General features: G+C 42.8%; 1 pseudogene; it reads left to right on the top strand.

Annotated features, from left to right (window-relative positions):
- Window positions 1-29,078: 29,078 nt before the first annotated feature.
- Window positions 29,079-40,208, top strand: LOC113618556 (metabotropic glutamate receptor 8 pseudogene; annotated as a pseudogene).
- The last annotated feature ends 31,881 nt before the right edge of the window (window positions 40,209-72,089 follow it).

A 72,089-nucleotide genomic window follows, 5' to 3' on the forward strand; every position in this document is an offset into this window, starting at 1 on the left:
GGATCATCAGCTTTCAAATCTTATTTCATGGTCCTTTGGTGGATCTTAAACTTAGAGTGAACTTGAACAAGGTGAATGTAAAGTCCTTAGCTCTTCCAGGCTCCGTAATTTGTCGCATCACCAGCCGTGATGGTTTTAGCCCCTTCATAGCCCTTTCCTTTTCTTTGGGAAATGCCCCAACACCTTTCTCATTGTTTTCGGGTTTTTTTCTGTGAGAATTTTGAGAGATTTCTATAATTTTGTTTTTGAGTTATTTGGCTATGAGTAACTCATTTAATGTAAAAGTTGGCAGTGATGTCTTAGCAAGCACCATGAATATGCTCAGGGATTCCCGCAAGTGAGAAAAATCTATCCTACAAATTGTTTTCAGGTACAATAAGGATTTTAAGTATGTTAGATTCAATAATTAATAGAACCTATGTAAGGCTATACATGCTAGACATTTTATTAAGCATTTGTTTTTGTTTTGCAGCATTTTATTCATATGTTTTTAGGGATTACGTATGTTCGTAGGTCTTCAAAAAGCATTTTCAGTTTCTCATCCATAAATTGGATATAATAATAGCACCTGCCTCATACGGCTGTTAATGAGATCAAGTCAATTTCAATTAATAAACTTAAAGCTCTCAGAACACACCTAGCACATCATATTCAATGTGATTAGTTAGTATTATTTTCCTATTAGACAAAAGAGCTTTCATTCTATACCTCATGACGGAACTAATTTATAGGGAGCCAGTAATTTCACAATTTGAATCCTAATGTAACCCATGACTACTAGTTTACACTGAATACCAAAATAATTTTGGAATATAGCTCTTAAGAAATGATACGGTTTAAGAGAAGAGACTATATAAAGTAATTCCAGTCAAATATAGCAACAGGATTAATAGGAATGTTTTTTTGTTTTTTTAATTTTTAAAATTTATTTATTTATTTTTGCCTGCGTTCGGTCTTCATTGCAGTACACGGGCTTCTCATTGCGGTGGCTTCTCTTGTTGCGGAGCATGGGCTCTAGATGCATGGTCTTCAGTAGTTGTGGCACGCAGGCTCAGTAGTTGTGTCTCACGGGCTCTAGAGCGCAGGCTCAGTAGCTGTGGTGCACGGACTTAGTTGCTCTGCGGCATGTGGGATCTTCCCGGGCCAGGGCTCGAACCCGTGTCCCCTGCATTGGCAGGTGGATTCTTAACCACTGTGCCACCAGGGAAGTCCGGGAATGTTTTAATGAAAGGCAGAAATCAACCCTTTCCAGTAGAGTAGAATAGAGTAAGATGATTAAGAACATGGATGTCTTTTCTCAAATTTTGGCTTTGAGTTTCCTCCCTGTGTGATCTTGGGTAAGTTATCTGAGCCCCTGAAGCATCCATTCCTTCATCCGTAAAATGAGGTTTTAATAGTATGTACATTGAGGGTCAGGGGAGGATTAAATGAGATGGTGCCAAAGCGCTCAGCCCAGGGCCTGGCACAGAGTGATGGTCAAATGTTGATGTTACAATCATGAGCTCAGGACAGGAGCCCAGAGACTGGTCCCTTTAGCCCAAACAGCCCTGATGCTCACTTACCCTCATTATATCCCCCAGACACCAATGTTTTGCAGCTCTTTAACATTCTTGCCTACAGTTGATATAAAAATTTACATCTTCCTCTCCCTTTTGTCTGAAGTTCCAGCACGCCCCTAGGGGTGAACCTCTATTTGAGAATCACTGGGTATTCTGCATATTTCTTCCAGCCAAGGAAATGTTGCCAAGCATTGGTTTGCTTTCTGTAGTTTCTATTATAAAAAATATACACACACGTATATATTTATATTTGAATGATATAATCACAATTTCTATAATATAAAAATATAATATTGAATAAAAATTTCAAAACTCCACAGTTAACACTTTCTGATTCTGCTATCCAGTTTGTCTGGAACATAGGCTCCCTGCAGTAGGAGACAAAGTACAAAGAATACAGTTTTGTTGGCCACAGGTTGGGAAAAAACCTCAAGTTTTCCAAGGCAATTGAGCAAAAAAACCCCACTCATATTTTAATGCATAACTAATATTTTCATAAGTCACTTGTTTGAATACTTTTGTCAAAAGTAAGTTATTTTCCTTTTAAGAGAAATATACCTGCCCTTGATAATTAAATTTCTATTAAGTACTTTTCTTTTTCCCTCATGTAATGGTTTTCTATTTCAACCCCAACTTCTTTTATTTAAATGTGAAATTTGTGAGTCAAATATGGCAAATGGTATAAAATACAAAATTATCTTTTAATTCATTACTCTACAGTTTTATTCATTTCCACAATAGGCTTCCATGGTGGGAAAGTACTGACTTTAAGTCAACTAATTTAGAAATGATTCCTATTTCCAAGACACAGCACTGGTTTTAACCTGTTCTGTGGTTCATCACTTTTATTTTATTTTTTATTTTTTTTAGTTTTAAATGGTTTTAATTTTTAAAATTTAATGGTACAAAACACTTTTGCTATCATGTTTTAGAAGTTTGCCTTCACTTTTCAAATACTCTGTTTTGTAAGAGCACTTCATTCTGAATTAATAATGCTTTTAAAATGTAAAAAAATGCCTTACTTACAGCCACGGACCATAGTTTGCTGACCCCTACATAAGACTTGAATTTTATAAGTGATAGATTCTCGGTCTCCTCTCGGGCCTCATGTGGTTCATCACTTTAAAGCATGGGTACACCTCAAAGAAATTTTGAAAATCTGAAAATGGGGTAAAGAAACAGGGTAGAGATTGGTATACCACTGGGAGGGGAACTGGACAAGTAAAAGAAAGTGCTCTGAGAACGAGGAAACGGAGAAGTCAGGGCTTCCTGTAGTTGAGTGGGTAGAAAATAAAAGAATGTTGGCATTAGAGGCCCAAACAGCATAATTAGATCTGAATCACACAGGACATTGAGATTTTTAACCCATGTCAGTAGTTCCAGAAAACAACCAAAGGTTAAAAGTGGTTAATTGCTACAAGAAGCCCTCTGTGCTTAAAATTCACTTTCACATTGATCTTAAATATAAAAATACCCCTTAGCTCAACACTGGTGTGTTTCTGAGCCTTTCCTTAAAATATCCTAGACCATAGAAAGGTTATGTGCTCATAAACTTACCTGCAGATTTTACATTTATTTGCTTTATGCAACAAAGACTTTTCTGAAAAATGAGTTGCAAAATAAATTTTTATAAATAGAAACATTTTTGAAAAACACCAGAGGAACTTTCAACTTATAAGAACTCAAGTAATAATTCTTTGATTTGGTAATTCTGTAAGCTCAACTATACTCGGTTTTAAAAGTAGGCAAAACACAAAGCAAAGTTATAAGAGCTCTGGGAAAACAGAGCAAGACAACAGAAGATTGTTTAAAAGGGTCACAGATGAGGCAGGGAGAACAGACTATATACATACTGGTCGGCAAATGCAAATATCTCTGTAGGATACACAAGAAACTGAGAATATCAGTTGCTTCTGGGAGGAGAAGAGGACAAATGGGGTTTAAGGATACAGGAGATTTTTCACTGTAAATCCTTTTGTATTACTGAATTTTGAACCATGTAAGTGTGTTACCTCCCCTCAAAAAAAAGATGATGAGACTGTCTTTTTGGCTTTGGGAAGAAACAGATCATTCTTTCATCTCTGTGTAACTTTTAGTTATCTATCATGTGCTAGCCACTGTTGTGGGCATTAGTTTGATCACAGACAGTCTTTCTGAGGAGGGAACTTGTGAGCTGGACCAGACTGTGCCAGGCAATGGGAGTATGTGCAGCACCTTCAGGGAGGAAAGGGTGGAAGGACAAACTATTTTGGGTGAGTGGCCACTGTGTGTGTATTTATAGGCACTTGTGTATATATGCACATCCCTCTGCCTTTGGTCCACTTCATCACTGACCCCCATCCCTGTGGATGGCAGGGTCAGCATTTCACCAAGATGCCAGAGAGCTGTGGACCTGTGAAACCATTTCTGGATTCTATTTTTTCACGGCCCCAGGGTTTGCTGTTCCGTGGAGCCCCCGTAAGTACCACAGATAACGCTTGGAAGGGGTGCATTAAGTTCCTCTCACAGAGGCAAGCCTGAGGTATTTCTCCCCCAGAATCAGAGAGACTGTCAAAAAGGAAGAGAAGAGATGAGAGTTTTGGCCTCATGCCCAGAATCACCTGTATGGATGCTACCTTTGCAGGGGGAGGGTGTGGTTCCCCCACATAGGAGGATTTTGGAGAGATGCAGTGAGACCAGGTGAACTATGAAAGTAGCTGGTAAAATAACGCTCAAGGTAGTGATTTTCTTGTCCCCCCATCATTATTATTATTATTATTATTATTTTTTTTTTTGTGGTACGCGGGCCTCTCACTGTTGTGGCCTCTCCCGTTGCAGAGCACAGGCTCCAGACACGCAGGCCCAGCGGCCATGGCTCATAGGCCCAGCCGCTCCGCGGCATGTGGGATCTTCCCAGACCGGGACACGAACCCGTGTCCCCTGCATCGGCAGGCGGACTCTCAACCACTGCGCCACCAGGGAAGCCCTATTATTTTTTTTTCTTTACAGTAAGTCATAAGAGAGTCATTTGATTTTTTTTTCTGTTTATTTAACAACTTATCATAACATGTCAGGTACTGTTCTAAATGCTTTCAGTTATTAATTCATTTTATCCTCTTAACATCTTTGCTGCTAGTCCCACTTCATTGACAATGAAACAGTCACAGAGTTTAGACAACCTGCCGTCATCACATAGCTGGTGGGTACAGAGCTGGGTTTCTAACCCAGGCACTTAGGCTCCAGAGTCCTGCCCTTATTGAGTATATTGGCAAAGGAATACATTTAAACATTAAACATAAAATCCTTTCCATCTCAAAGGATTTCCATTCAATTTGAATATTGATGCAAACACCCTTAGAAAAATAATTTGACGATAACGAGTGCCAGCGTTTAGATTACATTACAGTTATACGGGAGATAGAGAAGGAAGTTTATTAGCTTGTACGTTCAATCAGAAGATTTGACCTGGCTTAATTAAATTTTCCAGATGAATCCCAAAAAGGAAATGAACACAGGGTAATAATTGGTTGAACTCATTTCTTATTAGGTAAACATGTTAATATAGTGCAATTTTGTCCCTTTTGGGCATGAAGTTTTAATAGTAAAAACACCCATGAAGTTCACCATACAGTTCTCAGGGAAGAGCAAGCAAAAGGTGGAGAGCTCGAGGTGCCCATTCAGCAGCCGGGGGTTTATTCGTTCCATGGGACACATTTTACCTTATTGTGCCGTTACACTTTATTCAGGCACTATTAGCGAGTACAGTGGCCTGTAAAGAAAAATTAACTTTCAATAAAGATATGAGCAATGAAGTGAAATATGGGAAGGTCATACTCTTGCTGCTAGGATCTCTAAAATGTACCACAAAGTTCTAATAGTAAAATTTCTTTGAACTACATGATGCTTCCTGACAGGGCTTTCATGGAAAAATAAAATGGGAAAGGATACCCTTTTGCCCTGTTACCTGTTTCCAAACCTATTGAAGAGTGTGTGGTTCCTCCTAAATGCCTGCCCATTTCCTTCAAGCACAGGTCTAACATATACCATCTCTCACTTAACTATGCAGAGCTGGGAAAATGCATCACTTATAAAATCTTTCACTAGGGTGTCAAGTGGCCTGAGTTGTGTGTGTGTAGAGCTGAACTCTGATCTCTTGCAGCAGTGTAATGGCTCACGACTAGAAGTCAAGGCCTATTGCGTCTTCCTCAGACCCTGCTCCACACCCAGGAACACAGGTTTGCACCTCAGTGCCAGAGTAGAGTGGGATTTGGCCTGCGATCCAGGTAGAGTTGGCAGCAGCATTTAGGGATTAGCTTGAGAGTGTGCACGTGCACCCATCCACACACATGTACACATACACAACTCACATATACACACACACATACAATGCTCTCCAGAGACATCATGTTTAAAGATGGTTATGCAAACATAGGAGAGCAAGTTGGTAAATTTTGTCCTGTTTTATAGCTCTGTTATAAAGAAGAATTACTGTAAGCCCTGGCAGAATCTATTCCTCTTGGAAAGGACTCATCTGTTAATACATGTTGGACTTAAGGTACTGTCTTAGGATGTATAATTGAAGTGCATCACCTCTCATGGTAGGTAAGGAATCATGATGCTCTTGTCACCCCTCTGTTCAAAACCCTGCAGCTACCCGCCATTTCACTCCGAGTTGAAGCCAAAGTCCTCATGGAGGCCCACAAGGCACCCCTCCTTCCCCCTTGTCTTAGGGCCTTTGCTCCAGCTGTCCCCTGCCTGGAACATTCTTCTGCTGGCTCCCTCTGTCACCTCCATCAAGTCAGCTCAAATCTCACTTTCCTGAAGAAGGCTGACATGAATTTCTTCCTCACCTCTGCTATCCTGATCCCACTTACACTGCCCTTACTTTTCCTTTTTTTCCATTATATTTAGCACTTCTACTCTATTTATTTTATTTATTGTTTAGCTTAACCTCTTTCTAAAATTGCAAGCTCCATGAGGACAGGGATCCTTGTTCCTCTCTGATGGGTCCCAAGGGCCTAGAAGGAGTATTCGGCAGACTGTGGGTGCTCAGTAAACGTTGAATGCACAATTGTCCTCACTGAACCACAGAAACGATCTTTAGTCCTCTTCACAATCCCAAGCACTATGATTCCTGTTTTCTAGATGAGGAAACCGTAGCTCAGACAGATGAAGTATCTTGTCCAAATAAAAGGAGTTACCAAGGGCCGGTGACAGGATGTGCGATGGGTCTGCCTGCCATCAGAGCCATGTGCTTTCTTCAGCGCCAGCATCACATCTTCTGAAATGGAATTATAGTTGATAAAAGCAGACTGAATTATAGTTTGTGATGATATGATGGAGGTAACCCCAGACAAAGCAAGAGAAGCTTGTGTTTTCTTGTGATTCTAGGCTTAGACATAACCTTTTATGTAGTTTTAAGGTCTTTGGGGTGGAGTGAGGTTGAGAATCAGAGAGAGAGGGGATGATCCCAGAAAGCTGAATGACAACATCCTTGAATTTATATGTGAAATAAACTAACCTAGAGAAGAAGGGAGAGAGGGTAAGTAGATGTAGGTCAGAAAGGATCTGTTGTGAGCAATGTGTGTTCAGTTTGGGTTTTATTTTTAGGTTCCTATTCACCCAACATCTCTTAAGATAGTGTCTTTCAAACTTGAGTGTGCTGAGAAACTTCCTGGGGAGTATGTAAAAATGCAGATTCCTAGGCTCCACCGCTTCTGGCATTTTGTCAATCTGTGGACCCAAATCTGCATTCTCAGCAAGTTCTTCTGCGATTTCAAAACAGGTGACTCGGAGATCACAGCCAGAAATCTGTCCCTAAGGTTTATAAGTGAAAAAAATGACCTTATAGAGACTTGTCAAGTCCCTAAAATATTCAATATCTCAGTTTTAATCTCTTTCCTCTAAAAAACGGAGGAGTCTGTCATATTAAGACATGCGAATGGGCTTAACAGTTGCTCCCTTAAGGAGCCTTTGCCATTTGGCTGGTTAGTGATTGGAGCCTACTGACAGGGTGGCGATTGAAATGCACTGTTCTTGGGTGCAACGTGCCTTCTGAAAATATTCATTGATGTGAAATGCAAGTGCTCTATAGCCTTTCTGGGAGAGCTCTCTATAATGAAATGTAACAGTTATTCTCACTACTGTAGTTAAGTTTAAATGCTAACGTCTTAAGCATCTATATCCCTAGGCTGATCTCCCAAGCCCCATGACCTATGAAGAGTCTAGAGAGGCTGGGGCATTGAATCAATGCCTTTCACGATATAGAAAAATCCTACTTTTTCTTGAAATCTCTTTCTTGTTACCACATAGGTGGGAGCTGTGCCTCAGTGAATATATGACTAAAATGAAGCCTAATCCATGAGTTTGCTAATAGTATTTCCCTGTTCACAGCTAAATTCTGCTTCAAGTCCCACACATGCACTCCCGTTGCAGCTAAGGGTATGGCTGGCTACCTGTTTCAGGTAGAACCTCATGGGTTTCAGTTTTAGAGTTATATTACTTTAGTTCAGGGTGAGATCCTCATTTTTATTTGTATTTATTTATTTATTTATTTAAAAAATAAATTTATTTGCTGCGCGCGGGCTTTCTCTAGCTGCGGTGACCCGGGGCTACTCTTTGTTGCGGTGTGCGGCCTTCTCATTGTGGTGGCTTCTCTTGTTGCGGAGCACGGGCTCTAGGTGCATGGGCTTCAGTAGTGGTGGCACGTGGGCTCAGTAGTTGTGGCTCATGGGCTCTAGAGTGCAGGCTCAGTAGTTGTGGAGCACGGGCTTAGTTGCTCCGTGGCATGTGGGTTCTAAATCACCTAATCTTTCTCTAATGATGTGTCATGAAGATCTTTGATAATTTTTGTCAAAGGAAATCATGACTCTCACAGAAATATAAAATGAACGTTTGTATCAAAGGTTTTATTTAAATCATTAATTAATGAGGGAACCAATAAGATGTTAAAACTGGTTCAAAGAACATTTGAGTAGCTATGCATTTATAGGCAATACTAAGATAAGTTGGTGAATATCCAGCTGAGCCTTAACCTCTCTGGTTATCTATTCCACCAAACAAAAATCTACAAGTTAACCTCCATTCTGCAGAGTTGTAAACTGGCCCAGACAATAAAAAGTCAAGCCCAGCATTGCACTGAACGTGTTCTCAGTATTCTCTTTTTGCCTATTTCCAAGTTTTAGATAGCTTTATGATACCCTGGTATGTTTAGGTTTTCTTACCATCACCACTTTCTTACTGCCTAGGCTGCTTCTTCCACTGATCCTTTATTCCTCCTTTTCTTCCCCCTTTACTGTCTCCAATATATATATTTCCTTTTAATTGAAACTCTACTAAAGTTTTGTCTTGAGTGAAAGTGAACTGTGGCATTTAATTTGTGACTTCCCTTCTAGTCCGTTGATACTCTCCTCTTTTCTTTCATCCGTCTAATCATCCATCCATCCATCCAACCATCCATCCTTATATCCACCCTTCCATCCATCCATTTTTCTATCCCATTTTTATTCATTTATCTTCACATTTATTCAGCAAGTACTGCTGAATTCTAATTACAGGTGAGGCATATGGTAGGAGCTGTGGAAAATAAGATATCATATCCATGTCTTCTTTGAATTCGAGTTTATTAACTAGTCGGTGAGACAAGTCATCCATGAAAATTATATTACAAGAGTTATTCTGTTTGCCTAGACTCAAATATTTCAATCAAAGATTTTTCCAAATGCCTACCTCGTTATCCAAGACTCTAGCACCCTTCTATATGAACTATTATCAATAGAGACAGTTATGACTCTGAAAGGAATTTGATTTTGAAACAGTTTGATTTGGAAATCTTTAATTTTGCCCATTGAGCTAACTGTCAATTCAACAAAAATTTGGAGAGTCTGTTAGTCCCTGGGAACTGTATGGGCACTGGGCATACATCTTCACAGAACTTTGCTAAAAGGCAAATCCTTTCCTGGGAGATATATCTTTTTTAGCTGCTGGTAGTCATTTCAGTTTTAGTGTAGTGTACTCTTTGACTGAGATAGAGAATGTGAGGGTATTTGAGTACCCGAGAAACACAAAGAGGAGCTCACCTTGAAACAAGAGAATGAAGAAAATGGATGATGGAATTTCAGTCATTCTTAAGAATGGGGGGTGGTTTTGAGGGAATTAGTTATAGGCTGTTGTTTGGAGAGAAGAGGATTGCTTAGTTATTTGTTGGTTGGTTGGTTAAGGAGAGAGAGAGAGGAATAGAAGGGAGGGAAGGACATTACAGAAATTGCCCCATACCTTTCCATAGCTATCTGGGCCCTGACTGGGGAAAGGAAACCAGTGCTAGAAATGCAGAGGGTCTCATTGTCTCAATATAAATAGGCACTAGCCTAAACATGCCACAGAGGTTGCAAAATAAGTCACTTAGGAGCCATGTTTGAGAAGCCAGGTAGCTTAACCCTAGCTGAGGGCAAAATCTAGGAAATCCTATTTCCTTGTCTTCCCGATTAACATACAGCTGCTTTCAGCACTGCCTTATTTGTCCTGACACAGTTTAGTGATCTGAATAGTCCTCATAATGAAGAAATAGCCTGCATATGCCAAGCATTAAGAGTTTCCACTATTGTCCCTTTGTTAAAATGTTCATAATTTTGCTCCTGAAGGAGAGGGTGTGGTGGGCTGGGAGGAAGAAGGCTGGGGACTAAGGTCAGGTTCACCTGGGGAGATGAGAGTTAGCCATGTTTGCCAATGTGTTGACATCGCCTGGAATTCATCCCATTCCCAGGGAGGAGTCTAAACGGTTATAGATGCCACATCTTTTATTCATAGGTCTTGAAAATGAAACTGACTGTAGAAAGCTGTAGCTAAGATAATGCTGTGCTCAAGAGTAGGTAATCCTTAATTCGTGCTTTTGGGAAATGTAAATAAACGGCAATATTCGCTTTCTTTGTTTCCGTCATTTGAACGTACTTCATTTGAATGAGTTTAAGATGTTTGGTGAGAGAAATTGAAATACCCAGTAAATGTTAGAGCATTATTTAGTAGAAAACATATTATTATCTTAATCTGAAAAACATATTGAATAGAATAATCTACAAACACGGAGAAAAAAAAATCTGTAATACTGTAAACGTATATACCATATATGCATATCCAAAAATGTAACCCTAAACACTCCTGTCCGAGGGCTGGGTGGTGTGCCAACGACTGGACCCGGCATCAGCAGGCCAGCTTCTACTCCCATCTCCTCCTCTAACCCACCAGGGACTTTGGGCAAGTCCCTGCCCTGCTCTGGGCATCAGTTTCCTCACCATGTTTTTGAAAGATTTGGACAAGATCATCGCAACAGTTTTTCCAGCTCAGTGATTCTAGGTTTGGCCAAAATTTGAGTTCCTTAGGAACAACGGTCCTGGTTTTGGGGTGATTTAATTCTCTTCCTTCATTCTGAAGCAAACTTTTGGCTTCCCTTCCTGCCTTCTCCCCCTCCTCTCTTCTTCCTCTTCGCTTTTTTGTTTTCTTAACTCCTTTGCCCCCTCTCAAAGCCCAGGTGAGAGTGGTGGTCCTTGCTGATAGAAGGAAGACCCAAATCTCCTCCCCCTACACCTATGAACTTTTACAAAAGAAAATCTTAGACCTTACATGATTAATTTTAGCTTCGGAGATGAATGTGTGAGAATATATTTGTCTGAAAACAATTCCTCAGAAGGAGCCACCCTGGCAAGATGGCTGGTCCTGTCAGACAGTAAAATGACCACCTCTACAGGCTTCTGGTTGGACGCGAAGACATGCTAGTATTGTCTGTCTGTTTCGTAGGGAGTTTACAAAATCCTCACCTGATTAATTTGAACTTGAGCACAGCGAACTATCCGGATGTCTTTATGGTAGGACGCTGGGTGTGCCTGGAAGGTTTGCTGGCTTGAGGGGATGTTTTGGCCTTGCCTGGCGGTGGGGGGGACAGGTGAGACCTCTCCTCACTTGTGGCAGCTGGAACACCATCCAGTGACACCCAAGTATATCTGAGAGTCCTTTTAGTCAAGGCACGACTGTGACACAGTCCTCCTTAAACTGTGACAGTGACAGGATCACACCTCAGAGTGTAGCAGCTGGAGGCCTTTATACATGCATCTAAAATAGTATCAGAACTGAGGTAAAAGGTTTAATTTTAGGCTTTGAGAGCTAGGCTTTTTTTTTTTTTTTTCAAGTCTGTTGTTGCTTATCACCTTCCCCTCCCCCCCAGTGCCCCAATGCTGCCAATAAAACTCTTCACTGTCTTTTGTCAGGATGTAGCAATATATTCACAATATAGATTACTGAAACCAGTAATCTTCTTGGTGCTGCTGCGACCAAGAAGCCTGTGTGCAAGGCCAGGTCACTCTCCACACCTCCCCTCCCGGGAGCCTGTGTAGCCCGCCACTGCCAGGGTCCTGTGATCCAGGGACAACTTCCCCGGGAGAATGCACGGCGCGCCTCAGGCTGGTGCAATGTCACGTCGGCCTCTGCCGCCGCAGGCTCGCCCCGCACTCCGTGCCCCTCCCTCCCCCCGGCCTAAGGGAGCCAGAGCCCCCGAATCAGCGTTTCCTCTAACCCCATCCTGTCTGAGCGAAGAACAGGTGCCCTCAGGTGACCTACACGCAGAGGCGGGTCCAAATCCAAAGCTGAACCCTGGGAGCTGTGTGAACAAAGAAGAGAAAGGGAAATCTCTCCCAGCAGCCTCAGGAGCAGCGGATTAAAGCTCCACAATCAACTTGATGTACCTACATCTGTGGAATACCTGAATAGACAACGAATCATCCCAAATTGAGGAGGTGGACTTCGGGAGCAACTATATATATATATATATATATATTTTTTTTTTCCCCCCTTTTTCCTCTTTTTGTGAGTGTGTATGTGTTTGCTTCTGTGTGTGATTTTGTCTGTATAGCTTTGCTTTTACCATTTGTCCTAGGGTTCTGTCTGTCCGTTTGGGGTTTTTTTTTGTATAGTTTTTAGCACTTGTTATCACTGGTGGATTTGTTTTTTGGTTTGGTTGCTCTCTTCTTTCTTTCTTTTTTTTTTTATTACTTAAAAAAATTTTTTTAACAATTATTTTTTATTTTATTTTATATTCTTTCTTTCTTTCTTTTTTTCTCCCTTATATTCTGAGCTGTGTAGATGACAGGCTCTTGGTGCTCCAGCCAGGTGTCAGGGCTGTGCCTCTGAGGTGAGAGAGCCAAGTTCAGGACACTGGTCCACAAGAGACCTCCCCGCTCCACATAATATCAAACGGCCAAAATCTCCCAGAGATCTCCATCTCAACGCCAAGACCCAGGTCCACTCAACGACCAGCAAGCTACAGTGCTGGACACCCTACGCCAAACAACTAGCAAGACAGGAACACAACCCCATCCATTAGCACAGAGACTGCCTAAAATCGTAATAAGGCCACAGACACCCCAAAACACACCACCAGACGTGGACCTGCCCACCAGAAAGAAAGATACAGCCTCATCCACCAGAACACAGGCACTAGTGCCCTCCACCAGGAAGACTGCACAACCCACTGAACCAACCTTAGCCACTGGGGACAGACACCAAAAACAACGGGAACTACGAACCTGCAGCCTGCAAAAAGGAGACCCCAAAGACAGTAAGTTAAGCAAAATGAGAAGACAGAGAATCATGCAGCAAATGAAGGAGCAAGGGAAAACCCCACCAGACCAAACAAATTAAGAGGAAATAGGCAGTCTACCTGGAAAAGAATTCAGAATAATGATAGTAAAGATAATCCAAAATCTTGGAAATAGAATGGAGAATATACAAGAAACGTTTAAGAAGGACCTAGAAAAACTAAAGAGCAAACAAACAGTCATGAGCAACACAATAAATGAAATTAAAAATTCTCTAGAAGGAATCAGTAGCAGAATAACTGAGGCAGAAGAATGGATAAGTGACCTGGAAAATAAAATAGTGGAAATAACTACTGCAGAGCAGAATAAAGAAAAAAGAATGAAAAGAATTGAGGACAGTCTCAGAGACCTCTGGGACAACATTAAATGCAACAACATTCGAATTATAGGGGTCCCAGAAGAAGAAGAGAAAAAGAAAGGGACTGAGAAAATATTTGAAGAGATTATAGTTGAAAACTTCCCTAATATGGGAAAGGAAATAGTTAATCAAGTCCAGGAAGCACAGAGAGTCCCATACAGGATAAATCCAAGGAGAAACACGCCAAGACACATATTAATCAAACTATCAAAAATTAAATACAAAGAAAAAATACTAAAAGAAGCAAGGGAAAAACAACAAATAACATACAAGGCAATCCCCATAAGGTTAACAGCTGATCTTTCAGCAGAAACTCAGCAAGCCAGAAGCGAGTGGCAGGACATATTTAAAGTGATGAAGGAGAAAAACCTACAACCAAGATCACTCTACCCAGCAAGGATCTCATTCATATTGGATGGAGAAGTTAAAACCTTTACAGACAAACAAAAGCTAAGAGAATTCAACACCACCAAACAACCAGCTTTACAACAAATGTTAAAGGAACTTCTCTAGGCAGGAAACACAAGAGAAATAAAAAACCTACAATAACAAACCCAGAACAATTAAGAAAATGGTAATAGGAACATACATATCGATAATCACCTTAAATGTAAATGGATTAAATGCTCCAACCAAAAGACATAGACTGGCTGAATGGATACAAAAACAAGACCCACATATATGCTGTCTGCAAGAGACCTATTTCAGACCTAGGGACACATAAAGACTGAAAGTGAGGGGATAGCAAAAGATATTCCATGCAAATGGAAATCAAAAGAAAGCTGGAGTAGCAATTCTCATATCAGAAAAAATAGACTTTAAAGCAAAGGCTATTACAAGAGAGAAAGAAGGACACTACATAATGATCAAGGGATTAATCCAAGAAGAAGATATAACAATTGTAAATATTTATGCACCCAACATAGGAGCACCTCAATACATAAGGCAAATACTAACAGCCATAAAAGGGAAAATCGACAGTAACACAATCATAGTAGGGTACTTTAACACCCCACTTTCACCAATGGACAAATCATCCAAAATGCAAATAAATAAGGAAACACAAGCTTTAAATGATACATTAAACAAGATGGACTTAATTGATATTTATAGGACATTCCATCCAAAAACAACAGAATACACATTCTTCTCAAGTGCTCATGGACCATTCTCCAGGATAGATCATATCTTGAGTCACAAATCAAGCCTTGGTAAATTTAAGAAAATTGAAATCATATCAAGTATCTTTTCTGACCACAACACTATGAGACTAGATATCAATTACAGGAAAAAATCTGTAAAGAATACAAACACATGGAGGCTAAACAATACACTACTTAATAACCAAGAGGTCACTGAAGAAATCAAAGAGCAAATAAAAAAATACCTAGAAACAAATGACAATGAAAACACAATGACCCAAAGCCTATGGGATGCAGCAAAACCTGTTCTAAGAGGGAAGTTTATAGCAATACAATCCTACCTTAAGAAACAAGAGGGCTTCCCTGGTGGTGCAGTGGTTGAGAGTCCGCCTGCCGATGCAGGGCACACGGGTTCGTGCCCCAGTCTGGGAAGATCCCACGTGACGCGAAGCAGCTGGGCCCGTGAGCCATGGCTGCTGAGCCTGCATGTCCAGAGCCTGTGCTCCGCAATGGGAGAGGCCACAACAGTGAGAGGCCCGCATACCGCAAAAAATAAAAAGAAACAAGAAACATCTCAAACAACCTAACCTTACACCTAAAGCAATTAGAGAAAGAGAACAAAAAAACCCCAAAGTTAGCAGAAGAAAGAAATCATAAAGATCAGATCAGAAATAAATGAAAAAGAAATGAAGGAAATGATAGCAAAGATCAATAAAACTAAAAGCTGGTTCTTTGAGAAGATAAACAAAATTGATAAACCATTAGCCAGACTCATCAAGAAAAAAAGGGAGAAGACTCAAATCAATAGAATTAGAAATTGAAAAGGAGAAGTAACAACTGACGCTGCAGAAATATAAAGGATCATGAGAGATTACTACAAGCAACTCTATGCCAATAAAATGGACAACCTGGAAGAAATGGACAAATTCTTGGAAATGCACAATGTTCCAAGACTGAACCAGGAAGAAATAGAAAATATGAACAGACCAATCACAAGGACTGAAATTGAAACTGTGATTTAAAATCTTCCAACAAACAAAAGCCCAGGACCAGATGGCTTGACAGGCAAATTCTATCAAACATTTAGCGAAGAGCTAACATCTATCCTTCTCAAACTCTTCCAAAATATAGCAGAGGGAGGACCACTCCCAAACTCATTCTATGAGGCCACCATCACCCTGATATCAAAACCAGACAAAGATGTCACAAAGAAAGACAACTACAGTCCAGTATCACTGGTGAACATAGATGCAAAAATCCTCAACAAAATACTAGCAAACAGAATCCAACAGCACATTAAAAGTATCATACACCATGATCAAGTGGGGTTTATCCCAGGGATGCAAGGATTCTTCAATATATGCAAAGCAATCAATGTGATACACCACATTAACAAATTGAAGGAGAAAAACCATATGATTGTCACAATAGATGCAGAGAAAGCTTTCGACAAAATTCAACGATTTATGATAAAAACCCTCCAGAAAGTAGGCATAGAGGGAACTTACCTCAACATCATAAAGGCCATATATGACAAGCCCACAGCCAACATCGTCCTTAATGGTGAAAAACTGAAACCATTTCCACTAATATCAGGAACAAGACAAGGTTGCCCACTCTTACCACTATTATTAAACGTAGTTTTGGAAATTTTAGCCACAGCAATCAGAGAAGAAAAAGAAATAAAAGGAATCCAAATTGGAAAAGAAGAAGTAAAGCCGGCACTGTTTGCCGATGACATGATACTCTACATAGAAAATCCTAAAGATGCTACCAGAAAACTACTAGAGCTAATCAATGAATTTGGTAAAGTAGCAGGATACAAAATTAATGCAGAGAAATCTCTTGCATTCCTATACACTAATGATGAAAAATCTGAAAGTGTAATTAAGAAAACACTCCCATTTACCATTGCGACAAAAACAATAGAGGACTTCCCTGGTGGCGCAGTGGTTGAGAGTCCGCCTGCCGATGCAGGGGACGCAGGTTCGTGACCTGGTCCGGGAGGATCCCACGTACCGCAGAGCGGCTAGGCCCGTGAGCCATGGCCGCTGAGCCTGCACGTCTGGAGCCAGTGCTCCGCAACGGGAGAGGCCACAATAGTGAGAGGCCCACGTACCGTGAAGAAAAAACAAAACAAACAAACAAACAAAAAAATAGAATATTTAGGAATAAACCTACCTTAGGAGACAGAAGACCTGTATGCAGAAAACTATAAGGCACTGATGAAAGAAATTAAAGATGATACAAATAGATGGAGAGATATACCATCTTCTTGGATTGGAAGAATCAATACTGTGAAAATGACTTTACTACCCACAGCAATCCACAGATTCAATGCAATCTCTATGAAACTACTACTGGCATTTTTCACAGAGCTAGAACAAAAAATTTCACAATTTGTATGGAAACACAAAAGATCCCAAATAGCCAAATCAATCTTGTGAACGAAAAACAGAGCTGCAGGAATCAGGCTCCCTGACTTCAGACTATACTACAAAGCTACAGTAATCAAGACAGTATGGTACCGGCACAAAAACAGAAAGACAGATCAATGGAACAGGATAGAAAGCCCAGAGATAAACCCACACACATATGGTCACCTTATCTTTGATAAAGGAGGCAAGAATATACAGTGGAGAAAAGACAGCCTCTTCAATAAGTGTTGCTGGGAAAACTGGACAGCTACATGTAAAAGAATGAAATTAGAACACTCCCTAACACCATACACAAAAATAAACTCAAAATGGATTAAAGACCTGAATGTAAGGCCAGACACTTTCAAACTCTTAGAGGAAAACAGGCAGAACAGTCTATGACATAAATCACAGCAAGATCCTTTTTGACCCACCTCCTAGAGAAATAAAACAAAAATAAACAAATGGGACCTAATGAAACTTAAAAGCTTTTGCACAACAGAGGAAACCATAAACAAGACAAAAAGACAACCCTCAGAATGGGAGAAAATATTTGCAAATGAAGCAACTGACAAAGGATTAATCTCCAAAATTTACAAGCAGCTCATGCAGCTCAATATCAAAAAAAGAAACAACCCAATCCAAAAATGGGCAGAATACATAAATAGACATTTCTCCAAAGAAGATATACAGATTGCTAACAAACAAATGAAAGAATGCTCAGCACCATTAATCATTAGAGAAATGCAAATCAAAACTACAATAAGGTATCACCTCACACCGGTTAGAATGGTCATCATCAAAAAATCTAGAAACAATAAATTCTGGAGAGAGTGTGGAGAAAAGGGGACCCACTCACACTGTTGGTGGGAATGTAAATTGATACAGCCACTATGGAGAACAGTATGGAGGTTCCTTAAAAAACTAAAAATAGAACTACCACACGACCCAGCAATCCCACTACTGAGCACATAACCTGAGAAAACCATAATTCAAAAAGAGTCATGTAGCACAGTGTTCATTGCAGCTCTATTTACAATAGCCAGGACATGGAAGCAACCTAAGTGTCCATCGACAGATAAATGGATAAAGAAGATGTGGCACATATATACAATGGAATATTACTCAGCCATAAAAAGAAATGAAATTGAATTATTTTTAGTGAGGTGGATCGACCTAGAGTCTGTCATGCAGAGTGAAGTAAGTCAGAACGAAAAAAACAAATACCGTATGCTAACACATACATATGGAATCTGAAAAAAAAAAAATGGTCATGAAGAACCTAGGGGCAAGACGGGAATAAAGACACAAACCTACTAGAGAATGGACTTGAGGTTACTGGGAAGGGGAAGTGTAAGCAGGGACAAAGTGAGAGAGTGACATGGACATATATACACCAGCAAACGTAAAATGGAAAGCTAGTGGGAAGCAGCCGCATAGCACAGGGAGATCAGCTCAGTGCTTTGTGACCACCTAGAGGGGTGGGATAGGGAGGGTGGGAGGGAGGGAGATGCAAGAGGGAAGAGATGTGGGGACATATGTATATGTATAACTGATTCACTTTGTTATAAAGTAGAAACTAACACACCATTGTAAAACAATTATACTCTAATAAAGATGTTAAATAAATAAATAAATTTACACACACAAAAATAAAAACAGTGCAGTTAAAACTCAGTTGTTTTTTTTAAACAAATAACCATTTCTTAATGTTCTAAACATAAAACAGAGAACAGGATATTCTATTCTGGAAGTATAACGTAATGAATATCCTTCTGTTCAGTAATAACGTCACTTAAGAAGTAAGGATTGAAAGAGAGATGGGAAGGAAGGAAGGTGGACAGAGAAAGGGTAGTGTTAGGAGACAAAGGTAGAGAAGTCAGGGGAAGGAAAGGAGAGAGAAGTGAGCAGGTCCAGGAGTTAGGGATACGGACTTTCCATGGGCCTGTTTAAACGCCCTCTCAGTTCTGAGCAACCATTAACATGTCCTTGGGGAAAGATTACTCCTCCATCTCTTGTTTAAGTTCTCACTTTTCACATCCCCTTTTCTGGACCTGGACCTTCCCACCAGCTGCTGTTCTGGGCACCATTCCCTTCACTGCGAGGTCTCACCACTCCTCATAGCTGTGTGCTGCCCTCCTGTCTGCAGCCTGAGTGTTCCCACCAGCCTGCACACCTGCCTTTATCAGTATTTACTTTCCCACTAGGAAAACTGCTCCCACAACTTGCCCCTGGACGTTCTCTCGGATTCTGTTTCTCAGAAAGGTGAGCTGGGAATTCCTCCCTCACTTCTAATTTAAAACAATAAAACCCCAGATGGCTAGAGTCTTTCCTGGAACCTTCATCTTCTCTCCTCTCTCCTTCTCTCCTTCCTTCTTTGATTCCTTTTCTGCTTTTCTTTCTCCCTTCTCTCAGCTTGAAATTGGAAAAAAAATATTAAGAAGTACAATAATGCTTCTAAACAAGGATCATCTTTTTCACTCTTCTTCCTTCCAATAAAGTCACCACTAAGTATCTGAATATGGAAGAAGGAGAGAGGAAAAGGAGGAAAAAGGGGAAAATCAAACTGCTGTCTGGTACAGGCAGGAGAAAACCTTTAGCGTGCTGTGTGATCATCAAGAAATAAAAGAATCAAATTAAAGCTGTTCATCACTAGTTTGTTCTCTATATCTATGAATCTGCTGCTTTTTTGTTATATTCACTAGTTTGTTGTATTTTTTAGATTCCACATATAAGTGATATCATACAGTATTTGTCTTTCTCTGTCTGACTTATTTCACTTAGCATAATGCCCTCCAAGTCCATCCATGTTGCTGCAAATGGCACAATTTCATTCTTTTTTATGGCTGAGTAGTATTCCATTGTATATATATACCACATCTTCTTTATCCATCTGTTTATGGATAGATTGCTTCCATATCTTGGCAATTGTAAATAATGTGGATATGAACATTGGGATGCATATATTGTTTCAAATTAGTGTTTTTGGTTTTTTCAGATATACACTCAGGAGTGGAATTGCTGGTCATATGGTAGTGAATATAACAAAAAAGAAGCAGACTCACAGATATAGAGAACAAACTAGTGGTTACCAGTGGCGAGAGGGAAGTGGAGAGGGGCAATGTAGGGGTAGAGAATTAAGAGGTACAAACTATTATACGTAAAATAAGCTATAATGATATATTGTACAACATGGAGAATATAGCTAATATTTTATAATAATTATAAGTGGAATATAACCTTTAAAAATTGTGACTCACTATATTGTACACCTGTAACTTATATAACACTGTATATCAACTATACTTCAATTTTTAAAAAAAGCTGTTAAAAAGCAATGGAATCCCTGCCCACCGTTGTTTCTCTACCTCATACACATGTGGTATATATATATATATATATATATATATATATATATATATACCACATCTTTTTTATCCTTTCGTTATTTAGGTTCTGTATCTTGGCTACTGTGAATAGTGCTGCTATGAACATAGGTGTGCATGTACCATTTTGAATTATAGTTTTCTCCAGCTGTATGCCCAGGAGTGGTCAGACAGAGAAAGACAAATACCATATGATATCACTTATATATGGAATCTAAAGTAAGACACAAATGAATTTATCTACAAAAGAGAAACAGACTCACAGAAATAGAGAACAGACTTGTGGTTGCCAAGGGGGTGTGTTGGTGGGGGAGGGATGGATTGGGAGTTTGGGATTAGCAGATGCAAACGATTATATATAGAATGGATAAATGACAAAGTCCTACTGTATAGAACAAAGAACTATATTCAATATCCTATGATAATGGAAAAGAATATTAAAAAAGAATGTATACATATATGTATAACTGAATCACTTTGCTGTACAGTAGAAATGAACACAGCATTGTAAATCAGCTACACTTCAGTTTAAAAACGAACAGAAAAACAAAAAACAAAAAAAACAACTGCTCTGAGTGTCTGACAAGGTATAGAATGCATGTTTAAATCTCTGCAAGCTCCCTTGTATTAGGATCTTTAAAGCAACAACCGCAGACCCACCTGTAGGAGGTGGATTTCTAAGATGGCCCCCAAAGATCCCTGCATCCTGGAGTTCATGCCCTTGTGTAATCTCTCCCTCTCCCTTGAGTGGGGGTTAGACCTAGTGACTCACCTCTGATGAATATGACACATATGATGGGATGTCACTTCCAAGATGAGGTTATAAAGACTGTGACGTCATCTGGCTGCACTCTCCCGCGTTCTCTCTCACTTGCTCACTCTGAGGAAGCCAGGTGCCATGTTGTCAGCTGCCTTACAGAGAAGCCCATGGGCCAAGGAACTAGGGGTGGCCTGTGGCCAACAGTCAGCAAGGAACTGAAACTGTCAGTCCAACATCCCCCAAGGAACTAAATTCCACCAGTGACCCCTGAGTAAGCTTGGAAGCAGATCCTGCCCCAGTCAAGTCTTGAGTTGGCTGAGACCCCAGTCAACACTTTGACTGCAGCCTTGTGAGAGAACCTGAGCTGGAGACTTAGGTGAGCCAGGCCTGGATTTCTGACCAATAGAAACTGCAAGATAACATATGTGTGCTACTTAAAGTTGCTAAGGTTGGGGGTAATTTGTTACACAGCAATAAACACCTAGTGTGCTACCTTCTAAGTTAACGTTTCCTTTAACGGGGTCCTCTTGGTATCTCAATATACCTAGGTGGGTCTCATGATTTGCTTACCATAAGCCACATTTTGCACCTAGAAAATAATATTTTAGTAAGATTCTTTTGAAGTACCTGGGAAGGGAAAGCTGTGTTTCCTACAAGCACTAGAACACAATCATTATTCCTTCTCTACCCATCCTTCCTAGACCAGCTTGGTCCTATCTCTTCACAACATTCCCAGACTTGTAGAACACCCTATTCTGACCTATATAATTTGTTATTACATGTTCTCTATATGACTACACATCCGTCAGGCTGGATTGTATTGTTTTATGATGTAGTGACTGTGATTTCATTTAGTTCCCTGGACCAAGCAGGTAATTATGAGTTACTTGATTATTAACCTTGGAAAAAAATCGAGTAGTTTATGTGGACTCCTTATTGAGTTCGTGCTCGTCTGTATACTTGTGTTTGCTTATTCCTGCCTGGTCAGTTGATGACAAGTTGCAAAACAAGCCAAAACGTCCTCTCACTGGAAGTCTCGTGAAACTAATGCTCATTTCTAATGTCAAGATTATAACAAGAAGTTTTTTTTTTTTAATGAATTGAAACCCATGTGAAATGTAATACAAATTGTTTTCTGGACAATAGCAACTAGTAGCTAACATTTCTATTCTTTCTGTTTGCCCAACATCGTTTTAAGTGTTTTTCTTGTAAGAACCCAGGTTTCTGAGATTCAGATGAAAAATCTAGTGAATAATTGAAGAATAAGATTCAAATAATTTTTAAACCTAAGGAGCTGAAATATATAAATCAGATCATGTTAGGGGTTGGGTTACGCCCAGCAATGTTTACAAAGTGATTTTAAAAATATGATATAGAGTAAGCTGTCTCTAGTGTAATATATTAGCGTTAGAGGGAGCTAAATTGCATGTGTGAGTGGTAGTAACGGTGGTGGTGATGGTGGCGGTGGTGATGCTCGTGGTGGTGTGGCTATTTCATCCTTTCCAAGGTTAACAGTCAAGTAATTCATGATTACTTACCGTATTCCCAGGGACCCAAATGAAGTCTGCTACTCCACCATAAGACAATACAGTCAGCCTGACAGATGTGCAAAAAGAAAGCATGAGCATATAAAGAAGTTGAACTGCGTGGGTGATACTGGGTTGCTCCAGAAGGTTGGGAAGATTTTTGCGAAAGATAGGACTGAGTTGGTCAGGGAAGGACGGGTAGAGAAGAAATAATGAGCGTGTTTCAGTACTGGGAAACACAGTTTTCCTTTCCCAGGTAGTTCAAAAGAATATATTTTTTTGATGCTTGAAGGAGGTTATATAAGAAGAAGTGAAAAGCAATTTCTCTCTCATGAGTGCAGTCCCCTCGGCTTGAAGGTGTCCTAGGGAGTGACTATTCTAGCACGAGGCAAACACCAGTGACGCAGAGGAGCTGCATTAGTTATCTTTTCCTTCTCTCCGGCCAGGCTATGGGAGGGGTAGGGAGGATTGGGCTTGCGAAGGATGTCAACGTGGCCTCATGCTTCTGGGTGCATAAGTGTTGCTGAGGAAGGGCATGTGACTGTGCTCAGCTTGACCTCAGGTGGTCTTTAGAGAAGCAGGAACGTTTCCCCTGTGTGTCTCCTAGGTGAGTGGGAACAACCGTCACCATGTCCACTTGCTGACTCACAACCCTGGGTGAGATCTGAAACTGGACCTATAAACGGAGGGCAAGGAGAGACCGAAGAAAGAGGAGGCCCACTCCAGATTGGTAGGTGGCAGGTTTAATAAGCAGGGGAACATTCGAGGCTTGTCTTAGGCAGCTGTGAGAGGAGTACATCTCAGCATCCACTCGCCAGAATCTTAAAAGTTTATATAGAAGCCTTAACTGGGTTCGGTTACGTCTTTAGTCCAACAGGCTCAGCAGCACTTTACCCTCTCACAGCTACATTCTTGAAACGGCTGCTAGAATGGGAATAGGAGGCAGCTATACATCCCAAGGACAGGGGAGGCGGGTGAGGGATCTCTGATCGCCCGGGGTCAGCTTGCCGGTCAAGCAGTCATGTCCTTTTGATGACCTCCTCCAACACCACCTTAATAAAGTAACAACTAGGTACTGTAACAATTGAATCCTTAAATTTCAGTGACAGCACATGAAAGTTTCTCACTCACCTAACAATGCAGCATGGATGTTCTCGTAGGCAGGGAGCTTTCCTCAGCTTGGCCATTTGAGGACCCAGGGCCCATCCACCTTGAGCTGCCAATCCCAGGACCATGGAGATCTCTGCTTCTGGCTGGAAGAAGGGGAAAGAGAGAGTGAGGAAGCGTTTTCTTCTTAATTTCCTTGGCCCACAAGTGACCTGATCATTTCTGTTCATTCTACAAGAAGTACATACATGACCCCACCTAGATCCTAGATGCAAGGAAGGTAGGGAAATGCAGCCCCTGTGTGTGTGTGTGTGTGTGTGTGTGTGTGTGTGTGTGTGTGTGTGCCACTTTCTGGTGACAAGTCTATACTATTGATAGGGGAACATGAATCTCGGTTGGACAGGTGGCTGTCTTTGGCAGACCCACATTACAGGTAAAATATTGAGGTGCATAAATGTTAAAAGTTCAAGATGATATGACTTGTTAATGGCAAAGTTAGGGCTGGAACTCAGCCTCTTTTTTTTCCCTCAGAAAACAGGGTGGAAATATCTGGGTATAAAAACAGTGGACAGCCATAAAAAGAAATGAAATTGAGTTATTTGTAGTGAGGTGGGTGGACCTAGAGTCTGTCATACAGAGTGAAGTAAGTCAGAAAGAGAAAAACAAATACCATATGCTAACACATATATGGAATCTAAAAAAAATAATGGTGCTGAAGAACCTAGGGGCAGGACAAGAATAAAGACGCAGACGTAGAGAATGGACTTGAGGACACGGGGAGGGGGAAGGGTAAGCTGGGACGAAGTGAGAGAGTGGCCTGGACATATATACACTACCAAATGTAAAACAGATAGCTAGTGGGAAGCAGCCGCATAGCACAGGGAGATCAGCTCGGTGCTTTGTGTCCACCTAGAGGGGTGGGATAGGGTGGGTGGGAGGGAGACGCAAGAGGGAGGGGATATGGGGATATATGTGTACGTATAGCTGATTCACTTTGTTATACAGTAGAAACTAACACACCACTGTAAAGCAATTATACTCCAATAAAGATGTTAAAAAAAAAAAAGAGAGAGAGACAGGCATTACAAAAGCATAAAAAAAAAAATGAAAAGAGTAGAAAAGAGAGGATAGGAGCTTCTGTGACCACAGACATGGGCAGCATGGGCCTCCCCTCCCTGGACTCCTATTTCTAAGGTCTGCCTCCCTAGGCTTTGCAAGTCAGTTTTTATATATTTAAATGTGCCACCTGCTGATTGCTTGTGAGAATGATTTCCTGAAAGGAGCGGGTTTCACATTTTAGTGAATGGCATCAGAATCACCTGGAATGTTTGCAAAACATGCAGATCCCCAGGCCCCACAGGGGCAGCTGGCTTGATAACACATTCTTTCTTGGCTCTGTTGCCCACTCCACTACTGGGCCCTCCTTCACCTCTTAAATAACCTACCTGCCCTTAAATCCTTGTCTCAGGTTGTGCTTCTGGGGGAGCCCAGCTGGAGCCAGCAGGATGCATGTACACTGTGCCATAGATTCCCCTCTCAGGAAATCCCTCCCCGTGGCTTCTGCATGCAGGGGTGAGCTGACGGTGCAGGGAGGGGCGCTCTGCTGTCATGCCCCTCACTGGCCCTGTCGATAGGTCTCACACGTCTGATCTTGCTTCCAGGAGCCAGGGCTTTCATAAACTGAGCAAAACCCACATGGTACACTCACCACCACTTGCAGATGGTCTAGTAAAAAACATATATGGATTGTCTGAGTTTCCAGAAGAAACAAATTGTATTCCCACTTTGCCCTGTTAGCTGTGCTCCATGTGGGAGCTTCATGCTGTCAGTATGCCTCCTGTGTGAGTAGCCTGCAAAAGTTTGAGTCTCAATGATTACCCCAAAGCAGGAATTGTGGCATAAGTCTCCATGTGTGAAATACACATCACAGCTTGAGTTAAATGGACCCCAAACATATGGCATTGTTTTTTGCATTATCCAACACACGGGCAGTTTTTCACGTGGAAATCAATGGAAATCATTGGAAATCAATGGAAAAATGAGATTATAGGCAAATCTCCTTTGAGGATTAACTGTCTGGAAATAGATTTGGTGTGCATAAATATTTGGGGGTGGGATGGATAATGAGGTCAGACACTTTCCAAAGACACATTTCATATCGTGGTGGGTTAGCCCGAGGTGAGAGCAGGCTGGTGACTCTGGAATCAGCTGCTGACACAGGTGCAGCAGAGGGTGAGTGGAGCCCTGGGGTCTGAGCGTGATGAGTCCGGGCTGGACTGCCTAGTGTAACCATGTGAGTGTTCCTGGCAGGGACCAATGACTTGTGGAGACAGTCTCGCTTCCTGTGCCCTGATGTGGCTATCAGTCTGGCTGGATTCTGACCTGTATATGAGCTTGTCACTTGCTCAGGGGCCACCAGATAAAGTCATTGGAAACACTCGGGAATATGTAGAATGAATTTATTCCGTATTGACCAGATTCCATGTCAGATTGGGATGATGGCCCCATTCTCACTTTCAAGAGTTAAAGGTGATGTAAAACCGAATGTCAGAATTATACTTTCCCTAGGAGAGACCAATTCTGCTCATCTCTCAGAGGGCTGCACCAGAAAAGGCCACGATGTGCACGCAGGACCCCAGTTCTCTGCAGGTAGCGATCAGTAGGGGAAGGGGAAGAGCAGGCTCATTAGGCATTTCTCTCCTGAGCAGCTCACTCAGTCTTGTCAGGCCTCCAAAGCCACAACCGGCTGTGCTGTCCTTGTTCCTGAGATGGGCCCACCAGAGTGCCAGGGTGCTGCCCTCCATGCTCACCTGGGTGACAATACTCCTGGGGCCTCTAGCAGACGCTGAAGACTACGGTGCTGTCAGCAGCTCTGTGGGTACAGGGTACCTTTGGGTTTGCTCTGCCTGCCCTCTCCTTCATGTCCTTTTCCCCCCCAATTTTTTTTTTTTTTAAAGAAGAGACATATGTTTCCTTCTTCCCTTCCTCCTTTCTTTCTTTCAATATTTATTTATTTTTGGCTGCGTCGGGTCTTAGTTGTGGCATTTGGGCTCTCTAGTTGTGGCGTGGGCTTAGTTGCCCCGCGGCATATGGGATCTTTGTTCTCTGACCGGGGATCGAACCACCGGAGTTGCCTGCATTGCAAGACGGATTCTTAACCACTGGACCACCAGGGAAGTCCCTCCCCACAAATGTATTAAGGCATACATAGAAAAGGGTTTACAGAGGGACTTATTCACACACCTGCATTGCTCTGCTGAGCCAGATGGCGCCAGTCTGCAGTGTGTGGCGGGGGTGGGCTGTCTACTACGGACATCAGGCTGCTCAGCTTACCTTCACACTTCTGGGGGAAGACGGAGCCCTTCCAGTACATAAGAAAGTTCCCCAAACTTCATGGGCAGGCATGTGACCCATGAGCCCTCCCAGCTCCATCTCTGTATCAATGAAGCCGCCTTCTCTGTTTGCACCTTCCCTGCCCCAGGCTGCACTGCCCCCTGGTCACTCCCTCAAGGCTGTGCTGTGCATTCACAGTGAATTGAGGATCCCGGTATAGAAACTTGAGGACAGGGGATCCAGCCTATTTTATCTCTCCAAATTATCCATCCTCCCTCCAGGCGGTTGCAGCCATAAAATCATGATTCTACAATCGAATAGCTAGCTCCTCATGTGGTGATGAGAGAGGGAAGGGAAAGGAATGCGAAGACATGGAAATGAAAGGAGAAGAGATCTCCTGGGCTGGAAACCTGTAGATTTTTTTCCTAAGTGACAAAGGGCGAGGGTGGCTTTATGAAAGAGGAAACTTGGTACCCTAACACCAGCCTTGGGAAAAGCAACAGCCCCAGAGAGAAAGTGTGTATGGGGCTTGGAAGCCAGGGTGCTCTGATTTCTGGCTCTAGTGCTTTCTAGCTGTGTCTCTAAGCCTCGGTTTCCTTCTTCATCTGTAGAGTGGACTTAATAATTTTGATCACCTCAGAGTTGGTGTGAGAATGAAAGAAGCCCACGCCGGATAAGCAATATACAGAATAACGCAAGGTACCTGTCATGATGCTTATGAAGTTCATGATGCTTAGGAAGTTGGAATTCATTGCAGAGATGAGACCGGGGGTAGAGGGCCTGCCATGCACCGGGCCTGTCCTCCCCTCCTCCATCCTCCCCATCTCCTGCTGTCTGTCCCCCTCTGCCCCAGCGTTCCCGCGCTGTCTGGGAGGTGGGGAGAGGCGGCACTCCCTCCCTGGCTCACCGGGCGGCCAAGGCAGGAGGTCAGGCCTGGGGCGCCGGCTGCAGTTGCGCGCGGCCGCCTCTAGATGGAACTTTCTCACCAACACAAGGTCGGGCGGGCCGCAGCTTCCCGGGCGCTGGGCGGCGAGCGGCTCCTTTCCTTCGCCCCGGGCAGGTGCGGGGTGCCTGGGCAGTAACTCGTGGAGAGTGCCTCTGGACCGTGCCCGTCGAGTCCGGCGGGCTTCCATCGGTTGAGTTACCCCTCGGGAACCCAGGAGCTGCGTGGCGTGGGTCCCCAGGATTTTCCCGCCCCGTATCTGCAGCTGCTTGAATCAGCTCAATAAGATGCCGGTCACCGTGCCGGCCCACGCCCCCTTCTGCGCAGGGCCCGCAGCGGCCCGATCTTCCGTCCATGCTCGGGCTGCGGGGGTTCTATAGACTGCGCCCCGAGAGCCCCGGGCTGGGGGCGGGGAGACGATCGCCCGGTGCCGCGGGGCAGGATAAATGGCTGAGCGGTAGCGCGGCGCGAGCAAACTTTGCAGGGGAAGCGCGCAGCTGAAGGCTTTACTCTGAGCATCCCCAACAAGAAAGCGTGGGGCGGGACACGTGCCGTCTACCGTGTATTCTTCACGGTGACCCTTTTCGTGACCCATTGCTCACGAAGGCAAGCCCCGGGCTCGTGGTCCCGACTACGTGCTCCGGGTGGCCTTCGTGCTGCGCTTCCCGCGCGTGTCCCGGGCTCGTCTGGCAGTCGGAGGCGCTCCTCTCCTTCACAGCCTTACTCCTACTTACAGCCACCCACCCGTACTTCTTCCTACCCTCCCCGCCCCACCCCCAGTCTTTGGGTCCTCCCTTTTTTTGTCGGGGCGGGGCGGATGCAGTGATTTTTAAAATCAGAACTATTGACATTTCTGGTCCCCGCATCGCTGAGGGCTGATGTAGCGCGGAGGGGAATCCGCCGCCGGTCGAGTGTCCCTCTCCCTGCCCGTATCCGGGCAGAACCGAGACACCGAAATCCGAAATCCAGGGGCTCCCACCCCTCGGGGTTCCTCCTCCTGCTTCCCGAAGTGACTGGTTGGCGCAAAGCGATTGGCGATCCCGGGCGCGATCCCGGCCGCGGCTCCCCGCACCGCGCCGGGTGAATGGCCGCGGGCGGAGGATCTGGAGGCGCCGGGCGCAGGCCAATCGCGGCCGCCGGTGGGAGTATTTGTTATTCACATGGAAGAGACCTGGCGCCGGCTGGGCCAGCTCAGCCCCCTCAGCCCCGAGACCAGCCACAAGTGCGGCCGCGGTGCTCTCCTAGAGCGGCGGCGGCGGCGTTGGCGGCGCTGACATGGAGCTGCGGGCCCCCCGCGGGCTTCCTCACTGCGCCTTCTGTGGGGAGCAGGGTAAGGCTCGCCGAGCAGCGGAGAGAGGAAAAGAGAAGAGCAAGTGCCGAACCACAGGCAAAAAAAGCCCCCACCCCCGAACTCTCCCCAAAGGCTGTGCTTGAGAAAAAAAAGAGAATTCCCCCGTTTTGATTCCCCTTTTCGTTTTCTTCCCTAAAACCGTTCAGTGGACAGCCAGGTGCACCGTTCCTTCCCAGATCACTTTAGTGATTTGCTTTTCCTGGGCACAAGTAGATGGCCTTGCACACCCGGGGTCCGGGAGAGAACTGGTGGGCGGAGGTGACGGGAATGAGAGGCGAGGGAGAGTGGGCACCAGGGGGCGAGGGGCTGGCCGGGCATCGGAGCTTGATTGGGTGTCTGTTGATTTTACGTTGCAAAGAACAAGGCAGCCACCCCTCTTATCTTCCCATGATTACATTCCAGTGAGGAGGTTCAGAAAAGAGGCAGGCTTAGCATGGAACTCCCAGGGCTTGGAGATGTGGTCCCCCAAAAGTTTAGTCGGCGAATGGGAGACTGAAGGGTGACGGGAAGGGGCAGGCGCGCCTAGGGTGCTCGGATGGGGCGTGCGGCGGCAGGATTGTAAAGCGCTCCTTCCGCGGATTGCCTGCCCCGTGTGACCTCCTGGATCTGCCCTGGCGGAATCCGGACTTGCCTCGCCGAGATGACGAGGTACCTCCGTTCCGCGAACTAACGGGAGGGATTTCCGAAGTTAGAGGCTTCCGGGATGAGTTGGGGTAACCCCCGCCTTCCTGAGCGTGGGGCTGGATGAATGTCTAAGCAGGATCTAGGGAAGATGGGGGTCGCGGGGGAAGCCGGGTGGTTTGGGGATTCTCGAGACCCCACATCCCCACACAGCGTACGTGTGGTATGCCTGAGCTTGCGTTCCCCGAGTTAGCCCGGCGAGGTTGGGGTTTCCGCGCCCCCCTTTTGCGGCTTTCAGGAAAACACTGGAGTTCCGTGTCCTGCTGGGGGTGGGAGGAGGAGTAATGGTCTCGGGGATCTTGAGTTTAAACGACAAAGGCAATGCCCCCGACAGCGCCTCCGAAGCACCTACGGCCAGCGTGGCCCCAGTTTGGCTGGGACCCGCGCGGGGTGTGGGCGCTCGCGGCGGCCAGGTGCGGCGGGGGCGGAGGCGCTCCCTGCCCTGCAGCGCGCGGAGCCCGGATCCCCGGGCGCGCCGGGGGACTGGGGCGGCGCCGGAATACCCCGGCGGCGCGGGAAAGGCAAGAGGAACCGGGTACTTCTAAGGCCCTGGCTCTACCCGGAGCCGGGGTTCAACAGACGAAGGAACAGAGAAGAAAAAGGAAGATGCGGCAGGGAAGAGGGGAGCGGGGGCGGGGTGAGTGGCTGCGGGCTGAGATAGAGGCAGAGGCGGAGAATCCCCTGAGCCGCGCTGAGAGCGAGCCCAGGGGCTCTGCCAAGCAGCTCGGAGATCCTCTGAGGTTCGTACAGTTGGTGAAAATGTAACAGAGTCCCCCGCCCCCCAAAACCCCGTCTGACACGCTTCCTCGGTGCACATGAAATGCGGAGGGGTGTGCGAGTCAGCCAACTGCGCAAGACGGCGCCCTCGACGCTTCCCTGAAGAATTGTTTCCCCCGGGGCCCGGAATCAGAGGGTGTCTGCGCGCCCGGGAGGGCAGGGGTGAAAATAGACCCACCCGCCAGCTGCAGAAGCCCCAAACCCTCAGTCCCCGGAGCGAGTCCCGCCCGAGGAGGAAATGCCCTATTTGCCATTTGGGGGTGATCCTTTCCCACAGACCTGACGGCGTGGGAGTCTCGCAAACATCCAAGAATACACTACCGTCTCGGCCACGATCGCGATTGAATACAAATCCTGCCAACATCAGAACTGGAAAACAGGGTTGGCGGTGGAGGTATCGATAAGGAAAATCATAAACGGGAGAAATGCATTCCGATGATAGCTGGTATTTTGCTTGAAAGAAAAAATAAAAAGAGAAAAAAGAGCCACCAGCAGGTAGATCTTGGATAAACAGTTTATTGCACTTGACTATAATTTCCATTTTCCGTTATGAAATTGTCAGTAATTGCAAATGGCTACAGAAACCACTTTAGTGTACCTTGGTCCCTTGCTTGTGAATAATGTCCTCAAAGATCTCTGTCGGAGACAGAACCAGCTGTGTGGAGTTCATTGCCTGTTTCTTGAAAATATGTGGTTTGATAATTTTGAAAAGCCTTACCCATCGGGGAAGATGAAGTAAGCTTTTTAAATGCAATTTTCCCATTTCAAAGTCAACTACAGGTTGTATCATACTTGAGATAAAGACAAAGAATTCTTGCTTTTAAATCAGGGATATGGGGAGAAATAGGTGAGGGGAGGCTCCCCAGGAGAGGATTTATCCAGAATAAAGAAAAAGATGCTGAGAACACAGCTCTGTACTGTTACTTAGGCTCCATTTGTTCTACTTGGTTTGTGCTAGCTAGTTCTGCCCTCCTGCTCCTTTTGCTAATTATTACTACTTAATAATGCTAAAAACATCTAAATCCAAAAGGAATAGATAAAAGGAAGAGTTGAGCTCTAATGAGTGCAGGAGAAAGTTAGAGGTCTGGAGAGATGTGCTCTTTTCAAAGTTGGCTGGGCAGGTTGAAGCTGCTGCAGGGCTTGTTTAATTGGTATTTATGCAGCAAACAACCCGTAGACGTTCACTTTGGCAACATCTAGTGCCAATCATTGTGTAAGAGCGTTTCGCTGTCTTCAGGGCATGAGGCACAGAACACTGTATACATGTGCTCGTGGTAGCAATGCTTTTTTCCTTCCAAGTTCTTTTCTCACGGTCTTCCTCCTGTAGTTAGAATACTCAACAGAAAGAGGACTTTGCTTTAGTCCAGGGAATGGGGTTGCCCTGTCGCAGTGTCTTAAAAAGAAATGGTTGCCTGGAGTAATCTCTTAGCTGGACCCACAGCAAAGATCTGGCCATATCTCGATGCTTGTCAAATAGGCTGGCTTTTGAAGGTTCAGGAAACTGTTGCTGTTTTCTTGATAGAACCTGATTGGACATGACCAGACTCACTCATGTAGTTTGCTCAGGGGGGACAGCCACCCCATGTTGTGTGGGAGAAAAGGATATGAACGGAGAGCCAGCTGGATTATAATGTTTCCATCCCAAGGGGGGTCTTCTGTCTGCTAGAAATTTATATTTGAACTATCTTCCTCCCTTCCTTCCTTCCCCCCTCCTTTCCTCCCTCCCTCCCTCCCTCCCTCCCTTCCTTCCTTCCTTCCTTCCTTCCTTCTTTCCTTCCTTCCTTCCTTCCTTCCACCTTCCCTCTCCCTCCCTCCCTCCCTCTCTCCCTCCCTCCCTTCTTTCCTTCCTTCCTTCCCTCAGAGAGTTCTTTGGTTTGATTGTTATTTCTACTTGGTACTTGGACAACTTGTGATGAACTCACCCACTGACTGAGGACCTTGAGCATGATGCATTTTTCTCCCAGGACCTGCCTTCTGAGTGGTGGGCATTGCCATGGGATGGATTTGAGAGGCTCCTGACTTATGATAACTCCCGGCTTTGGTTTGTTACAGTGCCAGTCTTAACCACTATTAGAGACATTTCTTTGGTAAAGAAATTATGGATCTCCTGGAAATGGTCTTATAAATGCAGATGTTCCAGTTGGGGGATGACAGTAATGCATCTTCAGGTTGTGATACATGTTGATGAATTTACTCACTCCCTGGGGAGGGCCACGGTAACAGGAAACCAGCTCTTAAGGTTGTGACCTGTAGGACACATCAGCCGTGAGGGAGGGGGGAGATCCAGGTCTGGGGGAGGAGGGAGCAGATGCACAGAAGTGGGAAGATGTAGGAGAGGCTGAAGAGGAGTATGTGCAAATTATTGAGCACATACTTTTCCAGGCAAGGGTATCCCTGCAGATAGAAATCTTCTGGCTGTTTACTGGCTAACTTTTCTAGTGGTAATGAGCCGTAGTGGTAGAAGCTCTGCATCTTGTCCTGCATACAACTTAGGAAGGCATCCTATTGTCCTCTTCTCACTACAGAAGAATATCTTGTCACCACTTTCTTCAGAACAGCACTTTGAGTGCTCCAAGTGTCCATGAACTTCAGCTTTCCAGCCAGATGTTGATTTCCATTGACTTTTCCTCTTGTGTCCTTCTTTCCAGTTTTCCCTTTGATTTCTTGGATGCATGACTTGTTAAGGTCTGACCAGCCCTGTGTATGATGGGAAAGTGTTTTTTTAGGGTCTTCTAAGCACAGTACACCAGTAAAATATTTGAATTGTAGGACTGATTTTTTTTAAAATAAATTTATTTTTTATTTATTTATTTGTTTTTGGCTGAGTTGGGTCTTCGTTGCTGCGCCCTGGCTTTCTCTAGTTGCAGCGAGTGGGGACTACTCTTCATTGCAGTGCTCGGGCTTCTCATTGCGGTGGCTTCTCTTGTTGCGGAGCACGGGCTCTAGGTGTGCGGGCTTCAGTAGTTGTGGCACGTGGGCTCAGTAGTTGTGGTTCTCGGGCTCTAGAACGCAGGCTTAGTAGTTGTGGTGCATGGGCTTAGTCTCTCCACGGCATGTGGGATCTTCCCAGACCAGGGACTGAACCCGTGTCCCCTGTATTGGCAGGCGGATTCTTAACCACTGCACCACTAGGGAAGTCCCAGCGGGACTGATTGTTAAACGATAGTTTCCCTGTACATTCTTACAGCACTTGCCAGTTTATAAAGTACTTTGACATATATCATTTCATTTCGCAACCGTAGGAGGTGGCCAGAAATCATTCCTCAGTTTAGAAACAAAGAAACTGATCCCAGGTTAAGTGACTTGCCCAGTGCCATGGAGTGAGTACTGGGGGGTACTTCTCAGAACCTAGGATGCCACAGTCACAGCCCACATCATCAAATCAGGGTCAGCTTGACATTCTTCATGGTCTGCTGCACCCAAGGGGTGTGGGGTAAGGGAAAGAACATATCACAGTCCTGCATTTGAGTTCCGGCCCAAGATTTTAGACACATTCATATAATCTTTCTGTTTTTAGGTTCCTTATATACCAAATGGGGGCCGTGATACCAACCTCATTGGTGTATCTTGTAGTGCAAATGAGGTAACGTGCTCCAGGCACGCTGTAGCGTTCAGTAAATGTTTGTTTCAGCCCCTTTCCCTCTTCTTATATGATACATACTATAAAAGTCGCTTCTCATTACTTTAAATGTGGTCTTTTTATGCAATAGCTGTGTTATTGAAAAAAATGGTGCAAATTGAATTCTAAATCAAATTGCATTTTTTTTGCCTCTTTTTTAAAAAAAAATATCTCAGATTGCATTTTAAATGCACGGGGGATTTAGCTATTTAAAGGAAACCTGTGGTGAATTCTTTTGTAATGCAAATAATCACCTTCTAATTTATCTGTTTAGTAAATTGAGCCTCTCGTGTATCAGATTTTCTTAATATGGGGCCTGCTTGTAGAGAAGAGGTTTTACAACCCTCTCTCACCGATGGGGAAAAGCCACTCAGCTTGCAAACGAAATCATTTATTGTGTTCAGTTGGCAAAGCCTTGCTCTGGTGTTTTGAGCATAATCTCATATTTCCTTATCATTAAATAATAGAACCTCAGAACAGGAAGCTGGAAGACACCTTAGAGATTATATGGTCCATCTCACTCATTTCACAGATGAGGAAATGGAAGCACACAGAGGTGAAGTGACGTGCTCAGTGTCACCAGCCAGCGACTGTCAGACAAGGATCCAATTCCAGGCCTCTGTTGCCAGGGGAGTCTCTGTCTAGCCCATCCTCATTCTGTCCCCACCAAGATTCCAGGGCTGTGCATACCTGTGGTGGCACAGGAGATGATAAACAAATAGGATGCATTTTCTAAAACAACCAAAAAGAGCTGCAAACGTGGGCTGTTTCAAGAAAAACTGCCGGATTTGCAATTTTGTGAATTGATGACGATATTGAGCTTAACCTATTTGTTAAAGAGCTGAATGGAACACAGCAGAGGGAGGCTGTTTGGCCTTTTTCTGAGAAAACGATTACAGTTCTTGGCTATTGCTATCCCTGTCAGGATTTTACCACACCGTGTCTTAAAAGCACTTGCCGGGTTGCTGGAGGAAGACCTGGTGACAGACCCAGATAGATCCCACGTGGCTTGGTGGGTTTGTTCTCACTGGTGTCAGGCTGTCTGGGAAACCGGATTTGAAGCAGAGGGGTTTGGACAAACTACATTTGATATTCTCAACTCGTTGAAACCTTCAGAAATCACCCTGCCCTGGAAATGCCCCCAGATTGTCCCCTCCTAATTAGTTCATTATTTTTCTTAAAGAGCTAAGGCTCAAAGATATGCACATTTCTGAAAGATTTCAGTGGAGGGGCAGGGCCTTCCCCCTTGCTTGTGGTGTCCCAATCAGCCTCTGCAGAGACTGGGGGCTTTCTCAAAGGGCAGGACCCACCTGGAGGTCCTGAGGACTTCGACCGTGGTGCCGTTTACTAGCTGAGGGCTTTGGGCCATACTCAACCTCTTGGAGCCTTTTTTTCTCATTTACAAGACCTAATGATTGGTGTATGAAAATTCAGTGAGATACTCTGTTAGGTGCTTGAGACTTTGGTTCAGAGAAGGTACCTAGAAGGTAAAAAGCAGCAGAATTCAGGGCCCTGGTCCTTGAGGAGCTGTCCATATTCCTGGCCTTTCAGGAAATAGCTAGAGCCTGTGAGGGAGCCACTGACTCTTGTCCCAGCTGGGGGGGGCCTGCTCCCCAGCAGACCCAGGCCACGGAGGTGGGTAATGGAAGTGCTAATGATCTACAAGGTACCCATTTACCGTGTACTTAGGACCAGCTGGGAGGGAATGAATGAACAGGAAGGGCTGAGCGCGACCATTTAATGGTTAAGCCTCCTGGAAGCCCTCCGCCTGAGGGCTCAGAAATAGTGGAAGGTGTCTTCTCCCCTCAGAGGTCGCTTTCAGGAGTGTGGACCTCACGCCTCCTTGAAGAAGTCCATCATCTCAGGTGAGGTTTCTATCAAAGCCCAGAGGAAGGTCCGCTTGAGAGAAAAACTGATTTTAAATCAAGCACAGAACATGAAGTAGAACTGTCTGGCTCGATAGCACAAAAAGGTCATTTTGTTAAAATTCATTGACGCCCACTTGGATGAGTTCAGATTAAAGCTCACAAGAATTGCCCCAGAGCAAGATTAGGCCCTGCAAGATTATGCGATGCCACCAGATTTATGTAGGTTTCTACAAACTTTCAAATATACGTTTCCTTAGAATTTTAAAGGGAAACTAAGCCTTCCAGTCATCAAGAGTCTGATTTGTATGACAGTGTATCAGAGTTTGAAATAACTGCTGTATTTCGACATTTTGTAAGTAGCTCTGATTTTACTTTCAAAGTGACAAAAGTTTTCAGTAACAATCTCACCAACTGGACAAATACGGAAAAAGTTGCTGTGCTTTAGTGGAAAATGAGTTGCAGACTAGCTTAGCAACGATTGCTCCTGTTTACTGAGCACTTACCCTGTGCCAGCTACCGCGCTTTCCGTGTGTGCCTTGTGGCATCCCTTTACAGACAAGAAAACCGAGCTTCAGAGCGGTTATGTGCCTTTAATTCTGTGTTGCAAAGGAGGAAATTTAAGCAAAAATCCAAGTAAACTGCCCAGTAAATCCCAACCAAAATGGTACCTCTTGTTTTCCATTTAAGTGCATTCATCCCCTAAACAAGACTAACTCCTGTCTCTCTGTTATTTACTCCCCAATCTTTCCCTAACTTAAAGCTCTAAACAGACCTATGAGATGCTGAAGAGACTAAAAAGTATTGCAGACATGAATACCTTTAAAAGAAACTCAATTTTACTACCTCCAGGGCTGTACAACAAGTGGAACTAGGTTAATGCCACATGAGTAGCATAGGTAAGGATGATTTGTAATTAACAGATAGACTGAGTTTATGGTCGTCTATAATTGAAAACCATTTATTCTCTGAAGTGTGTTAAGTACTTGGGAGGTGGCTTGAAGAACGGCATGTCCCCTTCCTTTTCCCCTTCATCATTTCTCCTTCGAGTATCCATTCATTCTGTGCTCTGCCAGAAAGGATACGCTCAGGGTCAGCCCAGCCCTGTGGACTTGGTCACAAGCCCTGAATTAGTCATCAGAGTTAATGAGATTTTACTGTCTTCTAACTGGTCTTCCTCGTGAAACTGTAAAGCACAGTCCTCCTTCTCTTAATGGGTGGTTGGTGTAATCCATGGTCCATCACTTAAATGGTTTCATACAGAAAGTCAAGTTAACTTTCTAAGTGTTTCCTTTTGTGGAATGCCTGAGGTCAGGCTGTTGCCAAATCACAGATTTTCTGAGGGAGAAGCAGCTGCTAAGAGAATCACGTGTGACGGAATGTTAGTCAAGTCATGAGAAAAATCAGAAAAGGACGAAGTATTTTGAGGCCGAATATGGGAAATCCAGGGCTTAGCATGTGCCAGGAGGCAGGAAATGCTTGTCATAGGCAAATGAGGACTGTCCCAGCAGACTGGGCCATGGACTGTATTTCTGAGTGTGCTCCAGGTGTATACTCAGAAATCCCAGGCAGTGGGCTACAACAAGCCCCCTTTCCTCATCTAAAAGTGAAAAAAGTGCAGCTTTCTCTGAAGGCTTTTGGATATATGTTCAGTTGGCCTCTAGAGAGGCACCATCCTTTCCTTTGGGTTGGGGAGGAACGAAAATTTTATGAACTGGAAATTGAACAAGTGAATGGAAAGCACAACCAGATGTTGGTTGGCTAGGGTAGAGGAGAGTTGTCCAAATTTCAGGTTTCAAACCCATATGTATAAATAGGTGAGCAATGAACATTAGATTAACTATCCTACCAAAATACGCTGGTGCTGTTTATTCTCTTAACCGCATGTGCATTTCAAACATCAGATTCCCTTATGTGAAGTCAGTTCTTGTTTTCAGTTAAACCTCCACAAAAGTCCTTTGAAAGAATCTCATGGCATTCTTTAACAGTGAAGGTCCTAGAATAAAATTTTCCTATAGATTTGCTTGTAGATGTTTTCACTCTAGGTTATTTCTAGTCTTGATGAAATAACTGTTTTCCCCACTGAGTCTGACAAAATTAAGAAGCTCTTCAATAGACCTCTAGCTCTGATTTTCTCTAGTGATTCTAGGATCAAGAAGCGTTTGCTTCAGAACTGTAATCATACCCATTGCTTCCACTCCGACAAATTAATGGGAAACTCTGACAATGGTAATAGGAGTATTTTCACACATAACCTACCCTATGTGTTTAATTTTCAAGTCATTCTTTTGTTATCAGAGAACAATAAGATAATTTACACAAAATAGCCGACATTCTATGTTTAATCTTTTCACATAAAACTTATACATTTTGGGCTCCTTGGGTGGATTCCTTTCTCTTTTTTTGTGTGTGATTGAGTAATCACTTTTTCCCATTGGGAAATCTGAGGCACCAAAAATGTCATTAACGAATGACTGGCTTGTTGAATACATCACAGAAAACAGCCTTTCTTTCTGATTTTGTGGACGAAATTTAAATGCTAAATTCAGACAGCTGTAAAAAGTAAAAACAGATTTGAAAAGAACTCATGCCATCAATCTCGGGATTTTTACCTTCACAGAAATTGGATTTATTGAAATGAAATTGTACATAAAAATGCTTTCTGATTTGGGAGAATCAACCTAGTTTCTGATACGTTTCTGTTTCCCTTGCTCCACAAGTGTCATCAATCTCTCTGTTTAGCTGCAGTGCAGCCAGGTGTTCAGAATCATAAGGGGACAAAAAGAATTAGTTTCTTACTGAATAGGGAAAATTAAACAATAAAAAAGAGGTCGGTGCAAACAGGGCTTAAAATATGAAAAATGTAGACCCTTTGAACTGAACCCTTTCTTTTTTTTGCTTCCGGCCTCCCAGGAATAATTCTGCTACACGGCTGACTTTAAGGATGTGAATTGGTGACCTCATCCCAACATCAGAACCTCAGCTGTTCCTCTAATTTTTGCATCATTCCAGGCAAGTTGACTTTATACGGAAATAAAATTGAACCTTGGGGTCTGATGGAAATTCACTGTGACATTCAAGTCAAGAACACCTGCTGAAACCCACAGAGCCTTTTCCCCATGGGCCCTGATGGTAGCCTCCAGAAGGTACAGCCTCAGGTGGTCCCCCTTCTTCTGTGGCAAGAATAAACTTTGGGTCTTGGATTGCAACACCACCTGTGGAGAAAATGGTATTCGAGGGAAAGCGATCCGCCTCGTGTCCTTGTTTCTTCCTCCTGACTGCCAAGTTCTACTGGATCCTCACGATGACGCAAAGAGCTCACAGTCAAGAGCATGCCCATTCCATACGAGTGGACGGGGACATCATTTTGGGAGGTCTCTTTCCTGTCCATGCAAAGGGAGAGAGGGGGGTGCCTTGTGGGGAGCTGAAGAAGGAAAAAGGGATCCACAGATTGGAGGCCATGCTTTATGCAATTGACCAGATTAATAAGGACCCTGATCTCCTCTCCAATATCACTCTGGGTGTCCGGATCCTCGACACCTGCTCCAGGGACACCTACGCTTTGGAGCAGTCACTAACGTTCGTGCAGGCTTTGATAGAGAAAGATGCTTCTGACGTGAAGTGTGCTAATGGAGATCCACCCATTTTCACCAAGCCCGACAAGATTTCTGGCGTCATAGGTGCTGCTGCGAGCTCCGTGTCCATCATGGTGGCTAACATTTTAAGACTTTTTAAGGTAGGTAAAGGCACTAGGCAATTCTGACCGTTGTGGAAAGACAATAAATTGTCCTGACTCCAGCTGCAGGTTTAAGAGGAAAGTGAATGTGGTGAAGATGCTCGTAGACCCTCTCAGGGCCACAGTTTCCTCACAGAGAGGCGTTTGTGTCTAGGTTTCTACAAGTGTTGATTTAGTTCCATTTTTAAAAAGAATGAATTGGATTAACTGTGACTTTTTTTTTCTGAACAAACAGAAAGGTGATAATTTCTATGACATGTTGGGTCCTCAGTATCTTGGGATATGCTGTTTATTGAGGCTTACTTTAAAGCAAAGCAAGTGTTTTTCGAGGATCTGATGAACTCTTAGCTCATTTATCAGATCAGACATTTCTATAGTATTTGAGATTTAAGATAATTTACTTGGTGAAATTTCTTTAACGTGGGATGCTGTGTTATGACAAAAGTTCCTGTGTGGAGAAATAGTATTTATTACCAATGGGTAGATGGGAGTGACACTCTGGGCTAGAAGATGGCCATAAAGTTGTCAGGTTTGTGATAGCTACAGTAGAGCAGAACCTCATTAATTCAGACTGCTCTGAGGCAGACTTAGAATAATTATAGGTAATTCTTGTTGAATTAAAAGTTCAGATTTAGCAGGATAATTCGAGACTTTTTGGTTTAGGTTGGATGATCTATTATCTATAGATTACATTTTGAATAAAATTGGCAAAATAAAACAACACATGGAACAATATTTTGAAAGCATAAAGTCCCATAAACATAAAGTTATTGTAATTCATCTTTCATTAACTTTCTCATTTTATTTATTAACATCTGTTATGTAGTCCTTTGTAATAGACATAATTTTAAAAATGGAAAATACTTTTCACTCTGATTTTTTACTCAATGGGACATGACTTTTCCAGCTTACTCTGAGTTAATGAGTCTTCGTTTAATATTGTGAGAAGCTGTTTCTGTGCATATTAGATTTAAAAATATTAAAAGAATATGGAGAAGTTGGACAGATGACAGATACAGTGACAACAATGAACAAAGTGATGGAAAACTTACTTCAGAAAATAGAAGGGTTCGAATCAAAAGCTTTCCGCTTTGAAAGCTGTCTTGGGGGACCATCTAGTCTGGTTCACGTCTGTAACATCCCCCCAGCTTCTGTATGAATTCCCTAAGTTTGGAGGAGAGAATGGTAAGAGGCCCCTTAGTGACTATTTTCAGATGGATGAAATTTTCTCAGATGAGGAGGCTGCTGAGCAGGAGCTCTCTGTGTCTAAGGAGTGCTGAGGAGTCACACACAGGCGTCAGGGAATGCCTGAGATATCTGAGCCAGACGTTAGGAAGAGCCCCTTGGCAAGGAGGAGGACACAAGATTAAAATAGGCAGCCAAGGGTGCTCTAATTGTCCATCTCTGGAAACTTTCAAGGGAAACTGGAAAGTTGTTAGTGATTTCTCTTGGGCTAATTGACCCCTTGCCTGGAGGCAAGATTCAGAACCAGAAGCTCCAGGTTTACCCCAACATCCTGGGATCTTGGATTTCTCCCGCATCCTGATTCTGAGCCGCATGGCATTTTCGGCTCTGGGGTGATGTCCAGCTCCAGCCAGTTTCCCAGTTCTCTTCTCCTCTCTGACTTGATCTCCCTCCCCTGATGCTCCAAAGCATCTCTTTTCTGTTCTTAACTCATCAACACCCACTTTTAGGGAAGGGGAAACTTTCGTGAGGATCATCTCCCTCCTGTTACTCTCCCCTTATAAACTAATTCTGGTTCCCATCAATCCCATCGTAATTCCCGTGAATCCTGTCTCTTTCCTGGAGTCTGGTGCCAAAAGTGGGCAAGGATTTGAGGAGTGGGATGGAGGTGATAATTGCTCAGTTGAGGTTTTCAAAACTTGTTTACATTAATTTTGCTACAGAATCAGCTTATCTGTAAAATGGGGATGTTAACACTGTGTTAGGTTGTTGGATGATTTAATGAGATAATGCAGGTGAAGAATTCCACCAGGACCTGACCGTGTCCTTCGTCTGCTTGGGCTGCCAAAGGGGACCTCGGGCCAACTGAAGGGTAGGTTTTGTTTTTATGCATTCTAGACCTGGCTTCTCTTTACTTTGTTCTTCTCTCACTGACTGGCCAATTCTTGGGTAACTCTGGAGGGACCTTATTTGATCATGTGGGAGAATTACAATACCATTGACTCTGGGCAGAGTCCAGGGCTATAGGTCAAGTCTCGAGACTGTGGTCTGCACATGAATGGGGCTGCCACCCTTTACCAAAGCACAGGGACTGGGTGACTTTTAGCCAGGAGGAGATGTTGGTTATGGTAGGTGTCATGACTAAGACCGGTATGCTGGCCTGGAATGAGCATTGAATATATGGGAGCAGATATATTTATGAACCAAATAAGCGGGGCTTGAAAAATCTGTCTTTTACAAGTAAGTGAGAAAATGTAAGTGGTCAGCCCATCTTCCAGCTGAACCTGGAACCACATGACTGTGAATTGATAATTACAACTTAATCGTTGTTGTGCTACTTTAGTTTACTTTGACGATTCATATGAGACCTCCAGCCAGCACTCCACACTGATATTAATTATGAAATGGTGATGGTCACTCTTGGAATAGAAAATGTTTCACTTTATGTGTGAATATATATTCTGTTTAAACACATATGCTAGGACTGACATGAAATATTAGAATAGTTATCAAAGGAATGATTAGCAAATTAATGCTTTGGGGATTCGCTTACCGTTCCATTTTGAAAGATAATAATTTGATTAAACAAATGCGATGACCTGAATAAAATTAAACATTTAGGACAGTTTTATGGTGCTTGGGCCCCTCCAGGACAGCATATGACCCATAGTATCTAAAACGATGCCTGGATATCAGTATAGCGCCACTTATTCCTGGATTAATGGAGTCACAGAAGGTCGAGCATCTTGGTTTGGAAAAACACAATTAACCTTGACCATGAGGGGTGTAAACAAGGTCTTGATTAATGAATTTACTTATTGTCCTGCTCAACAATAAGCATTAATTGCGGTTTTTAGAATGTAGCTGGAATCTGTTTAAAATTGTATGGAAAATATTTGGGCTGAAATCAGAAGTAGTCTCCAAAGGTCCCAGTTCTCTTTTTCCAGACAGTCCTGTTAAAGCCGTGTGTTATCTGCCTGGGCTACATTGTGAAGGAGACAGAGTCCCCCAGGCATGCCCATCTTCCTCTTCCTTCAGTCTGGCCCTCCTGTGGCAGCCTGTCCTGGCCTCGTATCCCTCTCCATTCTCCTGATTGAAGCCTTGTTTCAGGAAAGGAGCTATGCATGTGTTGTCAGTCATCTGCATATAACATGTCTGTGTTTAAGTCAGAGGAGGATTCTGTTTTCCATGGGATCGCTAATTGTGGTGCAATGAAATGATTTGTCTTTGTTAAGGGGATTCAGGCATTGGGGGGAGGTTCATTTAGCCCCCCAGATCCTGCACCTTGTCGGCGTGAGGGGCAACTCCTCTGCTGTGGTGTATAGCTGGTCCTGCTTTTCTCTAGAGGGAAGGAATGTTGCCCTATCTTTGTTTCTCTTCCTATCAAAGCTCAGGGGCAAATGGTAAAATCAGCCCTTTAACTTCAGCGGGAGAATTGGGCAGGGGGTGGAGCCAGACTTCATTGTGGGGTGGGTGTGGGGCGGAAGCTGGCCTGTGGCCTCGCCCCTTGGGGCACTGAATGCCATACTAAACCAGTGATTGTCAACCCTGAGTGTGGGCGGGGCTTACACCCTCTCTCCTCATGCCCTGGCGGGGGTGTAGGCTATCAAAACTACCTCAGAGGCTTTTCATGTGACGGACACAGTGAGTGAGTGTGTGTCTCCCAACCCCCTCCCTAGAACCATTTTTACTGATTGAAGTGTCTCATTTGTCAGGTGTGTTGGGAGTGAAAACAAGTTTGAGAGTCACAGAACAAGACTTCAATGATCTGAACTTTTTAGAAGCACTACACGCAGCCTTGACACACACACACGTACACACACACGTGTCATATATGGGTTAACATGGCGGCAGAGTGGTCACCTAGGTGACTGTTTAATCCCTATACCAGGTTAATGGTTTTAGATAACAGTAGGATTGATTAGGATAATGTGACCCATAACTGCAGAGTAGCAAACCCAGAGAACCCAGAACTGCTCCAGCCTACATGAAGGTTAATATGCCATTTCAGTGGCTCCTGTGTTGCAGACAGGCCAAAGAAAAGAGGGGTCCAGCTCTCAGATGGAGACTGCTTAGTTTGAAAAGAATTAAAAAAGAATGAGAGGGCCTTTTGGAAATGTTGACTGGGAAGCCCATAATTTAAATTTGTTTTATAAAGCAGTTTCAAGGAATTTGCATATGTTTTATAAAGAGCTCGGATTTTTTCCCCTTTCTAGAACATTTCCACCCCCTCTTTTAAATTAGAGCAAATCTGTTCCTGAAAACACTAATCATATGTCTTACTTTGAGCAAAGATTGAACATTATAAGTTAAAAATAGCACATTGATAGTAGGAGGTAACACATATTGATGTCCACATAGATGCATTGGGGTTAGAAAAGGACAGTGTCAGATATAATTTCTCTTTCTCATGTTTTTCTGGTGAACTTTACCTAGAGAATTAATTTTCAACTCTTGAAGGATGGGGTTTAGATAGTCTGTGGTGTATACTTCCCAAAGCAATCAAATAGAAATCCACGTGTGGATTATTCTATAATTATCTAGAATTACTTCTAGATAATTTCTCACCATGCGGAAGTGTCCTGGTTATAAGTGGCTAAAACTGACCTTCATGTTAAGTAAGTGAAGTACAGTGAAGCATCCCATTACCCTGGATGTGCTCGCCTACCTGCTATGTTTACAAAGATATATTTTCTTCCAAGAGACTCTACTAGTTGCAGTAACCATTCCCACAAAGCCAAGCATTTTGCGAGTTATTTATTGCATACAATGGGCTTTCTTAACTGTAAACTCTTAACAGGTGTATCTGCTGTATTCAGGCTCATCTAGTTAGATGGGCAGAAAAATGAGCCCAATCAATAAACTCAGCAAGAGGTAACATTTCACGCTTAATCTTATTTGATGGCAAACAGATAATGGAAAATTGAAAGATAGATTCCTTTAGTCAATGCTCTGCTCCTGTAGCAAGCTCTAATTTAGTTTTGTAAAGAGCCTATTCACCTCGGATGAGAGACGATGGATGTTCTCTCTTAGTGGCCTTAAGTTGGGGTACAGGGGGAAATGGGCATGGCCCATGGTCACTGACACAACTCGAAGCCATAGAGACACGTAAGTATGCAGACGTGGTCATGCCACTCCTCTTCTTAAAGTTCTAGTGGCCGCTATTTCTCCCAAGATGAAGGTCTACCTCCACTTCGGGAAGTCTTTTCTTACTTCTCTCCACTACATTAAGTTTCTTTGTTACATGTAACAGAGCTCCACGAGGGCAGGATGATATCCATGATAACCATGAGGGCTTATATATCTTGTTTGTTGCTGTTACTTCCAGCACCTAGTATGGGCCTATCTGGGAACCCAATAAATGTTTGCTGAATAAATGAATGAATGAACCATATCTCTCTACCCCTTCCACTTCCTCCACCTCCCTCACCCCAATCCCAGATATTGGAAATAGGAGGTGTTGGGTAGATAGAACAGAAATGGGATTTTGTGTATTTTACTTTTGTACTCATTGACAAAAAGGAACAGAAGGAAGGAGAAGGGGAGAAAGGACAGGTGGTATATTTTGGGAGTTCCTATATTTTCATGTGCTGCCTCATTTTCCTACCAATTCACATTTTCTCTAAACAGATTTTTAAGATTAAAAATTAAATAAGTAAAAGACACGAGCACATTCTCATTTTGAAAAGTCTAAGCAATGAATAAGTAAATAGTGTAAAATGGAAAGAGACCACATCCAAACACATATCTATTCGTGACGTCACATACATACACAGAATTTTATTAATAGATATGTCTTATGGCTTTCTTTTTCATATAACAATATGCCTGGGAGAGATTTCCATGTTGGCTAATATAGATTCACCTCAGTAATTCTCAACCCTAGCTGCCTGTTAGCATCACCTGGATAGGTTTTAAAAAAGCCCAAACCCTACCCAAGACCAATGAAACTGGGGTGGAGCCCCGGCATTGGTATATTTTAAATGATCATTAGATGATTCTGTTATTTGTCCAGGGCTGAGAACTGTAAAACTTTAGCTGCTTGGTTTTTAACTATATGAAGAGAGCATCATTTATTTAATAAATCCCTTACTGATAGGTTACTTGACTTTGATTTCTTAAGGTCATTTATCATTTGAAAAAAAAGTGAAAACAATGCTAGAGGCATTCCAAGCACTATTAGCTCTAGAGTGAATTTTGGTCTCATAGAGCCCCTTCTTGGACCAACAAAGGGGCTGAATTAATGAATTACCAAAAGCACCTTGCTATAAGGCAGACGCACGTGATACAGGCCCACCTCACAGGTGGTGGCTCTTTATGACATGCAGTAACTTAGAACCAGTGTAGTGGTCATGTGCTCAGACCATTAAAGGAGCATCGTGACTTGTTGGGTGGAGCAGATTTTAAACTTGGTGAATTTAAGTATTTCTTACTTTCCCTTTTCCTAGCCTCGAAAGGTCTGACATCCTACAGTGAATACTGAAGACCTCTTAAGACGTTACGTAGTGATTAATGCCTATCTTTTGAGTGTTTTAAATAATAAGTTTGTTTTAACTAGCGGCTATGAGTGAGGAGAGGGAAGAGGGGAGAGGCAATAAAGGGGGAGGGGAAAAAAGGGTTATTATGGGATTATATGAAATCATGTGTGTGAAACTTTTGAAAGTCGTAAAGCACTATAGAATTTAAAGAATCTTTGATCCAATTTAAATAAATAAATAAATAATAACGAGGTTGTTTTGAAAGTAGTGAGGAGTCTTTCCAAGAGAATGGCTTGTAACAGTGCTATACACTTTTTTTTTTTTTTTTTTGCGGTACGCGGGCGTCTCACTATTGTGGCCTCTCCCATTGCGGAGCACAGGCTCCGGACGCGCAGGCTCCAGACGCGCAGGCTCAGCGGCCATGGCTCACGGGCCCAGCCGCTCCGCGGCATGTGGGATCTTCCCGGACCGGGGCACGAACCCGTGTCCCCTTCATCGGCAGGCGGACTCTCAACCACTGTGCCATCAGAGAAGCCCAAGACTTGATTTTTTTTTTTTTTTAAAGAGAAGTTTTAGCTTACAGCACAATTGAAGACGGCAGTGGTTTTATTTGGTTTCAGGACTGGTTTCTTCCCAGACTCTTCAGAAGATAACTTTTTACAACCAACAGCTGTACTTTCTGCGGGAAGACTTAGCATCCGAGGGCTGCCCCTGGCTCCTGCCCAGTAGCTCTCAAACTCTAGCATGCATCCAAATCGCCCAGAGGCTTTGTGAAGCGTGGAAGCTGAGTCCCCACCCCACCCCCGCCGGCAGAGCTTCTGAGTCGGTAAGTCTGGGTTGGGGTCTGAGACCTGGCACTGCTAACGGTAACCGGGTGATGCTGATGCTGCCGTTTCGCAGACCACACTTTGAGAAACTCTGCTCCCTGCAAATCGTCCGCTGGCTGACTTAGCAAGTCAAAGTACACAAGACAAAAATGAGGTTGAACAATGTTCTGTCTGGCAGCGGCCTTTTTTCTTTTGATTCATGCCTGGTTGAATTTCTGTTCTTATTGGTCATAATCAGGGCAGCTGCCGTATGGATCTATTTTTAATTGTGTGCTCTTTTGGAAGTTGTGTTCCTTATTAAATAATGTGTGGCTCAGGAGTGATGGTCAGCAGAATGGTCACTTGAACAGGGTTCCTAGAGCAGGGTCACTCAGATGGTCACTTTGCCTCATTTTTATTCCCTGTGACAGTGGAGCAGACCGATTTAAGAACCCTGGACTTAAGATACACATTGACAGGGGATTGAGAAGAGTAAGTGACGAAAGAGGCTGCGATTTGTCTCAGCTACCAGCGATTTGTCTTCAGAAACCATGACAGCTACCTCCTGATTTCCATTATGCAATGAGATTGCAAATAACATTCCACAGCAGTCTTAATCAACAGAGGGTCACAAGAGGCCCTTTACCCACAGTGGGGGAAAAGGGCCTATTTACCCATTTAATTGGTAAAACACATTCTCTGGCAAAAGACAGAGACATCTCTTTCAGCTGTAATAGGGACTTTCCCTATCTCTAAGCACCGTTAATAACATAAAAATATACATGTAATCTTTATGTATTTTAAATACATAATGAGCACCAGGCTGGTGGGGTGGGAAGGGGTCCAGGTATAGCATTGTCCAAAGCCACCTTTATCTGTTTCCAGAACGAGGCCAATCTCTGCTGCTTTATTTCATTTGGCCCAGCAAGCTGATAGACATGTGTTTTCAATGTTGGCCATTTGTCTCCTTCCAAGACTCTCCCAGGCTCCCTCTGTGCTTGGGGAGGCTGGGTTCCTTGGTACAATGTAGCCCCAGATCTACTGGTTAGGCCCACCTTCGAAGTCATAAAGTGCCACCCTGGGCTCCCGTGGGATGTGAGGATGGTGATGTATTCTTGCTCCAGCTCACCCTTGCTTCCCTTTACATGAATCGAGAGTGAATTCTAACTTTTATTAGTGTTTGTGCTATTTCTTACATTTTAACTTTAAGTATTTAATGTTGTGACAATTCTATGTAGTAGAGTTCTCAAAGTGATTTGTCATCTCAGCTCTGAGACTGTTTGCATTTATATTGTTTAGAGAACAAATGGCATATCATTCCTATGCAGATATGTTGTAGAGATATTTGTGTCCTATAGATATTCATCCTCAGGAGCTGTCTTTTCAAATTATAGATTATTGTAATATTTATCTAGTGGTTCTTGATACTCTTTGGAGTAGAACAGATTAATGTGAATTATATGAAATAGGTCAGGCTTTGTAGTCAGACTTCTGGGTTCAAATTCTGATGTAACACTTATTAGCTATATTACCTTAAGTACACTAGTTAATCTCTCTAAATCTTAGCTTTCTTTTCTGTGTGTGTGTGTGTTTAAATTAAAAAATGTTTTATTGGAGTACAGTTGATTTACAATGTTGTGTTAGTTTCAGGTGTACAGCAAAGTGATCTAAAGGTTAGCTTTCTTACATCTGAAGAGTAGATAATGATAGTACCTCCTTCATAAGATCTTAAATGAAGATAAGGTAAAGTGCGTGAAGTCCTAAGTAGGATCCCTGATACATAGTTGTGATGATGATAGTGAGGAGGGAGATGTTGACGTCCACGTTAGTAGGATATTCATCTTGAGTTAGACCTCTACTTCAGTACTCAAGCGGCCATACTGATTTGCCTTATTTTGTAAACAATGGCAGGTTAGCATTAAAGATGCTGTCACTGACCAAGAAACAATGCAATCAATAGGTCCAAATAGGCTCTGGCATGGAGCTAAGCTGTCTCGTTTGCCTGAAGGCCAAGCATGAGACTGGGACCTCACCAACCTCATGCTCCAACCAGTTGAGCTAACGAAGCAGTGGGCTTCTGTTCTTTGCAAATCCATGTCTTAGGTGGTAAGAGTCAGTTTTGTTTAATGAACAAACAGCCAAGGGAAAGATTGGATGACCCAGAGACAAGCTGTGCTAAATTTTAAGGTTGTATCAGCACGCAAAAGTGCCACTGGGGTTCAGTTGTGGAAAACAATGAAAACAACAAATAATTCTGGCTCCTTTGGACTCTTTCCCAGTACCCCTGGTTTGATGGTTAAGAGGTGGAGCCATGGTGTGGACGAGCGGCTGACTAACCCTCAAGGCTGCAGGCAGTGTTTAAGTCTGTCTTTTGGGTTGGAATTCCCTTTCTTTCTTTCTTTTTTTTTCCCACACACACACACTGTATTTTATTTTTACAAGAGATAAATAAACTGACAGCAAGCATTGTAAATGGATGACCACAACAAAAGCAACAGTGATTGCGATGACCAAACACGAAACACACTCATGCTATGTCATAATATTGACATTCAGTCCAGTGATCCTCCACTGTAACAGCTCCTTTACTTTGCAGTGAAAATTGATTTGTATATTTTTTGCCTCTGAATCCTTGTGGGATTTTTTTTTTTATTCAAACAGAAAGTCACAAAAATAATCATCCTCATCAGTTCACTCAGTCCCATGTAATTAATTTTTTTTTTTCATCTTGATCTTTTGTTAGTGAAATTCCCTTTCTTTGCCATGTTTGGTACAATGATCCAATGTAGATGGAAACATAGGCCCACTGTGGGCAAAGAACACTATCCTTTTATTGAGGGAATACTTTTATGGACTACATAATACTTACACCCATTACCTTCTGATACAAATGTCAGAAATGGAAGCACTAAAAAGATTCAGAAGTACTTTCTCTAGAAGTCACATTCATTTTTGGACAACCAGAAAAATAGTGGGACTAAACATATAAAACTTTGACTAACACTAGGACCTCTCATGTTCCACCTGTTGAAAATATAAATAATTCAGTCAAACATATCAATTATAGCCTGGTACATTTTCATTTTAATCAAACATGGATAGTTTACTGAAATGTGAAAAGACTCCTCAGGGAAAGAGAAGTGGTATTTATTTTTTTTTAATTTTATTTATTTTTTTATTCAAACAGAAAGTCACCAAAATTATAATCAGCCTCATCAGTTCACTCAGTCCCATGTAATTAATTTTTTTCATCTTGATCTTTTGTTAGCACTTTTATGAGTTTATCAGTTTTCCATTAGAGTTCTGAAAATGCTTATTCATTCAGTTCAGCAGTACAGTCAGTTACCAGAAACCTGTACTTGTCAGAGTCTTTTCCATGAATTCCTTGAAGATGAAACCCTTTTATAGGAACATATTTGCAAAAGCATCAGAGTACACCCAGAACTGTCTGTAAATGACAAAAGACTTAAAAATGACCACGGAGAAGTGGTAGTTTTGCAATGCAGAATTCTGCCGTCTTTGCAGGAAGGACAGAATCCTATCACAGTGTTACTTGCTGAATAGTTCTTGGTATTGTTCTTTGAACTCAGTAAGTGTGAAAGCTCTTTTTTTCCCACCAAGACAAGCAGAATACGGTGAAGAAATACCAATATATTACCCACTTATTCTCGTTCTTTAACTTAACAGGTGAACTAGGTACTAGCCAATCCCCAGCAGGTGTTTGGGTTTATTCAGCATCCTGGAAGTATATGGTGTTTGACACTCCTGGGGATAACTAAGCAAGAAATAGAAGATTCAAAGCTTTTACATCGCTTAGAATCTCATTGGGGAGAAATCACTAACACGTATACAATAGCAACGAACAGTATAAAACGATGTGATAAGGCTGTGATATGGTGCCAGGGTTTAGAAGAGAGGCCGACTTCACCTGAGGAAGCTGCAGCTATGAGTCGAGTTACCCGTGGTAATGTGGGATCGGCCTGGGCCTAGAGGGATGGGTAGGAGTGTATAAGCCAGAGGCCAGGGGAGGAGAAGGGCTCTTCCAGGTGTGGGGAATCCCAGAACCTTTGACCTGATGCCTTCAGCTCCGTGAAGACGGAAGTAAGTGGAAACCTTATTTCTTCTGCTTAGCATCTCTCTGCTATGGCAAAACTTCAAAGGGCCCCTTTAAGAGTCTTCTAGGAGGACTGAAAACGGGGAGGGTTGGAGGGTTATGTCCCGAAAGTCGGGACCTCAGTTAAAATCCAAGCAAGTGGGTACTGAGCATCCAGAGGCCAGAAATCTAAGCCCTCTAGTTCAGGGTAGGAGTAGATACAGGAGGTGAATTGCTCTGGGGTTCAAGCAAGGAGCTAGTGGACCCCAGAGAATTCCTACCCCCAGCCCCCATTTTTGCACTTTGGAAATCCATGGAGCTTAAGATCAAAAAAAATTTTTTTCATCTGCCACCTGCCTATCTTGACTGTTTACACTGTTCTCATTAAACATAGATACACAATTAATTGCTGAGAGAGAAATTAAACGCATTATCAGTGAATCGATTTTATTTGCCTCAATCCAATAAGGAAAGCCAGTGTTCTCGAGAGGGTCACAGCTTCTCCTTGCTGTCTTCTTGAGCCTTGAGTAAACTGGGAGTAATCATATCTGCACTTTCTCCATTTCACAAAGTGGTAATAGATCTCAGTAAGGTAAAAAAATTTGGAGAATTTACAATATTCGGAGTGTAAAGCATTTTGAGTGACTTGGAAATAGGTTCTGTATTGAAAATGGCATAACTGCTTATTTTTTTCCTTCATGCTGTGGTACTTAAACTTGTAATTTCTACTCTCGTTACCCCACCGATTTAAATGGGAGCTCGATGGGAGATGTTTTGTTGTCTTTGAAACCACTGGGTTGGAATTTTAAATCCTTGGATATTTTTTTCCCCTCTGCCTGAGGAGAAAAGATACCGGAAATTCCATTTTTTAGTTTGGATTACCTCGTTTCATTTATATGCATACAGCTAAAGTACCTAGTGAGTTTTGCATGTGTGTAACTTAATATTTACAGGTAACACCTTGATGCAAGTAAAATAGATTAAGTGGAGAATATTTTCCCCACAGTATCCTTCTCTAACAAAAATAAGGTAACCCAGCACCACTCCTTAAATGAATGCCCCATCTGTCACCTCCATGCTCATCTGAGCCAACACGGTCCTGAGAGCAGTGCCCGGCCGAGGGTCTGCATGTGAAGCAGGGTGAGTTTAAGCACATGCTGGGAGAATCAGGATTTTAAGCTCCAAACTTGTATTTACCCTTAAGTGTTTCTCTGAACTATGAGGAACTAAAATGAAAACCTGTCTTTTTGGACTGTAATTACAGTTAAATTTCAGCCTCTCCTGATCAGTGTCAGGCATAGAATGTGATAAGAAGAAATTTAGTTGTTAAATCAGTGATCTAAAATACTGTAGTAGTCCAAGGTTGATGAATAAATATTATTTTAACATCTTATTTAAAACATTTCATGGTGTTTAATAGCATCAATATTTCATTCTAGTAAAGTGGTGCAACTTTAGGATTTGACGTGAAAGAAATGTAAAACCTATAAATAATGCTGATCACGTCTACATGATGAGAATTACCCTTAAAAAGCTATGCCCAGTTAGAAAACTGATCTTATGAAGGAAAAGTACACAGTTTTGCATTGTACTTTGTTTTATATAACTCAGTTAAATTCAGTAGAAGACTTAACACCATTTTAAGATATCGTATCCACTAATAAACATTTAAAAAATGTTTTGGGAAGCTTGGCACAGAGTAATTTATTTATTATTTTACAGTTGTTTTCCCTAGTTCCCCAAATACTTGGCTTTGTGGAACCTCAGGGATGGAAGGCATTTCTGAGATCGTCTATTGAAGCCTTTCATCCAAAGCAGAATCTCATCTATTAAGCTCCTTAATACTTAGTGATTCAGTGCTGCCTTTTGTACCACTTATTTGTGTTAAACATCCATCTCCACTCAATCCCCCTGTAGAGAATAATGCTCTTGAGGGCAGGAAACATGTCTTACTCATCTTTATGTCTCTGAGAGTACCTGGCATGGTCCTTGGCACAGAGAGGTACGAAAAGAACGCATCCTGACGATGCATTTAAACGCTTGATGCTAATAATCTCACAAACTGGCCCACTCCGTTTTGTAATGGCATTCTTTTTTTTTTCTCTCTTCTGACTTGAAATCTTCTTCCCCCTTGAGCAGTTTTAGGAATGGCTTTAATTCCATAAGGGATGTGGAAGCCCACCCAGTCATTTGGAGGGTGAGGCAATCCTGATGCTCAAGGTGGGAACAGAGGTCATGGTCAATCACTTCTCCCCATTGGCCCTGCTCCTGTCTTCTGATGCGTCCCTTTTTTTTATGGGACAGTTCTTCAGATGTTTGAAGGTCCTGGTTGTCCTGAGTCTTGAGTTCTCCAGGCTAAAAGTTTCTACTGTTTAATCTGCTCCTGACAGTAACAGCATAAGAGCTAACATTTACTGAGAGCTTCTTAAATGCCAGCCAGGCATTGTGCTAAACACTTAGCATGCCTGATCTTATTTGATCCCAGGTACAAATCCATCAGATAAGTATGGTTTTCGGATGAGGAAATGAGGCTTCCCTAAGCTTCCTTACATAACTTAGAAAGTCATAGTCAAGCCATAGTCATACCTTGGTCTGACAGATGCAAAAGCTCATGCTTTCAACCACTGCTTTGCACAGTCTTTCATACAGTATGATTTCAAATCCTTTCTGTTATGGTTTCCTTCCCCTGAATATACTCCTGCTGTTAGTTTAACCCTACTCTAAGTGAAATTCGTTTTTCCTTGCCATTCTAAAAGATTGCCTTTGAGCAGGGAAGTTAACGTGGAGGGCTTCAACTCTCTAAGCCTCATACTCTCAGAGTGGAAGTGGCCAGGATGGCAGGTGGCCTGGCCCAGCACATCCTCAGTGGGCAGTGGCCTGGATATAAGAATGGAGTCTGACCGCCATGACCCCGTGTGCCTTTCTTGCTCCTGGGAAATGTTAGGAAACGTGTTCTCCTTCAGCACTGTGGATGGGAGCTTCCTACTGCACCAGATGTTTTTTGAGGAGGAGGCTGGATGGGAAGAATTTGTATTTTTACAGATGGCCGGAGCAGTTTATGTATCAGGAAGTTTTCCATGGAAGGACTAACACATCCAAAATTGTTCTTTGAAGTTAATGGCAGGATGTGGTGAAACTACTTGGACCTCAGGAAAACACAGAGACACTAAAACAAATGCATGTGGTTTGTACCTACTCCCTTCCCAAACTAAAATATGACCCATGACAGCGTTTCCTCAACACACGGGATCAATTTCTAGATCAGATGGAGAGATGATACAATGAACATATTTGTGTTAAGGTTCCTTCCTTTAGTCCTCATTTCCACTGAGTCTAGTCTAGAATGGTCGGGTGGAGATGTTGGGACCAAAGTTTGTATGATATTATCAATGTCGGAAAAGCAGACGACTCATTTTCACATACGTGAGGAGAGACCAGAGTTCTAATCCTATTTCGTGTACCTTGGCAGAGGAAGAGAGTTGGGTTTTTAAAGCCACTTTTGGGGGGTAGACTTGGTGAGCAGCCCCAGGTGTCCACCGGTTGTCCAGCTGCAGAGCCTCCCAGCTGCTGTGTGTTTGCTGTCATCCTACCACCCTCATTTTTCCTCTGTTAACCTGCCTTGTTATTTCACCCCAAGGCTTTTTTAACCCGAGCTAGAATGGATTTAGCCCTACAAACCTTTGCTTTGAAAACACTTTTGATCTTTTTAGAGTTCCTGTAGGTTTTCCTGTGAGATAAAAATAGCTCTTTGTACCTTTTGTTTCCATGGTAATGGATTCCAGGACTACTTTAGAAAACCACTAACTTCATGTGCCAGTGGGAAGTTGGAGCGTGATGGTCTAATACAGTAAACACCAACCCACCTGTATGAGGAGAGAAATACCGTAGAACCACGGTCAAGAGATGATGTGACCATATATATTTTTACTGCAGTCAGCGGAATTTGGAAAGTGACTCCTGCATTGCAGGCAAATGGCTTGGGAGCGTTAGCATGAAATTTAATGTTCACTAATCAGCTCAAGGCGGAAAGAACCAAATTAACTTGAGCCATTGATTTCAAATTTAACAGTATTTAAAAAGCCGGGAAACCCTGTTTCTGAATTTTCAGCAACCTTCCAGAATTTTCCAAGTTGCCAGGCCTGCTCTTGGGAAGTCAAAGGAGGATGTAGGTGTAGGAGAGCCTTCCTTGAGCTGTTTGCCTTTCGGTGAAAGGAAGATTGTATCCAGAAACTCAAGGGAATCTACCTGGTATTGTCTTCAAATACACCTTTTAGGAACCTGGGATACAGACCAGAACTCAATAGAAAAATCTATTAGAGTTCGCTAAAGACAAGGCAAACATAAACAGCAGAGATTTTGGAGGGAAAAATAGAACTACTACTTTAATGAAAAGCCTTAGGTTTCTGAGTTTGTGGAAGGAGAAGGAATAATTAGATTTTTTGGGGCCAACTTCGACTCTGCCCCTACAACCCTGCTCTTTGTTATCTACCTCCTAAGGGAGAAAAGCAAGAGGAAAGAGAAAAGACAAAAGGAAGGAAAGACGAGGGGAGAGGAGAAAGGAAGACTGGAGGTGTGTGCCAAGCTGATTGTGCTTATTTGGAAGGAGAGGATGAATCAGAGCCCCTTTTTTTTCCTAACGTGGATTTTAATATTTAAAATTACCGGTGCCGTCATCGAGAATGTTAAGATACTTTTATGCTGAACTGATTAAAATTACATTTGCAATAATGAATGACATGAAATGTACAAATATCATCCCCAGGATATTTGTACATTTTTCTTTTTTGAAAGCTTAAAAATCATAAACAACTGTAATGGAAGGTTTTCAGAAGCATTCTTCTAAGAGACACAGGGCCGGCAGGTCCTATGAAGTGGTTTACCGTAGCACTGGGGGCTCCCCACCTGCCTGGAAGGATTCGGGAGTCCTGCCTCTAATACAATGAAAGGGAGGTTGAACTGCACTGGAACTCAGGATTCATTTTCTTTTTAGTATTTCTCAGACTGAAGATGCCAGTGAAAGTAAGTCTTTATATCTGGTAGGGAGAGTTTACCAAGGCTGCCTGATTCTGAACTCAGCTCATTTCTTTAAGCATTTGGGGCGCGGCCCCACACGACACACACTTGTTTCTTTCCTCTGTCCAAGCTTCATCCAACCTTCATCAAAGCCACCTGAATTAATTTTTTCCCAGCAGTATAGGTTGTAGACTGGGGCTTTTGGCTTTTGTAACTGGCATGTAAATATACCATACTCCCCCTGCAGGGGGCCTCCACTGTGCTGAAGGTTAGCGGAGACCCAGCCCCGGGCAAGGAGCCCCTTTAGGTGTGCTGGCAGGTCAGCCTGATGGCTTTGACAAGGGCCTTCCATGATTGTCAGTACGAACATCCCCAACCCACTGTAATTCCTGAGGCAAAGCTCTGTGGAATTGCCTGGAGGGTTCCTCCCCTTGGCCCTGCCCCAAAGGTACACCCCTGAGCAGCAGGGAGACTGCTCTCCTCCATGAAAAGGGTCTAGTTAGCTTGGGAGTAACCCTGGCATAGGAGGTGGAGGTGCCTCTACCCACCCCCGCTCCCTCCTCCTCAGTCTCTCCTTTGCCCTCTTCCTGCTTCCCTGTGGGCTGCTTGAACATTTTATAGAATTCCATTTTGACTTATCGGTTGTGTGGTTTTTTAAAAAAATTAATTTATTTTTATGTTTGGCTGCGTTGGGTCTTCGTTGCTGCACACGGGCTTTCTCTAGTTGCGGTGAGCGGGGGCTACTCTTTGTTGTGGTGCGCGGGCTTCTCATTGCGGTGGCTTCTCTTGTTGCGGAGCACAGGCTCTGGGCTCACAGGCTTCAGTAGTTGTGGTACACGGGCTCAGTAGCTGTGGCTCGCAGACTCTAGAGCACAGGCTCAGTAGTTGTGGCGCACGGGCTTATTTGCTCCACTGCATGTGGGATCTTCCTGGAGCAGGGCTCGAACCCGTGTCCCCTGCATTGGTTTAGGGTGTATCTCTTTATGTAGCTTTTTTTATTGGTTGTTCTGTGTATTACATTTATATACAGATGATTTATCACAGTCTCCTAGGGCTGACATTTTACCAGTTCCACTGAAATGTAGAAACTTACCTCCCTTTACCCTCCTCCTTTTATGATTGTTTTAAATATTTCCTCTGCATACCTTGAAAACCACAATAGACAGTGCTATGATTTTTGCTTTAATCATAAACTAAATTTAGAAAACAAAAGAGCAGTCAAGTCTGTTGTATTTTACTCATGTTTTTACTCTGTCTGTTCTTTCTTCCTTCCTGGTGTCCCAAGACTCTTTCTTTTATCTTTTCCTTTCTGTTTAGAGAGCTTCCTTTAGCCATTCTTTCAGGGTAGGTCTGCTGGCAACGGATTGTCTTAGTTTTCCTTCTTCTGAGAGTGTCATCTATGAAGAATATTTTCTCTGGATATAGAGTCCTGGGTTGACAGTTTTATCTTTTAGTGCTTGAAAAATGTTGGGCCACTTCCTTCTGGCCTCCTTGATTTCTTATTACAAGTCCTGTATTATTCAAATTGCTTTTCCCTTAGAGTTAATGCATCATTTCTCTCTGACTACTTTTTTTTTTTGTCTTTGTTTTTAGTTTTCAGAAGTGTGACCATGATGTGTCTTGATATGAATTTCTTTGGTTTGCCGTGTTTGGTGTTCACTGAAATTCTTGAATTTGTCTTTTGCCGAGGCTGGGAAGTTTTCAGCCGTTATTTCTTCAAATACTTTTTTGGGCCCACCCTCTTTTCCCTCTCCTGGGAGCCAGAAGACCTATATTTTAGATCTTTCATTATAATCCCACAGGTCTCTGAGGCTCTGCTCATGTTTTTCAGTCTACTTGCTGTTTAATTTCTATTCTTCTGTCCTCAAATTTATGGATTCTTTCCTCTCTCTGCTCCATTTTGCTGTTGAGCCCATCTCAACGGCAAAATGGAGTGAGAGCTTTTTTCTTTTTTTAGTTTCAGTTATGGTATATTTTAGTTCCAAAATTTCCATTTGGTTCTTCTTTCTATCTTCCCTTTGCTGAGAATTCCTACTTCTTTGTCATATCGTTCCAATTTTTCATTTGTTTCAAGAAAGTAATTGCTCACTGAAGCTACAGCACTCTGGCTGCGAGAAGGAGGGGTGCTTGGACACTGCTCCCTACATGAGCTTCCCCGACACTCCTGGGCATGGTTACTGCTGAGTGTGCGTGGTAAAGTCCTGAATCTCCACTAGGTTCCTCTGACAGCTCCTCAGCTGGGATTGCACCCGGAGGAGATGAAAGTCCACTCTCCTCACTCAGGCGTCTCTGACATCATCCTGGAGGGGGTGTTGGGACACCTCGGTAGAGTCTATGCTCCTGTCTAGGCCTTTGCTGGTGGGGTGGTGGTGGGACTGCAGGTTTTTCCTGTAGTATTTAGCTGGAGTAGAGTGATTATTATCTAAAAGTTTTCTATCCGAAAGGGACTAGGCTGCCTCTTCCTTGGCTCTTGGGTTAGAGACAGGAGTTCTTTATTTTTGTCTATGCCTGTTGGCATTTCCAGCTTGCTGGCTTCTCCAGTATCTAGTCTGGAATATATGAAGAAAAAAGAACATCTAGGAACTCACCACCATGTCATTCCTTGGGTCCTGAGGTCCTTAACTTTCCTGACTTCTCTTTACCTTTTGGAGTTTTGCTGTGTTTGTTTTAGATAAAATGTCCCCATTTTTAGTTATACCCATGGGAGGAAGACGGAAGAGTATATTTACTGCATCTTCCCGTCAGAGCCCCCTTTGATCCTCATCTTTATCCACCCCAGTCACCCTTTATATTGCTTCACTTTCTCAAGATCAGAGAATGTGGTACAGTTTCAAGAACATAAATAATTGTATAGGAAGCTTAGCTTGGAACAGGCATTACTGCAGGGTAGAACCAGCCTCAAATATTGGAGCAATGGCAAGCACAGTTCGGTGACGTGGCCCAGTCACACGTTCTGTGGTTAGCTGAACCTGGGTTCAAATCCTGTTTCTACCTTGTAATTGTTACATAACATTGACGTATTATTGAGCTTCCCTGAGCCTCATTTTCCCTACCTGTTATGAGGATTAGAAGTAGCATATTCCTGGTGCCTCTGGCACATACTAGGTCCTGTAAAAGAACAGCTATTATCGTTACAAAGAAGGTTATAAATTCTCCAGATATTTTGTCAATAATCTGACCTTTGCCAGGAAGGAAACACGTCCAAACTCAGTGAGGATGCTGTTTTTTCTAAACAAGTCATAGTTGAATAAGAAGCCCCAGAAATGATGTCTTCCCATCCCCAATACTGCATCCGGATGAGAGCATCAGTTAGAACACGGAGCAAGCACAGTGATTCGTCTAAGGAAGTGGAGTAGAGTCATTTCAGGGGCAATGGGTAGCTTGTTAATGCTGTGATGAAACCCCCATTCTCTGTTTAAAAGATTTCGCACTGCAGGAAGCAAGTTAAGGGACCTTGGGGGAGGCTTCTCTCCTCCCTAAAGAGAACCGGAAGAATGACTCATTGATTGTATTTTAGGCGATGTTCCGCTGCTGATAACTGCAGCTTGGTTGTTTACTGACTTCAGAATATGTCTTTCAGCTTCTGTTTACAAGTCAGGTGAGGTCTAGGATGGCAGGAAGGAGGGGCTTGGTTCTATTCCCTGGGGAAGGGTGGACTTCTAAGCTGAAAGGGACAAGGGAGCTCTTCCTGGCTGGCTGAGCACTGGATTTCATATTGATGGGCTCTGGATAAAGACAGTCCATGGAGGCCTTTGGACCACTGTGGGGTCTGAACCAGGATGCCAGCTTGGAACACTCATGGAGAAGCACAGCATCAGGTTCCCTAGATGTAGATGGGGATTCTTATGCAAGTGACTTATTAAAGAGCATCCTCAGGGGAAAGAATGTAGTTTCAGGTGAAGCCTAGTGTCAGCTTGATCCCATGGGGTGCTCTGTAGCATCCACTGAATTAGAGTCTGTTCTGTCTCGAGGCAAGGAAGTGGGGATTTTGTATCCTTGTACCAATCAGTCCTGAGCTAGGGACAGCCTAGCCCTAAGTTAGGGATAATTCCCAGGCATCTTTGGTCAAGGTGGCTCTATCACCCAAGGCCAGTTCTCTGGAGAAGGTTATAGGTGTGAGGTTAGGAGTAGCATTGTCAGCAGCTAGAATAGGGATCCCTGGGAACAGGAGCAGGGTTCAACAGGGTCTATAGCCCCAGGCTTCATCAGGGGCACCAAGTGAAAACCATTGGCTTGGGTAACAGAAGGCCTGGCTAAGTTGCCATGACCTTGAGCAAGTCATTCAATCTGTCTGCCTTCCATGCAAAAAAAAAAAAAAAAAAGGATTGGCACAGATGGACGCTTAAGGCCTGATTGACTCAGGTGAGTTGCTTGAGAACGCTGGGTCTAGTAAGACCTGGGCCTCCTGGCCTATGGCCCACAGAGACCTCCAACAAGAGCAAAGAAGGCAACCGCGAGGTCATTGTCATGTGGCCTGAAGCCCAGAGACTTCCTTCCCTTGGGGGCTGAGGACTAGAATTAGACCCACGTAGGCCTAGGGCTGGGGCAGAATGGCTGCATGGCTTGGTGACCGAGGGGACGGCAAGAAGGTCCACATCAGGGACTTAGTCTAGACAGAAGATTCTAGGAGGTACCAAGGGTCTTTGCTCCTTGTCTAAGTGGTTGCAGTGGGAATCTACTCTAGTTAGACGTTTGGATAAATGTGTTCAGCATCTGGACTTCAGTTCCTTCAATTGTGTAAACCTTTTTCTTGATTTTAATTCCATCCATCTCATAAGAGCCCTTTTTGTAATAGGATTGCATTATTCATAATATTTTGCAATAATTCTTTGACTCATTATTGCAGTTTGTGCCCTGGTCAGGAGCAGAGGCAGATGTTTCTGTATTTTCGTATGTTTCATGTGCAGAAACTGTACAGCTCCAGGAGCAGCTGGAGCGGGTGAAGGTGGAGGACAGAGTGAAGCCTCAGCCGCGTTGGTCCTGGGGCTCTCAGGATAGTGAAGTTCCTCCTTATAATTCTAATTCTAATTTAACAATTAAAAAAAAATTAAATGGTTCTTTATTCATAAACTTGATGCAAGTTTACAACATTTACTGTCCATTGCCAAGTGAATCTGCAATGAAAAATAAGGTCCAAAAACCCCTCCAAAAACAAAAACCATGCCAAATGTGTAGCTGTCAATCTGCTAGGCATCAGGATATTAAAGAATTCAATAATGTATTCAAGATTTAGCCTTAGATTTAAGGAACTTTAATGCTTTAAAGAATTCTGCCTTGTCACTTGTTATCTGAGCAACGGGCAATCAGAACTTTATACAAATGTAACCAAGTGAACAAGAATGCCAGAAAAATCTTTTCCTACGGTCCTTTTAACCAAAATAGAAAAAAAATTAAACATAGTAATGCAGAAGTGCCAAGCCTCTTGGATGTGATTTACAAAGTTAAAAGCTGAGTATTAAAGCACGAGAAACACTTCTGAACTTTGTAACTGGTTTGTGCAGAAAAAACGTCTAATTCAGACAGTTTCCTTCTCTAGGATGGAGGTTTCTAATGAGAACATTTTGTTGTTATATGACATGCATCATATTTTGCTCAGCTGCTCTTGTTGAAATAGTTGCATAGATTCAGTGTTGGTCCCTGAAACTTGTTTGGTGTTTCAGAAACTTATAGGTCACCGTCCATCAAAATAAACTTCTGAGGAGGTCCCTTCTTTCATGCAGATCTTTTGATTACAAAGCTGTTACCACTCACACTTTAGCTCATACTGGACACCCTCCCAGGCTAGAAAACATCATCACTGTAGAGTTGGATCTCAGGTCAAATCAACTGCCTTCACAGCAGGTTATGGAGGAAAGCTTGAGCCAAGCATTTACTGTCTGGAGTTGGATGTTTCTGAGAAGTTTTCAAGCTTGTTTAATTTACTGCTAAAAAGACCAGATTCTTACGGGACCAGTGTCTTTTCCCCATTTGTTTAAAGCATTCTGCATCTGAGAAAGCTGCAGTCCCCTTCAGAGGGAGGAAGGTCTCAGCTTGGTACAGCAAAAGGCATCCTGTCCAGGAGTGAGCTGCCTGTTTGTGTGGGTCCTGCCATGTTTGGGTGTTGCTTAGTGGATTGGCTTTTCCAAAGGAGGAGACAATTTGCTGCGTGGTCAGCAGATCCATGGTCTGCGGGGCTTGTGCCTTGTGCACCTCACATGCGTCATCTCCTCTGGGTGGAGCTTTGGGGATGGACGTGGAAGCTCACAGGCACATCACTGGATCTGCATGAGGATAGTGTGGCAATGCTACTTTTTCTGCTGACTCTCCTTTCTCTGGGCTCTTGAAATATCTGTGGTCATAAATAGTGGCTTATTTAAAATTCTATGCGTGACTGTAAAAATAGTTTCATTTAGAAAGAAAAATGAATAATTTTAAGTACCTCCTTAGGAGATTTAGTAAAAACATGACTTACGGAATAATTTTTGGCACGGAAGAAGAAAAGCCTTCACTGTACTTCACTGTACTTTCAGTCTTGCAGTAGCTGACATTCTAAAGATGAGACTTCCTTCCCTGGCTGAGATGTCACCCAGACAGGTAGCACCATTCACTACTAATGATGATTGATGGTAGTCAAAAAAGTTCTTCCGTGTCAAGAGGGCACTTGGAAGGCAGGTTATAGAGAGCAGTTCTCACTGCCTGAAAGCACTTGTTATCACGCATGCTTTGATGAAGCAACACATTGCCAGTCTTGACATAATGAGAGCCGGGTTTCAGGAGTTACTTCTGCAACCTTCTCTTACCTGCCGAACTATAAAGACAAACTATTTTGAGGATTAAAGGATGGAATCCCTTTGTGCTTTGTTGAAGCAGAACTGAAAGGTTCATAATGACAGACAGAACCATTAGGAAGCATGAAAGAAAAAGCAGCAGCAGGGCTGAAAGTGTTCTGTGTAGAAAGGAGTTGATGCCCTTTGAACATTTAAGTTCAAATAACGTGCAGTCCTTTATCTCCAAAGACCACATTACTGACCCACTGTTGGTAGAGCATGTGCTATGGGCTGTTTTCCAGCAGAGGGGATAGATTTTATTCAGATCTGCCTTCTCATGCTTGCCAGAGACCTCCTTAGGGACCAGTGACAGCCACCAAGGAGCCTGAAGGCGGGAGAAAGGGGAGGCTGGATTGTAATGGCTAGCGCTTACTGAGTGCTTGTGATGTGCTGGGTTCCCTTTTAAACACTACGTGAATCACCTCAGTTATTCTTCACAACCAACCACGTTAGGAGGCAGGAATGCTTATTAGTCCCACCTTACAAATGGGGAAACTGAGGCTAAAGAACTTGCCCATGGCACACAGCTAGTAAATGGTGCAGCTGGGATTTGAACTCACTGAGGCAGATGCTGAGGCTGCAGCCCTTAAGCACTATATCCTGCTGCGGTCTAGTTAGCAGCTGGGAACATAGACTCTGGAGTCAGAGAAACATGCACTCAAATCCTGACTCCCCCCACTGACTGTGTTATGAACTTGAATGAGTTACTTAACATTGTTGGGGCAAGAAAAGAAGTCAGCCAGAGAAGCCTGCTACAGATCGCGGCACAGAATACGCGCTCAATAAATGCTAGCCGCCCTTGTTGTTAGCATTTTGTTTATTGTTTTCATTTTGCCGGAGAACAGAGTGAAGCTAAGAGGTGGAAGCTTTCTACCTGAGGGTGCGTAAGAAAGAATTACCTTGACGTTCTTATTAACAGTGCAGATTTCTGGGCCCCTCTCATGAGAGATTCTAATTCGGTAGGGTCTGGAGGAGTGGTGGATAATTGGACCCAGAAACCTTTATTTTTAGCAAGGACTTTAGGTGATATGGAATGGCTGGTCCACGGAGCCCACATTGAGAAGCTCAATGGTGTGGCAGTCACAGAACTGCCCTGTTCTTATCCTGGCCGGGCTGACTGGCCAGATGGTATGCATAAGGCTTGAAATGTACCCAAATCCAGAGCAGCATTTCGTAACTGATTCGTGCACTGGGCCATAGGCAAGCAATAGAGTGGCGCACAGACATTCTGTAGACCCTCTCTTAATCATTAAAAAACAAATCAACAAAAACAACCATCAAAATGAATTTATAATTTCTGTATTGGCAATTTTAGAACGTGTGCTGGAGCAAACATAGGAGAAAATCACAGACTTTTAGAGCTGGTTCTAGAGGTGCTGCAACTGGAGGACCAGAGGTGGAAACAACTTGCTTAAAAATCACACAATTAATTGGCGGCAAAGTCTACGATAGGACTTTGATGTTTGGATACCTGGGCTACCTCTGGACAGGGAGCCAAAACTTGAACTCTTTTGGGGGTTCTGCATTCCCTGAATTTAGGGTGACAGCATAAAGGAAGCAGGAGTCTCTTACCTGCTTGCCATTCGCGCCTTTTCTGTCTGGATGCTGTTCTCCACCACATGCAGCCAGTAGCTGCCTACTCATTCTTCAGGGTCTTTTGTAAGCTGCTGGGACAGTCTCTCTGCCTGTCTCCCACAGTTGCTGCCACCAGAATTCATTACTCCCCCTTTGGCCACTACTGAACCTTAGGGCACTTATTGCACTTAATGGGGATTTGTTTTGCTACTTGTCTTATTTCCTGATACACAATTGGGGGCACAAGTGAAATCCACTCTCATTTTCCACACTTGCAGACATTGTTAACCACTTATTCATTTATTCTCATATGTGAATGGAACACCCACTATATACACCAAGTACATTTAGAGAATACAGGGAAAGCAAAGTATGGATTTAATGAGGAAATCCATTAGAAAAAACTAGATAATGTAAGTGACTGATATGTAATGTGAAGAAGATAGAAAAAGGGTGATGTGATACATAGGTAAATGCGATAGTGGTGGGGCTTCTTTGGACTGGGTGGCCAGGGGAGGGCCTCTCAAAGGGTCTCTCATTTGAGCTGAGACCCAGATGATGAGACGCGGGATCCATATAAAGATCTGAAAGAAGAGTCTTCTGGACGAAAGGAAGAGTATGTGCCAATAAGCTAAAAGGAGAATGAACTCAGCATCTTTGGAGAACAGAAGGAAGCCAGTGTGAAGAGACGAGAGTAAGAAGAAGAGGGTGTGAGACGAAGACTAGGAGACAGGCAGGGCTGCATCTTGTACAGCCTTGGAGACCATGAAGGAGTCTGGATCCTAGTCTAGGGATGATGGGAAGCTAGTAGAGGTGCTGAAGCAGGAACGTGGCAGGGTAACGTTCACATTTTTCACAGATCACTTTTATCTACTGAAGTTTGACTTGTGCTCAGATTCTTAACACAATACTCTAGACAATCTCTACTTATTGATCAGTTTGCACTTAAGGAAAAAAACAAAACTTTTAGGCACTCTTGCTAAACTCTTTGAGGATCAAGTTCATGTTTCAATCACTTTTGTATGTCTAACACTTTGTACTGTGCCTGGCTAAGAGTAGGTTCTTGGTGAATATTTGTTGTATAAATGAATAGTTTCTAAATTATTTTGTCCTTTGGAATAAAGAAGTAGCAAAGTTCTCTCTGTTGGGTGACCTTTTAGCGAGTCCACTAAGTGGTAAGTGGTAGCGTATTTTGAAAATGGATTGGTTGACATTCCAGCTTATTTCAGTTCACTTCAAACACTTTTTAGTTCTATAAAATTCAGATATAGCTAAGCTGGGAGGTAACAGCGGGGGCTTTGGAGAGGCAAAGTGATAGCCGTAATGTCTCACTAGCCTTTAAGCATCAGATAGGGAAGGCCTGATGGACTTCTGCCTCTGGTATCATGACAGACTGAGAGTTTTGAGAAACTCTCCTAATTATGCACACTGAGAAATGCTGGATATCATACAAATATGTGTAGCCAAGCTCATAAAAATTGAAGGTAGATCCATAGGGGCTGAAAATGAGGAGAGAGCTGACATCACGGTGGTAAGTGAGCAGTATGAGCTATGGGCTGCCTTGTGGGTACCTGAAGATTATAGAAACCCGGAGCCTTGGTTTTCAACTGCTGTAGAGCAGGGGGTGAGTGAGGGTAAGTGCGTGTCGCCCATTATGGGATTGGAGACAAGGTCTTGGGCACTTTAAGATGGGGAGTTAGGACTCATTAAGACCCTGCAAAAGCCAGGAGTCTTGAAGATCTGTACCCTCAATGAAAAGATGGACCAGAATAACCCATCTGGCAATGAAAGTTGCTATGAAAAGTTGTTTGTTCAAGCCTTGGCTGGGAATGGAGGAATTAAAAAAGAGTCTCTCCTGAGAATTTGGACCTCATGAGGATTTGGGGTTTAAATTTACATTTTCTACATATGCTGTCCAGGAAACCTCAAGTGAATTAAGATGATTCTAGCGTGGAAGAGGCTCAGCATGCCTGGCAGAATCAGATGAGGATCTTCTCTGGAGGAATGCAGGCACAGCCGAAGCTCTTTAGAATCCCCACAGATTGCGATCAGCCCTGAGTTCACAATAAAAAGTTACCAATTACACAGAGTACACAAGCCATTAAGTAGAAACAAAAACCAGTAGACTCACATGTTCCAAGGACCTCAACATAAGAATGATCAGAGCCAGAAAATAAACTAAGTATCCTTAAAATGTTTATAGACATAAAAGACAATTTTTAAAGCATGGACAAGGGACAAGAAGCTATTAAAAATGACTAGGCAGAATTTGAAAAAGAATCAAGGTGAAATTCTGGAAATAAAGATTATTATATTTGAAATTAAAAAAAGGATTTGAACCACCAAGTATTTTGTTTTGATAATCTGATAGAAAGTTAGAGTTTACAATGTTCTTAAAGGAATACACATAGAAAGGTATAAAAATCATAAGTGTAAAACCTTATGAATTTTCACAAATGAAATGTACCGCATAACCAGTATTCAGCTTAAGAAACAGAATGTTATCAGCATCTTAGAAGCCCCTTCATGTGCTCCTCTAGGTAAGCTCCCCACTCCAAAGGCAACACTCTCTGGAATTCTTCTCTTTTTTAACATCTTTATTGGAGTATAATTGCTTTATAATGTTACGTTAGTTTCTGCTGTATAACAAAGTGAATCAGCTATACTTATACATACATCCCCATATCCCCTCCCTCTTGCATGTTCCTTCCACCCTCCCTATCCCACCCGCTAGGTGATCACAAATATCCTGAATTCTAATACCATATTTAGTGTTGCCTGTTTTTTTTTAAAAATAATAAATAGATTTATATAGTATATACTGTTTTGCATATGACCTTTATCTCTCAACATATGAAAATAATAAAAAACATGAAATTCATTTATATTTTTCTATTACTTGTCGTTCGCTTCTTGTTATTTAACATAGTATTCCATTGGGTACATATACCACACTTTATTCTATTGCTGATGGGCATTGGGTAGTTTCTAGTTTTTGGCTATTATTTATCCATTCCTGTTGGTTTATATCTAGGAGTGGAATGGCTAGGTCCTAGAGTACACGTGTGGACAGCATTAGTAGAACTGCCTAACCATTCCCAACTTTTTCTAATCTAGGTGAAATCTTGTGTAAAAATACAACAAATAAAACAGTATTCAAAATGTCAGAACAAAACAAACATACTAATGAAATGGATGGATTAACAGATTAGACCCAGTGAAGAAAGAATCAGTGATTTGGAAGATAAATATGAGAAATTACCCAGGGTGCAGCATAGAAAGACAAGAGGATTGAAAAAGAGAGAAATCGAGACATAAAGTATAAAATTAGAAGATGCAACATATGTCTAATTGAAAAAGGCTCAGTGGAACTGAGTTAGAAAGAGCCTGAAATGATCTAACTCAACATTATCCAATAGATATATAATGTGAGCCACACATGTAGAAAATTTAAAATTTCTATTATATATGTTTTATTTAACCCAATATATAAAAATATTTTTATTTCAGCAGGTAATTGATATAAAAATTATGAATGATATTTCACATTCTTTTTTTTATACTAGGTCTTCAAAATCTGGTGTGTAATCCTACACTTATAGACTGTCTTAATTTAGACTAGTCACATTTCACGTGCTCTGTAGCCATACATGGCTAGTGACTACCATATTAGTGCAGATCTAACCAATGAAGGTGTATAGGGAGGAGAAGTTGACTGAAGGTCACTAGGTACGTGGAGAAGTGAGCCAGTTGTAGCAGGAGGATGTGTTGGGAGGTTGGGAGGAATGTGGGTTAGTGTAACATCGCAGTGGTGGCATCAAGCTTTGGGTTTACATGCGTTCATATCCCTCTGTACACTTATTATGCCCTTCAACATCCAGTGAGTTGTAAAATTACAGCTGTTGAGTCATTCAGAGCAATAGTAAAAAATGGTTTAGTACTAGAAGAGAAATATATCATATCTGTTGAATTTACAGAGGTGATTTGGAAATTCAGAATTTAATTATCCTCATGCAAATTTGACCAGCAGCCTAAAGTGAGCATGTCTGACATTTACATCAAAGTTCACTGTGTTTATTAATAGAAGCAGGCAGGTTGGAAGTGGTTTTCATTTCTTTGGCTGTAATGATATGAAAACTTGACAGTGAATATAAGTAGGTTGTTACCTTGGTTTTTATGTCTCAGTTAAAAGAGAGCACCAGGTCCTAGTGTGCTCCTATAACACAAAAGCTATGTTATCAGGCTCTGAATCAAATACCTTATGAACTTGACCCAAATAACCTCAGACTTCCTGGGAAATTCTATGTTTGGGTAAGATACATGACTGCAGTCAGTTGGGTCACTGTTGTAACAGCTTCAAAAGCAGTGAAGCAAGGAACTTGGAACCTCTGTCTAGCCTCTGCTATTTGAAAAGTAGTAATAACACTGCTATATTTAAAATAGATAACCAACAAGGACCAACTGTATAGCACAGGGAACTCTGCTCAATACTCTGTAATAACCTAAATGGGAAAAGAATTTGAAAAAGTATAGATACATGTATATAACTGAATCACTTTGCCGTACACCTGAAACTAACACAACATTGTTAATCAACTATACTCCAATATAAAATAAAAATTAAAAAAAATAGTTATAAAGTTGAAAATGTATTTTTGTCCTTAAAAATACCTCTTAAAGTGCTGTATTTATTTGTGTAATCATAACACTTTTTAGCCTGGCTCTGCCAGTCCAAAAATAGGGGTGTGACTATTACGTGAGGGAGACCATTATGTAAGGTTGGGATCTTTATAATGGAAAAAAATTCTTCTTTTTTCCCTTGGTCTAAGTATGAGACCGACTCAGCCAAATAAGTGCTGCCATTATGTTTGATTATGAGGCTAGCAGTGAAATTATTAGTTTAATCCAATTATCCCAAATACTGGCACATAGAGATCTAGAATGTTCTACTCTACTAACTTTGAGATACTCTTTATGTTGGCTTTCACAAGTTTATGAAACAGTCTCAGTCTAAAGTAGAACTTATATCAAGTTGATCATCTTAAAAGGTATGTGAAGGCATATCCATCAGATGTTGAACCTGTTATTTGTGCCTATTATCTATGACGCCAAAGGGAACTATTCAAAGCCAATGCCAATGTCCTCCCGGTGTCATGAAATTGAGTTTACTGGTGATGCTGAAGATCATCCAGTGGAAAGGACAGTCAGCCTCTGTATCTGTGGGTTCCTCGGATTGAAAATATTCAGAAAAAAAATTCGAAAATTTGTTGTATGCAGGCAACTATTTATATAGTATTTACATTGTATCAGTTATTTTAAGTAATCTAGAGATGATTTAAAATGTTGGATTTCTCAGCTTGGATTTCTGTGGGTTTGCAGAATGCTAAGGTGCTTTCTTTCTCTCCTGCTGAATTATGCACAGGAAGACTGTTGCTGAAGCTGGTCGGACAGGCATTTGAGGTACATATGCCTTGAAGTTTTTCTGAAGTTTGCTGTTATCATGGAGGCATATTAATTCCAAGGAAATAAAACTTCTCAGGATTACAGAAGATCTAGCTGTGGAAAATCCCAACATCAAAAGATTTTTATGTATATTAGAAAAAGATGACTTACTCAATCCAAATTTATTTAGCAAAGCCCACATGTATCTTGAGGCTACCCTGCTTAGGGCAGTTCTTAGGCAGGGAGAATCATATAGGACTATAGAATTGATCTTTCAGAATACGGAGGCTAAAAGTTTCTATATTGATTAGGAAAACCCAAGTTAAATGGATTAATAGTCTCAACTCAGCTGTTCTAATAGATGACTTTACCACGTTGGGGCAAGCATATTTACCACATTGGGGCAGGCGTACCAGAATGGTAGGGAAAGCCAGCTTCAGAAGGAATCATAAGCACATTGGTGGGACAGCATGACTGTACATCACCCACAGGAGCCAATTATTCTAACTCTGTAGGTAGAGGTTGAGGAAGACGCTAGGATTTAGCGGTTGGGTGGAGAAGTACATTTGTCAGGAAGTCAAATTGAGTGGTTTAAAGACCGATTCTGGGAGTCACTCCATTGTCCTTGGTCTCTCCCAGGTACACATGTTCTTAAACTTTTGTTTGATTTTCTTCAAATCAAATAACCGATTCTGGTACTGATGTCCTATATGCCAATGGCTCTCATCCACCCATAGCTGGCAGGGCTTCCTCTTGGAGCCTGGCATCGGGCCTCATCAGGCTCGTCACTCCTATGGGGATGTAATCGCCTGAGATGCTGGTCATCAGCTCTTCTGTTTCAGAAGGAAAAAGAGGGATCTGTTTTGTTCATAGGTGCCTGGAGAGAGGTGAGAAGAGAGGGAAACACGTGGAGTCTAGCTGGAGAGAAGTAAAGGCCAGAAGAGAAAGGAGTAGTGTCTGTGAAAGGCCACATAAAAGTTTGGGCAGGAAAGAACTACAGGGCCCAGGTAACATTAGAAAGCAGGTGGAGCCTCCATCTTCCTCTCCTCACTGGCTGTGGACCCCAGGGGAGATTGACACCCTGGATCCTCCTGTGCCCCCGGCCGAGTGCACTGGAGAGCTGCAGAGCAGCAGGGGAGAGGATGACTCCAGAAAGTCGGTGATCCTGAAGACATGGCAGCCTGCCAGGTCTCCACCTGGCTCCGAGGAGAGGCCTCGCAGAAAGGCCAGAGTGGAGGAACCGAAGTGGTTAGTTTTTGTGCTTGTTGGTGATGAAGCAGCATCTGATAGTCCCCCTGAAAGAACCGAGGAAGACTTCAAAGGAGGCCTGAGCCCTAGTAATTCAGGCATGAATGGAAATGTGACTACATCTGTATCCATGGGCTGGTGAAACTTGCAATATTTGGAATATATACAATCCTTTATTTCTAAAATGGCTGTGATTATGGTATGTTTAATAGCATTCACACATGTGAGGCCAAAAAATTACTTAGCACTAATTTACAAATCAA

Source organism: Aethalodelphis obliquidens, unplaced genomic scaffold (assembly GCF_003676395.1).
Source record: "Aethalodelphis obliquidens isolate GAN/ISIS:26980383/991018 unplaced genomic scaffold, ASM367639v1 scaffold5, whole genome shotgun sequence".
In the NCBI taxonomy this organism is placed as follows: Eukaryota; Metazoa; Chordata; class Mammalia; order Artiodactyla; family Delphinidae; genus Aethalodelphis; species Aethalodelphis obliquidens.